Here is a 72,089-nt window from a genome sequence, read left to right on the forward strand (position 1 = left end):
GTGTGTTTCAAAGTGGTCATTTCAATCGCTCTCTTTTTTTTTTTTGCATTTCTTAGTGGTCATCTTTTTTTATGTTTGCTTTCTGCTCTTTATGAATATTTTGCAATATGACTTTGTCTCAATTTTAGCAATACTTTTTTAACTTTAAGGCTTTTCTTTTTTACTTTTCATTATTCCCATGTATAATTTAACATTTACTCAATAAAATTATGATCAAGTCTAAAGATGACTTGCTACATAATGTGCAATGAGAGATTAGTATGGGTACTTGGGGTACACTTTCAGTTTCATCTCCAGATAAAGTGGTGTTAGGTGAAACTGTTGCTGGTGCTGCTGGTTCACAATCTGTCTGATCATGGCACTGTTTTTTCAGACACTCTCCCTTCATGTTACCAGATCTCAGATGTTTGATGAGCAGGCTGAGAGGACAGCCACATGGCACATTTCAAGAGAGAGAAGGCAGAATTGTCCTGTCATGTAATAATAAGATGTAAATCTAAAACCTGAAAGCTGTCTAAAAGGGTGGACTTGCCCTTCCATCACAGGTTCTGAATGCCAAAGACCCAATCTGCTGATGGAGAGAGAGGGAAAGAGAGAGAGACAGAGGGAGAGGAAGAGGAGGGAGGAGAGAGAGCGGTAGAAAAAGCAAATGTCGAAGGAGAGAAGACGACTCAGAGCTCCTCACTGGCTTCAGATCAGCTGATAAGGTAAGAGCTCTGCTGCTCTCTAAACTCTAATTATTATATATTACTTTTTAGATTTTCCTTCTTTCTCTCCTTTTTCTCCTCTGGGTTTAAATATCTCACTTTAAAATCCTGTCTTTGCAACAGAATTGCAGTGAGTGGTCATTTATTGGCAACACTCAGGGGCAGATATCACAGCACAGCGTGGTCTACATGTGCAGATCATCTACTGTTAATCTAATCTAATGAGCACAGCCAACTCATTTTGTTATTGCAGTCTACCTGTTTGATGTTTAATATCTATTGTTGTAACAGAGTTTAATGGATTGCAATTTAGAATCATATGCAAATACTTTTATGCATGATACAATATATCTATCTGAGTGTGCATTGAAAGACTGCTGACTGCTGCTGACTAGGAAAAGTCATGATCTTTCAATTTGAGAAGAAAAAAGAAAACTTTTTTCACATTTCTTTCTCATCACAGCCTCGTTAACTATCATTTCATGCAGTCATTTGCTCTCATCCTATACGATCAGTTTTCAGTGAGACAGAACCAGTAGTCTAAATAATCAAACCAGCAAGAGAAAATATTTGAGAATGGTGTCATCTCTCATCATGGCCCACAGTGACCTGCACATTAAACAAACTCCATATCCAATCTGCACTTATTGGAGGACAGTTGGAGTGCAATATGGAAACTTAGGCCAAGTAGGACAAATTTGAGATTAGTTGCACCTTTGGGAATAAAAATCCTGTGTAACAAATTGTAACAGGACTGTGGATAAAAGGCCCTGAATGGGGTCAATAATCTCATTATAAATTCTAATCCAATACTTTGGCTGCACAAACACAAACATTTCTCCCGATTATATTTTCTGATGACACCCTTATTAAAGCTAATTTTAATACGCATGTTTTATTAGAGCCTAAGAGCCTATGATAGACCCCCAACCCCACCCCAGGAAAAGCAGTAAAGCTGAAGGATGGATGGGTCAGGATTAATCTAGGATCTTTCCAAAGCCCCAGTCAAAGTCCCTGTGGGAGAACATTTTGAAATAGGTCCAAGTTAAATATTTAGGTGTTACGTTCTGGGTTTGACTAGGGACTACGGAATATTTACCCTTTTTTCCCCAGAGAGTACAAGGTTTTGTAGATTCATACACCATCCTCGTCCCACTTTGTCAGAGAGGATCCTGTACAATAGATAAATGTGCATGCATCTAGTGATTTAAGTGAACACCAGATAAGTAGAACAATGGAAACACAAAGTTTCAGCATTTCTCCAGCTGTTTCTGGTTTGCAAATGGCAGCCATCCACTGCCTCTGTCCAGTAAAATGGACAGAGGGACAATGGATCCATTCTCAGTGTGGTGTTCTATCACCCATCTCTGTCCAGCACAATCCCAACACGCCCTCACCCACCCACTCACCCTCTCACTCCCATACAGCCCTCCATCCACCTTGTAGTATTGTGAAGGCATGATCTTGTGTATGTGTGTCTATCTACTCTGTTTACACTATGTAGTTTCTGATATGCGTTTTACTCTCCACTAATGAAAATGTAATCATGGCAAATTTTCCAGCCCTTGGAAAGTGATTAAATTCCCAGTTGCACATATTTTCTGGTTTGAATTCAGATTAAGCAGTGAGTCATCAAAGAGAAGCTAAAACTGAACAAAACAATCTTTGAATGAACAAAAATGTTTTTAATAGCTTTAAAAATCGTCTCATTTCCAACTCGTTAAGGAAACTGAGAGGATGGACACATGTTGGAAAATAAACAAACTCACCTGGTAATAACAACTCAACCGGACTGCTATGCAGAAATGCATGGGTGGGACATAAAATGCAATTGATGCTCATATGAGAATAGACTGTTGTCAAAGGTGTTTATAGCAATTATTTCTTCATGCAAAAACACAAAAACATGAGGCATATTGAATGTTCAAACAGGCAACTGATGATGTTTTTTGCTCAGGATAGTCTGCATGATACAGGTATTGTGTAGAAGGAGGTAAAAATACTGAACTGAAGCAGATTGAACAGGTGGAAATGTGTCATCAATGTTTGGTAGCTGATCAAAAAAACATTGATTCATTCAGGCACAGGATGGATAATTGATAGGTGCATTCATATTTGTTTTCCAGTTGTGAGTAGTGAGTACAAGATGCCCCATGGTCCCTCCTCTGTGGGGGCCCATGACTCTTTAGCTGCTGCCCGGCTTCCATCACAAAGCTCACCGTCTCAGTGTGGCTGGTCGAACTTGCTAAAAGCCCCAAGAGTCACAACTGTGAGACAAAGGTCAAACAAGAGACAGAGACAAACGAGTGAGGGCAGAGAAAAGGGGATTGTTGTGATTAAAAGACAATTATCTGTGCACATCGACTTCCCAGTGTTGTGCGGTGTCAGGCTCGAGCTGAGCTGTTCTGTCCTAGAAGGACTCAGGGAGACAATGGCTACTGTGTCAGGAGGGAGGGGGATGTGTTCACAAGTCCTGGGGTTTCACAGCACCATCCAACTACACGTTAAAGCTTAATAATGTGTAGTGTTTTTATAAATGTTAGTAGTGGGTAGGATGACTCTGCAGGTTCATAGCTAGCATATATGTACCTGCATTTTTCTAATTGGATATAACTGCAGTTGCCCTAAAAGGATAGGTCAACATTTTTGCAAATTCGGTTATTGCCATAATCCCTATAGTCATAGGAGTAGGTTCATTACCTTTAATTATGTCACTCAAAACTCATCGAATGCACAATCCAACAACTCCAAAACACCCTTGTGGACAATTTGTGACCTGCACATTTACCACACTATGAAATAATCATGTATAATTATGTAACATTATGACACATGAAGCGAATACTCAGAACTACTTGCACTTTTGAAATCCCTCCGGCCAGTATCCGTGTCTGGAATGTAGTTTTGGCTACGCATTTGCCTCAAAAACAACTCAGTCTTGTAATGTTACATTATTATTTTTATAGCAAGGTGAATGTGCAGGTCACAACTTCTCCACAAGAGCGTTTTGGAGTTGTTGGATTGTGTATTTGATGAGGGACAGGGGACCTGTACCATTCACCTCCTTTGTGTTCGCTCAGCAGCTAGCGTCTCTGCCCCACGTATCACAAAACAACATGCAGCGATAATCAAAGGTAATGAACCTACCCCATATGACTATAAGGATTATGGAAATAGGCAAATTTGCCAAAATGTTTAACTATCCCTTTAAAATGACAGCAATATGGGGAATTTGTAAATAGACCTTAAAAATAAGCTTTAGGTGAAATCACATCACATCACAATGTCACAGGCTGCCCAATTACCTTTAGATTAGAGTGGCTTGTTGAATATGTGGAGGGCTGAAAAGAAGAAAAGTACAACTATTGCTCAGTAAAAACAATATGATTGTTGTGTTTAAAAGCAGCTCCAGAGTGACATCAGTTTACTGTGTAGTTCATTCAAGGGACATTGAGGAGGAGTCTGTGGTGTCGTGGAGATGATTCTCATACAGTGGGATGTAATGAAGCCAGATTCTAGTCAAGTGTATCATTAAAATCAAGCAATTATTTCAGTCTTGTCCAATAGATTTGTACTCATCTGTAGTAATCACCATTCTTAGACTTATCAGAGCAAAGGCAATTAAGGCGTCAATAAAAAATTTGCCTGTGACGTTCATCTGTGAACTAACAGATGTCTGCATTAGCACAAATGACAGTGACTAAATCTTAATAACAACGGGCATTTTCAATTATGGCTTCATCACTTCTGTTGCTTTTGCGCAAATGCTGCATTAATGTCACATGAGTAGATTTTGTAATTGTTTTTTAACATCAACAATCCCCACTTTTCTGAGAACTCCCGTAGAGCTGATATTGCTACTTATCAAGTATGAATGGGAAACGTTAGCTAAGAGTCAAATCAAACTCAAATCAAATGGATGTAGCGTGATGTTGTGCAGTAGTTGTTTGCAACCATGCAAACAAACAACTTGACCTGTCTTTCCCATCTCTACTGTGTTACATGAAGGCACCATAGAGCCGGTGATGTTCATTTTGTAGCTGATGTTTTCCAGGTTGTTGTGCATCTGGAGTATCCACTTCTGTTTTTTTTATAAACTCTGAATATGGCTGTATCGCACCGTCACATTAAACTCCGCAGCTTTGTGCTGAAGCAACAAGTGTGACTTTGTGTAATGAGCCGTATTAGTGTGTAACCATGTTGCAGCTCATTTAACACAAATGGTGTAAACTTAAGTCTGCATCACATTCATTCAGGGCATGGCACAGTGTTCTTTCCCCTATCTCCCTCCCGTATCCTACCTGTGCTGAGTACTTATTGTGTGTGTGTGTAGGTGTAGGTGTGTGTGTGTGTGTGTGTAAGTGTAGGTGTGTGTGTGTGTGTGTGTGTGTACTTCATAGACATACCTGTTTGATCAATCCTAACAAACTTCTTAAAGTTTTTGTTGGCATTTTCAGAAATATGTCATTATACTTATATTTATTACAGAGGCCACTTACTTACATTGGTTTATACATAATATAATACTGTACATATACTGTACATATACTGTACTGTAATGAAGATAATATTACAAACACTTCTCAATATAATTTAGACCAGCACAACACATCTCTAACTATAATGTCAGCGCTATAAATACAGAAGCATCTTTGAACATTAAAGGCAGAGACGTTCAAATGTCAGACGTGAAATAAAGTGGCTCCTGAGAGTAAATCAAACCAATAAACACTTTCTCTTCATTATTGTGTAGCAGTCACGAGACTTTAACAACAATAAAAGAACACAATATTACTCAAAACAACTTTCACGTTTCTATACAGTAGGGCCTTTTTTGTTCAGTAGTGAAATGACAGGATACCAGTATCTGCGTGGTAGGTGACAAAAACACATGTTCTGCTTTTTCTTTTCTTCTGGCCTCTGATGTGTTGCGAGTCTCACATCTGTGACAAATGTGTGAAAAAGTCAAAGGCTTTTTAGCCTCCACGCTGCTTTGATTCATATTGTTCTTCCCCCTCCTCCACATACTCATCAACCCCTCCCAAACTCACTTCCTGCCTTCTGTTACACTGACCTCAAAAACAAACAAACAAACAAACAAAAAATCTGGATGCGCACTCCATCAATCCAAAATGATCAAATATGCTCAGTTCCATCCAGCGTAAACCAAAGCCTCTGAGCTCAAAGCCTCACCCATATTTGTTAGGGCGACGGGGAACAGTGTGGCCCTTTGTGGCCCCGTGTGTATTTATGAATGGCTCACCCTCAGGGCCGAGCCTTAGAACAATGCTGCTATACTGTAGGGCTGATTTTCATATGGGAGGGGTGATGGTGATGGTGATGGTGATGCTGGTGGCAGCAGTGGGGAAGGGGGAGCAGTTTATTCCCCACCGTTGGGGCTTGGTACAGAGAGTGGCGAGAGGTCTTGCTGGCGACAGGCTGGTGTGACGCTTTGCATGCGAGTGACAGAAGGGAGGCTGCTGGCACCGCTCACACAGGAGGAGCTGAACCTGGAAATCACCTACACAGGTGAGGGGCTGCAGGTTCTATATGATTTGACTGATTTGTCTTTTTTCCCTTTTTTTATACCACTTGGACTTTTTTTTTATTTTGGAATAGTGAGATTTTGAAGCAGGAGGATGGAGACGTGTGCAGATAAGGGAGGATCTAATATAAGAGTAATGATAACCAATAACCTCTAATGACGTTCTGTGAATTCCCCGTGCAAGTGAGCAGCAGCAGTGGGGTGTTTACAACGCATTTCAGTTTATTAAAGTCCCCGGGGGTCCATTCTTATTGATGCAACCAGTTGGATTTTATCTAGATCCCTTGTTACTTTTGTTATTTTTGCTCTTTAAGTTCAAACACCTACAGTCGGGGTGAGCGTGAGCGTTTATGGATGAGGTGACGAGTGAGCGGGTGAAAAGATTGAGAGTTGGATGAGTCACAAGTTGGACCTAGTTAGGTAATGACTGAGTGTGTGTATGTGTGTGCACTGAAATGAATGTGTGCATGAGTGAACAGTTTGTGGTGTGCAAGGCTGCACACATGAGTGAGTGAGTGTGTTTTCTTGTGTGTGTGTGTGTGTGTGTATTGGTCAATGTTAGCGGGGGCCGCTAAAAGCCCAGCCAATTATTACTGGACAGATTTCACTGCCTGTGCCATTAGTACTGAGCCGTGTCTGTAATTGCCAGAGTGTATTACCACAGCAAACAGAGATCTGATGCCAGGTAGAAAAGCTTCCGATTACACAGCCAACCAAAACGTTTTTACAAGTAATTTAACTGCGTTATTCAATTGGGTGAAAAGATACCGTTTCTTTAATGACACGGTGATTAAAGCCACAGTTTTCCTGCATCTAAAAGTTTTACTGAGTAAAATCAGAAAACATGTGTTAATGACAAATGTTTCATTAATCAGTGTGGTGGGGGAGCAGTGTAATTTTAATTCTAATTTACAGCTGAATTGGAGAATTTACAACAAGATTACAGAACCAAAAAGCCAAAAATCCCCCCCAAGGTAGGATAAATCATATCAGAGGTCCCATATTTCAGTTTTAGATTTTGATCTTTAATTACAGCTGTTTCCCCTTTGGGCCGATTAATGTGTTTGGTAGAAATCAATGGGCGTGTGTAGCACATGTCTTCATAGAATGAAACTTTCAGCAACAGATTCTGCAAATGTTTAGGTTTTAATGATAATGCATTGTGTTTTTTGTCATATAATAACAGATACATCCAAACTGATTACATTGACTCTCATCAGGTCAGTGTTTTATCTTGTTGTTTTTTCAGTGCAAAGATGCATAATGCTTCGAAACACCAGACGAGTGTTGATGGAGGAGCAATGGCTGGATCTCTCCTCACTTTTATCAGTTTAGGGAGCAGAGGAATGGGATCCACACTTTATTTCTCTGTGTGGCTGAACAGGTGACGGCTCTGTTTGTCGCCCCCTTTTGTTCAGAGCGGAAGGAAGAGCACTCTAATGATAGAGGTGGCCTGTGGCTCGCCATCTGCCCACTGGGCCGGGGATGGCCAGAGTCACAGGGTTTGCCAGGTAGAAAAGATGGAAATAAGCTATCGGTGCTCCTGTTCCCTTTTTTTTATGTTGGTGATCAGCCAAGTGAATCTCACTCTGCTGTCATGATCGCTTGATGTGGTCTGAGCGAAAAACCCCTTTTTACTCCTGTATCTCATCTGTGGGTGGGAAATATACTTAATGATGGTTTTACACAGGAAATGACACCCACTGGCATCAGCATAACATCTCATACACAACCATAGTTTCCTTAAATCACTTACGATAATAAAATGTCACTGATAAGTGAAAATTACGGGAACAGTGTGGATAAAAAACGACATACATCATGAGCAAGAAGATTCCAGTCTGACTCTTTCTTTAATGCCAGCACTCTGCTGTACCTTGGACAGACTGTGTGACTGCATATTGGCATATCTGCATGTTTATGTTTTTCATATCGTGTGTGTGTGTGCGTGTGTATAAGTGTGTATTGTGCACTGGACTCATCACAGCTCAGCGCGCCATGTGTGGGAGGGGGAGCAGTCATGTTTTAAGACCATCTGCTCCTCTGAGTATTTTAGTGGGGGCCTTAGCTTGTGGTGGACCAACGCGCGTCACAGTCAAACAGCAAAGCCCAAGCTGTGAGCGGGCCTGTTCCGGAAAAATTCCTCCAGTTTCTCCCTCGCACAATGGGCAGTGTTCTGCATACAAGGTTCCCATTATTTTAATCCCCACCCCACCCCTCCTCACCCCCCCGGTCCAAGAGCTACGGCACGGCTCTTGTGCACGGGCCGCAGACGATATTCACAATGAAAATGTTCTTCTTGGCACAGTCGGCCGTTTGTGCGAGCAATTTCAATCATGTAAAATGAGTCATAAAAAGGTTTCGTGGCCTAATTTAGCAGAGATGATTGTTCAGACAGCATCTGTATCCCTGAAGCGTGATGAGCAATCAGTCGTCATCTTCAGGTTTGATTACCTCAGATAATAGAAGAGTAAGATCTGCTCAAGTTGTGCAGCAAAAAGATCAGATAAAGATCAATGTGCACTGATGTACCTTTTAGATTACATGTTTCCAGGTCTAAATATTGTTTTATTGACGTTCCCTCTGTTTCCTGATGTCTTACTTTGAAAGCATCGTTGAATAGCTCTCTGGAGTCTATTTTTTTTTTTTATCTCTGTGAGTAAAAAAGCCACAGATACAAATGATATAATGTAGCTTAACTTATATGCGTCAGCTCTCGCACATTTAACGCACACACACTTCATATACAATGACTACAGTCCCAGCAGGACAATAGAGCAGGCTGAGCTTATGAGGAGATGCAGAGGCAGGTCGCATAGCTGCACGCCCACGCTGAGAAGCGTGCTGGCATGCCTTACGCTGCATTTGTGTGTAGGGGGTGGTGGCGGCGGTGGTGATGGTGGTGGTGGTGGTGGTGGGGGGGGGTTGGTTATGGCATGCCGAGTATTCGTTTGTACACAGCTCCAGACCATCAATGCTGCATTCTCCTCTCCAGCCCGTCTCCAGACTGTTGACAGAGGGATTCCCTTGAGGTTATCCACGACTCGGTCGATGCCATCACTTGGCCGGTGGCCTAACGGCTCTTGGATACAGTGACTCACCCAACATGTAACAATGAGGATGGAGAAAGGAAAAAAAAAGTTCCACTGGTGGACAAGTTGCCCTTTCTACTGTTACATGTAAACTAGGCGGACCTCTGTCTAGATACATGCTTGTGTTTCCCGCCCACAAACATTCCCCAGAAGGGAAAATATTAGATCTGCGTATGTCTGGAAAGATCAATGATTGCGCCCCGAGAGCTTTTCCTCTATTTCTGAAGTTCAAGTAGGCCTACATTCTCATGTGGCTTAAGGTTCAAACACTTCATGAGTCAAATATTTCTTAAGCTTTAGAAACAAACGACCCTTTCTAAGATCTAATTTGACTAATGTAAATCTGTCATTTACGTAACCATAATTATTTCACAAGTTTTATGTTCCTCCTACTCTCGGTATGGCGCTGGTAACACAGCTGATGATATTGACTCACTCTTCACTCCTTTGCCCTGTAGTTTTTTGCCCCTGTGTCTTGGGCACCATTAGCATTAGAGAGGTCAGCTAAAGTCAACACGTTTTCCTTCGACCTCAGAGGAAGGTGTGATCCCGGTCCAGGGTTAAAGGCCCGGAGACACATGGGGAATGGTGCAACAGAGGAGAGGAATGCTGAGTGGGCCATAGAACGGCTCCAGAAATGCCTGAACGCATATTCAGAGCTGCCCACGACACATGTAAACCAGAGCTCACACAGACTCCCTCTCTTCCCCATCTGCTTGTCTCCCTCCAGCATCTCTCTTCATCTCCCTTTTTCTGTCCTTTCTCACAGAATCTGACGTCTTGGATTCAGAACCAGACGAGCAACTCTGGGAAGAAGAAAAACATCAAGAAGAAGACGAAGAAGTCAGGACTCAGAGGGAGCAGGAGCCTGGTGCTGAGGCTGGTATGAGGCAAGTGTTTTGTGTGTGTGTGTGTGTGTGTTGCGCGTGTGTGTGTAAGTGTGCGCACGTATGCTCTGTGCTCTGTGCCAGCCGTTTGTCTGCCCCATCAATGAGGCCGTTGTGGTTGGGGCTGGTGGTGGTGTCAGTGGCCCTGCCTGGCTGCTCGGCTCCATTCTCTCCTGCTGTCGCTTCGCGCACGGCCTCTCTGCCTGGACGCACTCGCCACGGCTCTTGGCCTTTTGTTGTAGTGCAGATGGTGGAGCTTGACACAACATTGGAGAAAAGTTATGACTGTCACAGACCACAGTGTTGGCATTATGGGCTGAGACGTCTCAAAATATGACGGTGATGTTTACAGTTCTTAAGAAGCCGTGATCAATATTTTGTACAGTCACCAGGTATGAAATGACGAGGTGAGATGGTGTGTGGGAGTGATGAACTTCCAGAGAATTATGGTCCCAATCTGCAGCTTTGGTGGAGGAGTGGAGCCAGTTTCAGCTCATTGTTCATCTGTCTGTCACTCAGCAAAAAGAGATCTAAAAACCCACAGCACACAACCTGCTCAGCACCAAATGGTGAAAACTGAGTTAAAGACTGGCTGGAGGAGCAGCTACAGATATTTCTTCCAGGATTTGGTTTAGAACTAAAACAGGGTAACACTTTATAATAAGTACACAGTATTAAGCATTAGTTAAACATTAAATACTGAATTCATCATTTATAACACATGAATACTCATTAGTATGCAGTTTGTAAACAGTTAAAATGTTTTATTCATCATTGATAAGCACTAACTGTATTTATAAACTACATACTAATGTGTATTCATGCGTTATAAAGGAAGAATTTAGTATTTATTAATGCTTAATAGTGTGTACTTATTCTAGTGTTACCCTAAAACTACTAAACTACTAAAAAGAAGAAATAATAGACTTCTATTCACCAGCTGGACAGAAACACACCTCCAGAAAAGTGATAATGTTGTTTTCTAACAGCTGGATGTGTAAAAAACAAACAGGCTCACAGGTGACACTATTATAATCACAGCTTGTTCTCGCTGCCCCCAAGTGGCCAAAAGATTCAGTTATTGCTGGTTTCAAAAATAAGTGGCAAATGAGAGAAAAGGAGGCAACTAACTACAAGAAGAGTAGGCTAAACTTCCTACCTTTCTTTTACATGTTGAGGTTTCCATGCATCTGAGGCTACTGTATATGCCTGTGGAACTGCATGATGAGCAGCAGCATGACAAATAAGTGGCCTCTCTCACACTGTCAAACGAAGAGAATTTTTCACTTCTCTCCATCAACGAGGCTAAAATTGGTCACAGATTCTCTGGGGGATGTTGGGATGTGTTAATCATGAAGCTCAAAAGCACAATCCACTCTTAGGCCTGCCATCTGCACACACCGGCTGCTACAGCATGAGGCTAAATCCTCTGCTTCTCCTTCTGCATGTATTAATTCTGCATCCAAAGTAACAGTCGTTATGATATTAATATACATTTTATTTCTATATCACATGTAGATTTCCTTAAGAACAAGAGCTGTAAAAGCCTATTATAGAATTAATATGATGAGTAAATGACATTTTGTACAGTGGTGTAAATGGAGGAATTGTGTTTTTTTTTCTGCTGCTGCATCAGACAGTGTTCAGAATAGATTCCAATTAAATCAAATATATATTATAAGCTTTGTTATTCAGTGTAATGTAGTATCAATGTAATAGTGATATAATATAGTGAATAAATGCTGTTGTGACATCAAGGAAGAAAGTATCCTAAGTCTGTAGCATACAGGGCTCAGACTGCATGAAAATCCTATATAGACATAAGGCATTTTAGAGATATGAATATATTATGATACGCAATATCATGCAGTAGTTAACTTGATGTAATTTGCTGTTGATTGTTTCTAATTTTTGCTCTGTAGCAGCTTAATATTGTATCATTAACATCCTGCGACTGCACTTCATGTGATTATTTTAATTACATATCAGCTGATGAGACAAATGGATTTTAAAGTGAAAGGACAGTATGTTTGGCATGGAAAGGCAATAACTGTAAATGGAGATGGAGGCACTTTACTTTTTTTTTTTTTTACACCATAGTTGATGATGTATGAGGAATTTTAATTGTTCAATGGCCAGCTTACCCTAGCAACCTAGCAACAGAGAAGTCAAACACCTTCCTCCTGTCACAGCAGTGGAAAACAAAATCCAACTTTACATCCTTGTTTGCTAGAACCCATGGCATTTTTAAGCATAAATGAGGTAAAATGGATCTTTACATCTATTTCCTGTGCCAAAGACACAGCTGTCCCTCTTCATAAAAAGGGCAATTTCAAACCTTTTTAAGGTCACTGATGAGTAGGGTTGATATACATTAGTCAGTTGGAGTTGGTACTAGATTCACATCAGATAAGATTAGAATTAAAATGGAATACAACTGGAGAGTCAGTTAGAAACCAAGACACAGAAGTTGAATATTATTGGATAAGGAGGAACAATAGAGAAGTGATTTGATTTGTTTATGTACGTTCTTATCAGTGCATCTTGTTATCACCCCCTTCTTATGCATCCTGATTCATTTCTAGCACAAATAGTATCATTAATCTAATGATGACATGATGTGTGGTGACTGGAGTCTGGCTTCGGCTCAGAGCTCAACCAACACTGAGAGTCATTCATTGGCTGGACGATTACGCACAGCGGCCGTAATGAGTGACTCCACTGGGGGGGAGTAAACAGGTGTTGACTGACGCTGAGTTGGTGTGACTCTACTACAGCTTGGAGTGATGTCAGTGCCTGATGATGCTGATGTCACTAGTTTGTTTATTTATTTATTTACTCTTGTATGTTACAGAGAAGAAGGCTGTCCAGCTGTCAGGGTGTGAGTGAACACCCTCTAGTGGAGCCGCTGACGAGCTGTCCTGCAGAGCCCCTGTCTGTCTTTACCATCAGCATTTCAAGGTAAAAACCACACCCACACATCCAACACACCTTTTTTTTTTCTTTTTAAAACTTTTTTTTTTTAAGTTCATGTTTTTAACACAACAGCCATTGTTTCTATTGCTTTGGAACAAAAATGCTTTCAGAGTGAAGACGGTTTTGATTTTCATTGGCCCGCTTCAACAAGCAACTCTGCATTTCTCCAAACTGGCAAAAAAAAGCAACTCATTGAAATATTATGTCAGATTAAAAATTCAACCTCTGCATTTTAAAATGTGAATAGGTACAGATGGAATAGAATCACAGATAACCATATGACATTGAAGACGATTCGTCTACAGAACAACAGTGTATATATAGTATAGTATATATCTTGGATTTTATTTTGAATGATGGTGTTATATACAGTAGTATTTGTGTAAGCGTGGTGTTGTGTTTTTGTACTGGACGATACCAGTTGATATTTGTTCTAGTAAAGATAGAAAGAGAGACTCATTTAGCTGAAAGGACGTTATGTGTCTCCTGCTCTTCCACCAAGCAGGATAGTTTTTTTCTGTGAGAAAAGCTGTGTGTTATGTCTTTTTGGAGATAAAAACATTTTTGACTATGGCTGCAGTGTGTGGATTCTTAGAAACTTACAAGAAACTGTTTTGTTTTACTATTTGCTTTTTTAAATCAAAATCTGCAGAAAGAAACGGAATAATGCAAATTCATGCAAATTATCACTAAGGACAGAAGGCGAGCTCATTGGACAAGTTAGGATTTCCCAGAAAGCCTTATTTTGTAACATTACGAAATAAGTTGAATAAGTGGTTGGAAGGAAACTGCATTTGTTTTGACATCAGCTGTTTCTGGAAAATTACAAGTGCAATGAAATTACAAAAGACTATGACTCAATATTGTTTTGTGATGGGCCTCAGTGCAGTGCACTAGTTGCTCGATTTCAGCCATTGGTATAAATTTGGCTCAGAAGCATTTTCAGTAACTGTGGTTATTTCTGCAGATGATGTATCTGAGTCATCCAGCAGTGCAAAAGACACTTGGATTTTTCCCTCTCTAAACTGTAGCTGTCCAAATATTCTCTGTTGCAGAAGTCTATGGTCCAGCGTTGAGCAGAGACCATGTGGGGTTTGGAGCTGCTCTTAACACTGCTGTTGATCGTCAACGGTAATAAAGACGAGACACTTTCTAATAGACACTTTCTGTAATACTGTATTATCGCGTTTGACTCAACATTTGTCTCTGATCTTCTGTCAGATGGCAGCTGCCAGTGGAACGTTTGGGTACCTCGGGACATCTCAGCCATGACGAACTCCTGCGTGGTCATCCCTTGCACCTTCATGTATCCGTCTGGCATCAGGCCGTACCGTGGCACTCACGGTATCTGGTACTTTGGTCAGCCATACCCTCAGCTCTTCCCTCCAGTAGTCTTCAAATCACGAACGGACGTCGTGCACGAGAGCTACAAGGGCCGCACCAAGCTGCTGGGCGACCTGCACCAGAGGAACTGCACTCTGCTCATTAACAACATTGGCACAGAGCACTCAGGGAGATACTACTTTCGCGCTGACCTCGGCGGAGCCAACATGTACACGTACCCAGACTTCGCAGAGCTCAAAGTTCTTGGTAAGATAAATGAGTGCAATACTGAGTAACATGTACTCTAAATTGTGTGTGTGTTGTTCGTCTCAATATTTCAATCCTGTGATGGATAGACAGGCATTCTGTCCAGGGTGTACCCCTATACATCCTATATCATCTGGTGTTGACAGATGAATACAGTGGATGTTGTTACTGGACCAGAAATATAAAAGTGCTCCATAGCTGATAGTAAAATGACAATTTTTTAAAATGATAATAAGACTGAAATGATGAAAATGAAAACAGTTCCATCCATCTTTCAAGTTCATCTTAATTAATGATCTGAGTGATTTGTTTGTTGACGTTGTGTAATTCGAAATTTGATTGTTCAGTTAAGATGTTTCAACTTTCATAGAGGAATAAAGCTAAAGAATCAATGCAACGTACATTTCCATTCATAGGACTTAATGTTGTGTGGCAAGTTAGCTTCCCATTTGATCTAGAAAGGACTCTGAAATGTTATTGTTTCATACAACATTGTTCATTCAGTTCAACTTTAAGCTGCATTTCTGCATGAAAATAAAATACTGCTTTATGCAGTCCCTCTTTTTATTAGAAATCGCATAAATCCACTGATGTCTTCCTGTTCCTGTCCACCAGATCAACCCAACATCGATGTCCCAGAGGAGATAGTCAGCGATGAGAGTCTTGAGTTGACGTGCTACGCTCCTGACAACTGCCCCGACATGACTCCAGAGATCCAGTGGATGTACACCGACTACCTGCCTGACCCGGAGTTTTCATCCGACTACCTGGAGGAGAGCAACACGGCCGTCCTCTCCAACACCCTCACCTTCACACCCAGGCCCATGCACAACGGACAGCTCCTGGGCTGCAGGGTCTACTACCCCAACACCACACTGGTCTACGAGAGGCTCATCTCTCTGGACGTCAAGTGTACGTTAAAAAGCATCAATGTTACCGCTTTCTCCACCTGTGCTCTGACATGACATTGGAGGACTCCAACCATAGCAACAATGAATTCTTATTATCATACTCCAGGAAATTACTGTGGTTGGCCAAATTTGTGTCATGCAGTGCCACTATTAGAATAGCGCTTGACGCTGGTGACGACACAGCAGAACAATCCTACCTAGGAGCTATCCATGGTTACTTAACCAAAACTCTCTTGAAATAGGCTATCAAACAAAGAAGAGAACTATGGACTGTGGAAGCTTGAATAGCCAAAATACAGAAGTTATCATGACGTGAACCGTATGTTGCGGTGTAAAAAAAAAAAAAAAAGACCGTTGATTCGGTGGAAACCCGGCTTAACGGGCGGGGGCATGCGGGACATACATAGGCCCTACATTAGAAAACCACTCTGCTAACCCCCTAAAAAGCTAAAAATCTAAGTGGAAGTATAAAGAGAGTGTATGTACACTTGTATTTGGCCAATAGCTTTTGCTGTAACCTGTCTAAAATAGCAGATTTTAAAATTCGACCGTGTAGTCTTCCAGATTGAGTGAACCATGTAAGAAATACAGAATATTATTGCTGTGCTGCACTGTTGCAAATAGGCTACAATTCCTATGGTCTACATGAAGTCCTCATGCACATAGTTGGATTTTTTTTTTTTTTTTTTTTTTTTACAGTTCTGTGTCTTTTATGTACTGACTCGCGTGTAGACCAATCCATTAAGTGCTTGGAAGTGAAATCTGTTTTCCTCGTCCTGTCAGATGCTCCACGCTCGGTGTGGGTGAACGTGTCCTCGGAGGTGATGGAGGGCACTTCAGTGATGCTGCACTGCGAGGTGGACAGCAACCCTCCCTCCAGGATCTCCTGGATGTTTGGAGACCAGGAGCTGCTGTGGGACACGGCGTCCAACATCTCGCTCGCCCTGGATGATGTGACGCCAGCACAGGAGGGAGTCTACACCTGCATCGGAGACAATGGCTACGGCATGATGAACACCTCACTCTACCTGTCTGTCAAGTGTAAGTCGCTTGAGACAGAAGCTGTGTCTCTACTCCATTACTGTTAGCATGAGGACACATTCAAGTTAGGTGATTATGATGGGTTTTAAATGTACAATTGGCTTGAGTTCCCCAATCACACAAAGTAAAGGAATAGTCCATTGAAAACCAGACTTATTTCCCAAATCAATACACCATACTAGTAGTGTAATGAATCAAAGTTTTGTGCAAAAAATCAAGTATTGACCTTGGAATGACAATTGATGACCATTCCTGTGAGCTTCTTTTTTGCATTTCATTCTACATTAACAATGATGATTAAACTTTATGAATCTGCTGCTCCCCTCAGCTTGATGGAGTGTTACAGCAAGTTTCAGATCATTGTTTAGTCGTCTGATACACAACTCACTGTTCTCATAACATCCTTTTTTTTGTGGCAACAGGCAGCTGTTGTCATCAAGAAAGCTCTGATAAACACACTGTGCACTACATGCTGTGGATCTAACAGCAGACAGACACAGTTAATGACAAGTTGGGGAATCATAATGGAACATTTAGCTGCTAAAGAGCTGGGGATTTCCCTCGAGAGTTGGTGGCGAGAGTGACTAATGGTTTTGCATTTGCCAGGTGGCCAGATGCACAACTTCAACTGCATGACAATAACACCACGTCGGTGTTATTATATTCCCTTTGTGCATGCATCAGCAGCACAGCAGCCAGCAGAAGATAAAACTGACATTTAATTTATTTTTTATTTCTTAGATCTTGGTCATTTTTAACTTCATATTTTAGCCAGAAGAAGGATGTTAGTCTTTGGACACATAATCACAGCAACAAGCTGAGCAAATGTTTGTGGCAGCTTAGGTCAAAGCTCCGCCAACGCATCTCGTCCTCATCAAACAGTGCTGTAGAGACAGTTTTTTTTTTTTTTGTTTTGTGAAATTTTTTCGTTTCACTAGGTTTTTTATCATGGATTCTATTTATTTTGGAATGCAGGAGTAGGCCTACTCTATGAATAATATGGCCCCTGGTAAAAATCTCTTGACCATCTGGATCATATGTTATCAAAGAGACAAAATAACCAAACATCTTAGTGATTGTTTTTTTTTTTTTTTTATCATTCTGTGTTTTCTTCACCTGGAGTGTTGTCCTTTGTTTTAGAGGATGGGGTACTGTACATCAATGAGTAATTTGGCTCCAGGCAAAAACCTTATGAATGAGTGACACTGAATCATAGCAGTGGTGGTGAAGACTTAAATATATCATCAAACAATTTTTTTTGTTTTGATTGAGTGGCCCCATGACTGCAGAAATTTGTATATCTAAAGGTCATACTGTATGTTGGTCTTGTTTCACAGCTGCTTTCTTCTGCCCCTAAATTGCCAAAGACTCTGCTTTTTCAGGTTTAACTATGAATCCCTTTCAAATTCAGATTCAGATTCTTTAATTGTCATTCTACATGTTAAAAACACAGAACAAAAAGTGTTTCTCTGGACCAGTGAGATAAAAAAAATAAAAGACGTCAATAAATAACGTAAAAACCTATATAATAAATACATAAAACACATTTCTAGGCAGCGACATGTTGGGGTAACATGCAGTTATAATGTAAAGTGCAATGCAGTGCAGAGGATGGTCTATGGTTCATGAGCCTCAGCCTCAGGAAAGAAGCTGCATCTCAGCCTTCTAACGTAGGACGACATTGTGCATTTTCAAATTATCTGAATAATGAAGCAATGTTTTCTAAATCTGAATAAGAAAAAAAAAAAACCTGCCTTTCTCCTCTTTTTGTTGCAGACCCTCCCCGCGAGCCCATGGTAAACAACTCAATGACAGTGTTAGAAGGCACCTCACTGGCCCTGCACTGCAGCACTCAGGGCAGCCCAGCCCCGACCCTTACCTGGCTGAAAGATGGGGAGCTGGTGGGCACCATCACTGCTGATGAGCTGTCGGTGCTGGAGGTCATGGAGATCACACCACAGGGAGATGGACAGTACCGCTGCCTGGCTGAGAACGAGCACGGCCGAGCCAGCAGCTCCCTAAACATCACTGTTGAGTGTAAGTGCGTTCACAAAACAGCTGTGCGAAAGAGTAGGATGAAGAATAAAGCATAATACATGAAAGGTTATGATTGTTAGAAGTACAGGTCTTTACTTATGGATTGTTTGATTTGCAGTGTTTAAAAAACTTAAAAAACTTAAAAATAAACCTTTTTTTATTATTAATTCTGTAGAATTTTTATTACATAACTGTTCACTGTGCTGCCTCTTTCCACAGATGCCCCAGTTCTTCTGGAGGAGTCAAAGTGCACAGTGGTGAGGGAGGGCGTCCAGTGTGTCTGCATGGCCACAGGGAACCCAGAGCCCACCATCGAGTTCTACCTGCCCGACCTGAACGTCACCATCAACGAAACAGACGGCCGGTACAACTTCTACACGCACACAGATGGACACACCTCCACAGGCATGATCAAGTTGCGGGAGAAAGGAGAGCGCGTTGACAACGGCGGTCCCGCCGTCAACGTCCACTGCAACATCTACAACATGTACGGAAGAGAGAGCATACTCCTGGAGCTACAGCAGGAGAGTGAGTAGAAACCAAAACGGATGCCTGTTACTTCTGAGTCCTGTTGTTATACTTGATAAGATAATAATGGGATTTCCTACAATTTTCTTTCCGTTTGAGAAGAATGAATAGATCCTGTTATCTCGTAATGTGTGATTGCCAAAAGCTATGTACACATCACACTACTGTAGCCTACTGGTTAAACTGCAGTGAAAACTGGAACTATATACACTACACTTTCTGCTGTGGATGTATTGATCCACAGCAGAAAGTAGTCCCCAGCTGGAGTTTCCTGTTTGAGTCATCTGAGTATCATCTGCATGCCACAGCTCCATGTCAACATCAAATATCAAATAAATGAAACCATATATTTAAACATTTAAATCTTACATATGAGCTGATGAGGTATTTGTCTAGTCAAAAACACACAATTGCGCAGCTGCACAGGCAAACCCAATGCACCTGTTTTTTTTAAAGTATATATATTTTGGCTTTTTGCCTTTATTTGATAGCACACAATAGAGATAGACAGGAAAGGGGGAGGCAGAGAGAGGGGGAATGACATGCATGAAAGGGCCGTCTGACGCGGGGCTCGAACCGGGGCCGCCCGCGGCCGCCTCACCCACTGCGCCACGCACCGCCCCAATACACCTGGTTTTTACATGAAAGTTTGACATCAGATACTTCAACATCCACAATGAGTTGAGCAAATAATCTCAGAAATCAGAGAGGACATGTGACAATGATCACTTCTAAGTTAACTGTACAGTCCAGGCAGAGCATCTTTTTATCTTTTTGGTTTAAGATGTTGATTTCGCTGTGAATTCTGTAGAAATGTGAGAAAATGTTGTGTGCACTGTTTTTTCACTTAAAATGTTAACCCATATCTAAGTGGCAGGACCTCATTTTTCATTCTGACTATCTGCATTTTCAGAAAAATACATGATGGCGGTTATAGTTGGCACCATTGGAGGAGTGGCCGTCATAGCCTTCATCATCGCAGCAGTGAGATACGTCGGCCACAACAACAAGAAGTGAGTATAAGTGTCCGACTAATGGAGAGACCAATGCGAGGCAGAAGTAGCCTTTTTCCTCACTAAGCATTTTCTGAAATCCAAGGAAACACTTAAGCCTAGTCATCCATTCTAAAACACATTGATGCATATTGTATATGAGTGAATGTGGGACTGATGTGGACGCGAGAATCTTTTCTCCTGAGCAATTTCAGCTTATTTGCAATGACGAGTCCCTGTTGAAATCCTTGGAGATCCACACTGGCTGCCTTGTGGAGTGGGTTAGCAAGCTGGACTAACCTTATATTTTGCAGGCTCGATTCCCTGCTCTGACACTGCTTCTGTATCCTTGACCTGCTGTGCTAAATACAACCCAGGTGGCCCTCTTAACCAAGGTGCTTTATTATTTGCCTCAAGGCATATTTGGACCCCCAAATTCCGCAAGCTTTCTCTGGCAAATCGCCCCTGAAGTGGGCGTGAGCTCAGCGACTAAACCCATAAAAATAACCACGTCACTCACAGCCACGGTTGGCCTCCAGCATAACCTTTGCAGAGCTTGTTGTTTTAAAATGGATGCCCAGGCTTGGCGTGTCGCCCTGCGTTAGTGGCAGTCGAGGCCGAGTCTGATTATGTGACTCCGTCCCCCAGAGAGAATGGCAACCCTAGGCAGGACGTGGTCCTGGAGAACCCAGCTTTGTACTACAGCGCAGTCAAGAAGGACAAACAAAATCTGAGGAAGAAAGTGGTGAGACATGCTGATGTCAATGATTATGATTATAATGAAAAGATGGGTTGGATGACCATTCTCAAGATGTTTGGGGTTGTATATTTGTGTAATGAAACAAACCTTAAAAAGTCATGAGACCCCATTTTGGACCTCTGAACACGAGGTAATGGAAGGAATCTCTCCCACAAGCAGTCTAGTTGCTCCAACATGACCTTTCCAAACACTGTTTTCTCTTGCTTTCATTGCTTCTCTGCATTTTTCTGTCTGTTTTTCTCTCCCCTAACTCTTGCACAGCTTAAGACAGAGCTGTTGGGCTCAAAGTTTAACTCCATTCTAGAGGAGACTACGGTAAGGTTCCTAAACAAATCCCCATTAAAAGCACAAGCCTCAGTGACAGATGCATCTCCTCGCATATCAGCTTCTGTGTCCTGTACACTGCCATTTGTTTCCAGAACTGCCTTCTGCATGGCTGCCTCATTTGCTAACACAAACTGCCCAACTAACAGGAAACATCTCAGTCTCCTTGTCAGTATGTCGACCAGTAACCGCTAACATCTCTTCTTTATGGTGTCTTGTCACACACTTTCTGTCATCTGCGGTGCTGCCCGGCACCGCGCCAGTGATTTGTGCCGCTCATCGGGTCCCTCTGTCTGCAGGGAGAAGACGGGGATTATCAACCTGTGGGCTCTATGGCAGGACTGGAGAGGCAAGAGCTGAATTACGCTGCTCTGGAGTTCATCGGGGGCAGGTCCAGGGAGGGGGCCTCAGGGAGGGGGGATGACGGCAGCAACTACACAGAAATCAAAGCCAAATGAATCGCGATCCTTCCCTGATCCCTCGGCTACGCGAGACGCAGTGGCAGCCCCGCATCACACACACATCCTCTGGCCCATAAACTGTATAACAACGCCCCCCCCCCCCCTCCTCATCTGGATTTCACCCTGCAATACGATGACTCCTCGTCTCTCATTTCTTCAGATGTGTCACATATAACGTATCACTCGATGCCAGTACTTCCCCCGCCCCCTCATGCTGCCCCTCCTCCACAGGAATGCCCCGTCATACGCCATCATTTGGAAAAGCTGGTACTGTTTTGGGTCAGAGCGTGACCCAACTGGACAATATATAAGAAATTTCCAACCTCGGTTTTAATACATGGGCTCTAAAACACGCATTGTTAACAAGCCAAGCCATGATTTTGTTGCTTTCCCCATGTAAACTCTCATTGTGAGTGTTGATGTTATTGTTAAATGACTTCCAAGTGCTTGCATCCATCTCATCACTGTTTGCTCTTGTCACTGTCACTGTGTCTGCTGCCAGTCGAAGCATCGGGGCAGGGAGTAACCGTGCTTTGTCTCCTCTTATCTCTGTGCGTGTCTGTCAACTGAGAACGACCCCTCTCCTCTCTTTCCTTTGGTTAATTACATCCCAAGAAGATAACCGACTGAGGCGGGAGATGGAGACGCATCTCAGAATCTTGTTTGCGCATAATTGCATCTAATGTGTGCTGTGACTCAGTGGCCTCTCATAATAAATGAAAAAAAAAAGAAATGTTACCATCACTTTCGAAAACAACTGCAGAGGTTTTGTATTGGTCAGATTCTGGAAAATGTCACAGTTTCTTTGCAGCATCCAACTGTGGAATGTGTTGAGTTTTTTTTTTTTTTTTTGTGGCCAACACAAACATGTCTGTCTCATCTTCTACTTCTTCTTCTCCCTAAGGCATGGGGCTCTGTTCTGTGATTGATCTGGAAAAAAAAAAACAGACCTAAAGCACATCATTCTTTGTGTGTGTGTGAATGGCCAAAGTGTTATCTCTTTTAGACAATGTGGGTGTGTGTATGCGCGTTGGTGTGCGTATGTGTGTGTTCATATCGTGCTGAAAGATCACAGGACACTGATCTGTGGGGTTTTTGGAGAAGCTCGAGCGTCACTTCACTTGAGAAGCTGATGCTTTGTTGTTTTTCTTTCCCCCCTCACAGGGTTGTATCAGATGTTTGAATGACAAAAAGTGATGCTGACTATAGCAAGCTGGTTGTGCTATTCAGAGATGTTTGATCAACCCCATGATGTAATATCAAAGCTCACTAATAGTCTAACTGGTTAATGATTGTGTTAATAATATATTAATAGGATGTATATTGATAAGGAAAGGGATGTCACTACACACAGTAAACACCCCGCATGAGTCTTTGGCCAACAGGCAGATAGTTAGATATTGAGCTATGGAGAAAAGCCAGTGTGTCAAACTAAAAACAGCCTTGCCACACATCATTGACCCACTCTGACTGAACACTGTCTTGATATAAGCTTAGGAAACAGTACTCGGCCTCTAACTCGTGTGCAAGTCTGAGGGGATGTTTACATGCAGGAAAATATATTGTTATTTACTGTGGTTGCAGCTGTTTTGAAGTGCTATATCTGTTGTGTTCACCATGAACTATGAGAGGGGGCACCCCAGCAATTCATTGTTCTCAGACAGATTTAAAAGCATAGTCAAAATTGAAGCATTCCAAGATGAATTTTCTTCATGTAACACCTGCCCACACTTTTGAACTCTGCCATCTGTTCAATTTGTAGTCTCCAAGCTCAGGTGTAGCTAACAGAGGATTTCTTTTCTCAGACTTTATAATGTTAATCCAGAGCCACAGAGGCCATTACACCACTGTGTTCACGGTGTTAAATTCACTACAGCCTTGACTGACTCACGCAATCTTTGATTTCTAATAAGACAACATGTTATTTATTGTAATTTTTGATATCTCTGTTTCAGTTACATATATTTTAAAAACAAGGCAGATATTTACTATTTATTGTATGATGGATTAATTTAACAGTGTAAGTCCTGATAAATATTTTTTGTCTGAATGAATCAGTTTTGATTTTTAAAATACTTAAGGTAACAGTCAGCTACAGTTTAACTTCCCAACATAATTTACCGCATTAAAAATGCAAGTCGTCCACTGATTTCTCCCTCAACTACACACTTCACTACACTGCATATACTGATAGGAGGCTCAAGTGGGAAGTGAATTCTAGAGGGAGTTGTGCAATCATCTCCTCATGAAGCCTGAAATTACTTTTGATACACACGCTACGACCAAGGCTTTATAAATGTAACGTTATGAAACAAGAATGAACTACAGCTGCCTCATTTAAAATTATAGATTGGGTTCATCAAGGCAGCAGCATGTCTCTGTGAGCCGTTTCTAATTGGTTTAACAATCACTGTGATTTCAAGGCACATTGAAGGCATCTGATTGTGGTAACTCTGTATGGGCAGAGACTGTTCATAGGCAGCAGTGGCAATATGAAAACAACCAAATTACACCATTAGGACTAGTTTACTCTGTTCACATGAACCCAAATGAACCTCTCTCCGTGTTTGAGCCATGTTGATGAAACCTCACGTTGCTTCTGACAAAGAATACAGGAGAGTGTAATAACTAGAACAGGTGCTCAGTTATATTCTGAGAAAGTTGAACCAAGGTCAACTGGACTTGGTTGTATAAACCCAAGAGACTTTTTCAGTTCTGACTCGTGGGGAAAACCAGGTGTGTAGCCTTAGTTCACACGGCCATTGGTGATAAACTAGTCAGTCAGTCAGAGGTGAAATATCTTCCAGAAACTACAACCAAGTCCAGTTGACCAACATTTAACTCTCTTAGAGAGCTACGACCTGGAAAACTGAGGACCCTCAAAGACTGTCTGTGATAATTAAAGTCATTTTAACCTGCAGCTAAGTGAAGGCATCACTGTCTCTGTTGGTGTCTTTGTGACTGCTGACTCGCTGCATACTTCACTCCCACGTCTTTATCAGCATTATGTCTTCAAGGAGAATCAAGTCATCTTTAGTACAGACTGTCAACACTGAATTTAATTCTACAGCTTTCTTTCTTTCTTTCTTTCTTTCTTTCTTTCTTTCTTTCTTTCTTTCTTTCTTTCTTTCTTTCTTTCTTTCTTTCTTTCTTTCTTTCTTTCTTTCTTTCTTTCTTTCTTTCTTTTTAAATCTCAGCAGTTCGACAAAATGCTTTAGAGCTTAATATATTGGTAGGGCACCTGTGCGTTTGAGCTCTTGAGCCTTTGAGAGTTGAAACACTTGAATAATAATATTTTTTCTTTCAAAAAAACGGTAAAAATGCAGTTTTCTGCATGTAAACAAAGTCAAAGTCATCCAGCTGTTGGGATCGTAATAAGCTTTTATAAAAACACTGTTCAGTTGCCATGGTGTTGGATGGTTTCAGATATGACATTATGCTGGCTGGCCTTCTTAAACTGCCTGCAAGTCAATAACTACTTTCTGTCTTTAAAAGCCTCATCGGGGTTTCATGTATTTATTTCTTTTTCTTTTTTTTTAAGTAGAAGTATGGAATAAGTCTTACCTAATCTTTTGGCAGTGTGTTGTAAAGAAAGTCTGTATGTACTATTTTTTGTGGTGATCATAATTATTTGGAGCGTTTTTTTTCTACATATACAATTGACACAATAATTCTGATCAGGGTTTAGCAATCTTGGCAAATTAGCGCTGTTAATGACAGTAGAGTTTCTGCAATGATGTACTTTGCTTGCTCTTTTGTTTTAAACAACTCTTTCACACCTCAAGCAAAATCATCTGTCTTCAGTTCCATGCCAACATAAATAAAGTAAAAACAACACAAACCAGAGACAGTTGATTGTTGTTAGGAAACAAACTGTGAAGCGTCTGTTTCTTAAGACTTGTCTTTGCTTTCCTTTTTCAAGCTTGAGACACATTGTTTTCATCTTGTCAGTGAGTGCGTGTGCGTGGGGTCGGGGGGTTACCTTGAAGATGTAATCCCAATTGCTACAGTCAGTGTGTGCAAATCATCTTCTCTCTCTCTCCCTGACTCTCTTGTATCACTCTCTTACCTAGAAGGATTGAGAGTATATTGCACAATAAAGAGCTTGATGGCGGCTGGCAGGCCTGGCAAGACTTATGGTAGCGTTCATTCTTACATCTTGGTGGGATCACCCTGCCCAAACACCTGCAGGGTTAAGTTAGAGAAAGTTCTTTTCTGATGCACTGCACAATGCAAGGGGGTGGGATAGTGAAGGGCTGTGTTAGTATTTTGTTCAAAAGATGACAATGACAACTAGTCAGTGTGTTTGCTCTTCATGATGACTCCTAAGTAGATAGATTTAAAAGAAACTACACTACCAGTCCAAAGTTTGGACACTTTCTCATTCAATAGTTTTTCTTTATTTTATATAACTTTGCACATTGTAGATTCATATTGATGATATCAAAACTACAAAGGAATATATGGAGTGTTAAAGCAGAATGGGTTTTAGATTTTAGATAGTAGCCACCTTTTGCTTTGATGCCAGCTCTGCACACTCTTCACATCCTGTCATCAGCTTCATGAGGTCATCACCTGGAAAGGTCTTGAAGAAGTTCCCAGAGGTGCTGAGCACTTGTTGGCTCATTTGCCTTCACTCTACGGTCCAACTCATCCCAAACCATCTCAACTGGCTTTAGGTCAGGTTAGGTTAGGTTAGGTTTGTTCCACAGACAGCAGACAAAATACTTGAGCTAAACAAAAACAAAAAAACAAAAGATCAATAGCAGCAGGAATCAAGGTAGGACTTGAAGCAACTAACAGCAAAAAAAATATGTGACAAAAGCAGAACAATGACAGAGAAAATATAGTTAAAGAGCAAGTAGGGAAAGATAATTAAGTTCCTGTGAAAGTAAAAATTCCTTCAGATTCTTTTTAAAAATCCAATGGGAGGAGATGGACCTCAGTGATAAGTTTAATTTAGTCCAAAGCTTGGGGCCTCTATAAGTAATGTTGGATTGATGACTTTGACAGGTAGTGTAAATTTAGGCATTCACTTCTGAGTTCACTTGATCGCACAAGGATTTCCTTAAGGATTGTGACCCCAACACATTTCTGTTACCATGGCCCGCCATGGTGAAATGGTGTGCCACCTTAAATTTTGTGGTGGTGAGGAAATGTGGGATGGCATTCATCCATTACTTTGGTAAAAGAAGGTCCTGTATTTTCTATGCGAAAGAAGATAAAACAGGAAGTAGTCAGAAGTCTTTTCCATTCATGTAGAAAAGTCAACTGGTTCTTATCATGGCTGACACTTGATTTTCTTTGTAAAAATAAGTAAAGTCCCAACAAGGTTGATAGGTGACAGGAGCCACTCTTTGTGAGGCAAAGTAAAAGGCAGATGCAGCTATAGGTCCACTGTAGATCAGACCATGTCTTTTTTAGGTCAGCCTTCGCTGGCTGTTGACCTTTGTAGGCCGATCCTATTAGGGATGTGACTCCATCAGCCAGATTTGCCTCTTTTGGTGTTCACTGGAAACGTTCCTGTTCAGTTCAGTTAATTTGTAGCACTTGTATTGTCAAATTGGTTAAGATGTTTTCCGAATATGCAGCACGTTTGTCTATTTGCGTGTGTTTTCTTGAATTCTCTGGGCCATCTCTGTTAAAGGTATGAAAAGCTACAATAAGTACTGTACATATGAAGTGAGTTTTGAAATGTCTCTGAAATAGAGCAGGGTAGGAGGATTCTCACATAACAGGAAAAATATCACTGATTTCAAAAACAAGTATCGAACCTGTGTCACATGGAAACACAGTTCAGCTTTGAAGAAGCTGTCCGAAGAATTTTCAGTCATAGGTTTATCTGTTGTTTTGTTTTATTGTAAGAATTTTCAGTCATAGGTTTATCTGTTGTTTTGTTTTATTGTAGCCAATACTGATTGAGACTGATTGTAGCCAGTCAGTCTGTGCCAGCTGATCACCATGGCACAGACTGGGTCACCTGTAAAGTCAGCTTCAAAGTAAATGTGTCAACAGAGGAGATGGTGACTCTGAATGTGACATGTGAGTACAGCAAAAACACTCTATTGTCCTGTCTTCCTTCCCATGAAGTGTCTTTATAACTTAATTTCTAGTTACTATTTTCAAAAATAGTTATGGGAGTTTGGGCTTGGTGTAATTCAATATTCTGGTTTACCTGCTTTGTTATATTGTAAAATATTGATTATTGTGTTATCATGGCAATATTATTGTATTTATCTTCTTTTATTTGGTGATACAGGACACAGAAAATGTATAGAGTTTATACTATGTAATTTACAAATCACTCAGCTTAAATGTGGTTATGCAGCAAATCAAGGGGTCACTGCGTGTCAAGGAAAAATGCATTGCCTTGGATCCTGCTCAGCTCTTGTGTGGGCCATCACTGGCGTGTCCCTTGGTGTGTCTTCTGCATTGTCTGCATATTCTTCCTGTGGTAAGTTTAACATTTATTTTCTATGTTTTGAAGACTGGAGACTTGTCAACATACAATGTTGTTGTTTTTCCCTTTAAGGGTTAGGGTCCATGAATGGTTGGCTCGTCGTACTGTCAGGTTTGGTAGGAAAGGACCCAAATAGGTTCGGTGACACAAAGAGGCTTTTATTTTACCACAGAGACTTGCAGGGGAAACACTGGAAGACGGGCATGGACACCGGAAATAATGACGACAAACCAGCAAGGGAGACACTGAGGTTAAATACATGAGGGAACGACACACAGGTGGTGCAGTTAACATAGGTGAGACATGTTATCATGAGCACGTAGCACACATTAAGACAGGACAAGGACTTCAAAATAAAACAGGAACAAAACTTGGACAAAGACCCAGACCACAACACACAGGAAAACAAGACAGTAATTCCAAAGTAAAACAGGAAACGACTCAACCAAAAAGAAAATGACACCAAGACAGAGGAACCCACAAAAGGACATAACAAGACAAGGAACACAACAGGGTCATGACAGAAGGATTTCTGCATTTAAAGTACATTTGTGGTGGTTATTATTGAAATAGCAAACATTATCAAGGGTATACATTCTTATAGTAGCACTTTGAGATTACTTTATGAAAAGTGCTTTACAAATAAAATGTATTATTATTATTATTATTATATAAAAAAAGTTGTATTTTCCTACAACGAGCCCAGGCCCAGTCTCATTGTATTAACCACCCTAGCTTTATTTTTAACTACATGGGACCTGGGTTACATAAGTTAATCCTGTGAACATGTAACATCCTCTTTCAAGATGATGATGTTAATAGTGGAGTTTCCTCTGGTTCACTTGTTGCCTGTTCACAGCATTATATGTGTAAATTCTGTCCAGTGGAGAGAATCACTGAATGTCTCAACGACAGATCAGGATGTTTGTTCTCATCTGGGCGACTCTGTTTTTCTCTGTGAGAAGGAGCAATGCTGATACAGGTATTTAATATTTTTACTCTTATTTTGATGCAGCTATAAAGTACATGAAGAAAATAGCTTACAATTATTTGCCATATTTAATATTTTTTTAGTGATGCATATTTTCCATATCTATTCATGTGGAAACTAGTATAAATGGTTAACTGCTGATTTATTTATTATCTAAAATCCATTGTGTCATTTGGTCAATGTTGTTGATAACAGCAGTGATGTCACACATACAGTAGTTGATGTGAATGATATTTCTTTCTGTCTTCAATGTCTTGGTGAAATGTCAAAATAATGTCAAAATTCAAATATTCTTGTTCTCTGTTTCTCTTTTACTGTTAATGTGAACAGGTGCATCAGTGGCAGGACGACAGCACTGTCAATATTATCAACGTGGATACTGTGTCACTCTGCCTGATGGAGAGATAAGAGCTGAGGCTGGCCTCTGTGTCGTGATACCATGCTCTTTCACTACTAGTTCTAGTTTGACACCCCAACATCTAGTTTGGTACAAATGTGAATCAACTAAACGGCAATGTGGTGATTCAGACACAATATTTGACAGTGACATGTACAACAACAATGTTCAGTCTGAGTTTAGAGGACGAGTGACTCTGTTGGAGCCTAATGTGAGTCAGAAAAACTGCAGCATCATCATCAATGACCTGAAGGAGTCGGACTCTGGATCATATCAACTCAGAGTTAATGGTTATTATGATGGATTTACATACTCTCAAAGAGCAACTCTCTCTGTTAAAGGTATGAAGAGCTACTGTACAAAGTGAATTTTCAAATGTCTCTGAAATGTCATTTGTCGACCTCTGTGGGCAACGAGTTGGAACTGCAGCAGTTTCATTGACGTGGTTTTCAAAGTATTAGATAATTCACTCACCTGATTCTCTTCATGGTCTGGTCTCGCATCAGGTCTGAGTCAGAAGCCGACAGTGATGACTCCTCCAATGGTAGAGGGACAGCCGGCCACACTGACCTGCACTGCTCCTGGTCTCTGCTCTGGACCTGCTCCTACATTCACCTGGACATGGAGAGGAGCAGGAGACAATGACTTTCACATAACAGAAAACATCACTGATTTCAAGCCTGGGTATCCGAATCCTGGCACATGGAAACACAGTTCAGCTTTGACCTTTAACCCCTCAGCTGATCACCATGGCACAGAGGTCACCTGTAAGGTCAGCTTCAAAGGACATGTATTAACAGAGGAGACAGTGACTCTGAATGTGACATGTGAGTACAGCAAATACACTCTATTCTCTTCTTGTCCTGTCTTCCTTCCCATGAAGTGTCTTTATGACTTAATTTCTAGTTACTATTTTCAAAAAATAGTGGGTGCAAATCAATATTCTAGTTTACCAGCTTTGTTATATTGTAAATATATTGATTATTGTGTTATCATGGCAATATTACTTTATTTACTGTATCTTATTTTATTTGGTGATACAGGACACAGAAAATGTATATTTATACACAGCTTATATGTGGTTATGCAGCAAATCAAGGGGTCACTGCGTGTCAAGGAAAAATGCATTGCCTTGGATCCTGTTCAGCTCTTGTGTGGGCCATCACTGGCGTGTCCCTTGGTGTGAATGTCTTCTGCATTGTCTGCATATTCTTCCTGTGGTAAGTTTAACATTTATTTTCTATGTTTCGAAGACTGGAGACTTTAAGTCAACATTCAATGCTGTTGTTTTTCCCTTTAAAGGAATGCAAGAAAAAAGATGAAACCAAATGAAGAGGACAGATACATGTCACTAAAGAAAAGAGACACATCAGCAGAGTATGATGTCATCACCCCGCCTCTACACTGACTTCCTCTTTAGATGCCGTCAGCTTTATCAAAATAACCACATTCAACTTATCCAGAGGGTGCAAATTAAAATCATCTTCAGGATTTTTGACTTGGACTGGCCCACCACAACTCAACCTGAGACACATCATCACAATCAACTTTTGTCACACTGAAGAAGGACCATGGAAGTTGAATAATGTGAGATTGTGGCACTTGAGTGATATTTTCTTTCAGAATTAATCAGATATTAATTTTAATGAAAGCTAAATCCAACAATTGAGTACCAGTAGCCAGCAAATCGTTGCTTGTATGTTGAGAGATTCAGGATCAGCAGTGATGCAGCAGACACAGCGGGTGTGGAAGCTGTAGCTTTTCCAGCTCTATGGGTCCCAGTCATAGTGCTACAGGCCTCCTGCTTTATTCAGGCCTCAATTTCTCTTTCTTCATAATGTAAGCCTCTTAAGAACACATAATGTTACATATCAGTACTCACTGCTGACAAACGGCTACAGGAGGCATGATAGCATTATTATTATAAAGTAAGTATAGTAAATATCCCTTGTTGTATTCATTAAGCTTAACAACTATTTAATGAATGTTTTTTATGTTGCTTCCCTTCCTAAAAACTCGAGCTGGGTCTGAACAGTCACTTACCTGTATTATCCTGTCAATCACTGCAGGCTACATGGTGGCTGTGTCCTTACTAAGCACAGTGTGGTCAGCAGAGGGCGTGCATGGTAATCAGGGACAGCTCTGGCATTTTTCTATGTAAGCTGAAGACAGTTACATCACATTGAGAGATACTTGGCAGCTGTGTGAAATAAGCCTGCATTGAGGAGACGTTAGAACGATGATAATGCTTATGGAAGTGTAGACTGTGCTAATCATTAATAGAATGCTAATTATATGACAGCCTATTATTTCCGTTTGAAGGTAGTGAATTAATACTTGGTGTATTGTTTGGTCTTCCTCATGAGTCTCTGGGTTTTTCAGCCTTTGAGTTTATTAGTTACTTTTTTTTTGGGTGTTCCCTGATTTATTTTTGTACGTTTAGTTGGAGACCCTTTTATTTTCTGTTTGTGATTTTCAGGATTTCAGACCAGTGATCATTAGTGGCATTTCTTTTGTTTGGACTGTGGAGACCCCTTTTGTGTTTTTGCCTTTTCTAATAAATAGCCTACCTCTACTGTATTACCTTTACGAGATGTATTTTGGCTGTAATGGGGTCTAGTTCCTCCTGTGTTTCTGTCCATATAGTTTGACACCTGTGGAGAGATTCTCATTTATGTAGAAATGGGGCCGTACAATTAACAGCAATGTCACTGAAATTTCATATGAAAATTGCATTGCAGTTTTTTTTATCCCCACAAAAGTAAAATGTGTCACAGCATTGTTGTGGCACATTTTTTAGTGTCAGAACTAATGTTGCTACAATGACACCCCTGGGCAAACAACAACAACATATTCTCAGGACATAAAGGGACATTTTTGTTTGGTACAAGAGTAAACAAAAGTCACACAATCAATTTTATCAATTTTTAATTTTATAACTGAAATTGTATATAGCAATATCTATCCATATTATCACAATATGTTTTTTTTTTCACATATCGTGTAGCCCTGTACAGAAAAAAATAACATGTGTTACATACATACACATACATACACCTCATAAATTCACCATAGTAAAAGCACTGTAAGAATTATTGCACAACTCAAGCATTATTGTGAAGAAATTTGATGGAAGTTGGGATAAAATAATTCTTAAAACGGTTGAGTTTACAGCGAGGGACTCGTATCGTCTGCCCGAGGGTAGGAGGTCAAACTCTGAGTGAAGGATGTGAGAGGGGTCATTCACTATCCTCTGGTCTTGCCTAAAAACAGTTTGCTCGTAGATGGACTGCAGGGTCTGGTTGTCACTTTTCCCAGTGACCTTCATGGCTGTGTGTACCAGGCAAGCAAGCTTAGTCTTTAGTTTTGTGGAGAGGTTGCCATACCATGACGACATCCCACATCTAATTAAACTCTCGAGCACTGTCTGGTAAAATATAAACATGATACTTTTGTCTACCCCAAGAAAAGAGAAAAGAGCATGCTGTTTTCTGCCTAGTACTTATATGTAAAACTTGACTGGCTGGACTTCTATGAGATGAACTGGGAGATGTGGTGTTAAAGCCTGTCTTCTGCTCTGCTTCACCTGTCTGCAGTCTGCAGAGTTACAGCTTTTGAGACAGACTTTGAGTATTTTTAACCTTGTTATTATTAATGTAAAAGAAGTCGGCCTCAGTCCACTGGCTGCATTGCTCTTATAATAAAGATACCAACAGAATGTGGGCGGTCTCATGTTTGTGGCTCTCAATGAACACACCGGTTTCATGCAGCGTTTACTAACCAACTTCATGTAGTTCACTTAAATTCACATATAGGCTCTGACTCAGAGAGAGACATCTGAAGACCATTAAAACCATCTGTTGCATCTGCGTCTCCTCTAGTGGCTGACGAGCTCTGCCTGTGGTCATCCTGCTCCTCTTCACCCTCTTTTCCTGTTGGAGCCTCGCCTCACGTGCCCTTCCACTAACCACACGGATGCAGCCCGTCCCATTCTGGGGCGGCACTGTCAAAACCCTGGGGATGCACATCAAAAGCAGCGCCACCGCTGGTCCCACTTCACACAATAACTTAGCAGCTGATCTATTGTACTGTATGGAGGGAGCTTTGGTTGGCAAGATGTATCTATATCCTCCTCCTCCTGTGCTGCTGACGTCTCCTTTCTCCTCCTCACTGGGCTGGACTTCCCGTTAACCCCTTCAGCTCTCCTTTCAGCTCCGCCCTCGTCTCAGTTAGTGGAACTTCTCCAGCTGGCAGCCTTCCAGTGTCTGTTATGTATGGAGGCGGGCAACCAGTACCTGTTGTCAATCACCACACACTAATTGCATTTGGGTGACATTTAACACAATGTGTTTGCACTTCCTACCGAAACCATTTTAATACCCACTCACTTGTACTGTTGTGCCACTTTTCCATACAGAGTCGTATCTGGTTTTCATGATCTGGCTGCGAGAGCCGTTGACATCCTGCCTCTCTTCACCATTATTGCCCCAATGTATCCCTGTCTGACATTGTTTGCATGTGATTTGGGAATTTCTCGGCTGTCACCCATTTTAGTCCTTACTGGCACAATAATTTGCCCTGCAGTCCATTTAGGAAAACTTTTCTTCTTTGTAGGATCAAATTTCAGCTCTTCTTCTCTGTCTTTTGACTATGCAGACAAATTCACCTCTCTCCCACTCCACTGTCTGTAGATTGATCCTCTACTTCTCCAATCACCGGGAATGCCCATGGAGGGACTGGAATGCTGGATTATTATGGAGCTGCTCCATCACTAAAGATAGAGTTTTATGAATCCACAAACTGTGCAGTATTTGTACTGTATCAGGTGGGAAATATTTTGTTTTTGATTAATCACACGTTTCTGGCCTGTGTTACTGTATTCCATTATCGTTCCATGCAAATATTTTAATCCCTATCCTCACTGATAGTTGTTTCATCATACTTGTAAAGCCTATTTAACTTCATGAACCTATATCATAAATGTATCCAGTTAATGTTACTAACTGGCTAACTGCTGTATTTGTTGTGGAGCATATTAGAGCAATACTAGTGTACGTGGGTTATTGGCTGTATAGTTTGTCTTTTGTTGGCTCTGGTGTTCAGACTAACTTGATTCAGTATATTGTTGTGTTTATCAGGCTTTGTAACACCTTGGTGACTGAATATTTCGTCCTGAGTTGCTGGAGGGTTGATCTCATCCCTGAGACATTATCAGTCCACTGCTGCCTCACTCTTAAAGTCATTGTAAAGATGCCAACACATAAAACATACATGTAAGAGATGGAGCTGGAAGATGTTTTCTGATCCAGAGTAAATTATGTTAGAATTCGCCAGTAGGTGGCGGTATCAATTCAATATGGTTGCAAAATACTATAAGAAGACGTCACGCCCTGCAACGCCCTGCTCAGAAGAACCAGGTCGGAGGCAGCAGTGGCGTATCCAGGATATTTTTACTGGGGTGGCCAAGATGGGACACAAAGCTAGTGTGGGGTGGCCATGGCATAACAAAACTATTGTGATATACGCAGCCGACCGCGGTTCAAATCTTGGCTGGAGGTTCTTTACTGCATGTCACATTATGTCTCTCTCGCCCATGATTTCCTGTCTCATAAATGTCAATAAGAAAGGTTTACTGGTAAAAAAAAAAAAAAAACTTTTAAAAAACAGTATTTTTTTCACAGTTCTTGGTACTCTCTGGTTGTTTTAACATGTCGGTTTTTAATCAGTAATTGTTCAGGATAGGGTACAGCTTTTCTAAGAGCCTTGTAGTGGATAAAAGTCCTCACCTCTTCACAATTTGTATCAGGGTAGCAAAATTCACCTGCTCTTAACTCATCCTATAGAATAACATTCATCAGTCATTAGCTCATTATCTGTATTACCTGTATTGTTACCTGTGTGTTCTTTACTAATTGAAGCCCTATCTAGTGATTAAATAAACACAGCAATCTAGGCAACAGAAGAAACCCAAAAACTCAAATTAAAGCTTAATATTTAAAGATAGGCCTCATTAAAAGGTGTAGGCCTATCTGTAAGCAAAAGATAAACTATGCTTGTAAGAAAAAACTGAAATTGCTCTTAACATGCTTGGTTTATGTTATTATTTATCTTACATCTAAATTTGTTGGAGATACTGGAATTTGATTTTTTGGTTTGTTTTTTGCCAGCACACGTGTGTTTTTGTTTAATCACAAGATGCTGCCTAAATTAGTAAAGCAAACGTAGGTAACAATACAGGTGACACAGATGGTGGCCAGATGGCTAGGGATGAGCAAGTAGCTATACACCATTGTCTCTTCAACCATATAAAAATTATCTGTATGCAGCCTATGGAGTGGGTGGGACTTTAACCTGTAATTGTAAGCCTAAAACTGGAAGAAGTTGCTATTATTATTATTATTAGAAAACTATAGTATTTACAGAAAAGCATCAGCACTGAGCTTCAGATTTTTGATCACAAGTAAACAATTTACAGAACAAGTTTCTTAGAAACACAGAACATGGATATTCTTAAGTGCATCTAGGGCTGAACGATTTTGGGAAAAGATCTAATTGCAATTGTTCGGGCAGATATTACAATTCTGATTTGATTCACGATTTTCTTAAAATCAAGCTTCAGTGCAATATTCATTATGTATAGCTAGTAAATGTACAAACATGACAGAAAATTACAGCATGACATTAAAACATTAAATGCCATGCTCTAATGCAAGAATGAAAACTAAAGTTAAGTAGTGGGGGCCAGAGATGTTCACAAGTCTTTTTTTTTTCTTTTTCTTTTTTTTACCAAATCCAAGTCAAGTCTCAATTCTCTAAAAAATAAAAAATCTCCTGTCTCCTCTGGTTGTAATGACGCTTCTATCATCTGCTGCTTTCCGGTCTACTAAGAATAGGTACTGCACAGCTATATAGTCTAGTCCTATTTCACAGCAAACATATTAACAGGAGGACTTAGCCTATAGCTACAGTAGCCTGATGTGTGTCAGTTATGCAGCAGCTCGTCCCCGACCCCGTGACGGAAGGTCTGACCACAAACTGACGTTAACTTGTGCCTCACTGGTGTCGCTGGTTCACAGTCACCTGTCTGTCACTCACCTGCAGCTGACTGCATGCGCAGTCAGAGGATCTGCTGTTCCTCTCTCTTTAGCCTGGTGTCTGACTGCACTCTGTATAAAGTGTGTTAATTTCAACACTGTACAATTAGCGCGATATAGCGCATTTACCGTTTATTAGCGGTCAAGCGCGACCTATGCGCCCGTATGTGTGTGTGTGTGTGTGACAGAGAGAGAGAGAGGGAGAGAGAGAGAGAGAGAGAGAGAGAGAGAGAGAGAGAGAGAGAGCGGAGCGAGGCACAGCTACAGTGACTGTGTGTAGAGGAGTGTGTGACAGCGTTCCTCTTGTTTCTTGTGTTGACGAACTTAACCAACAACTACCTATCAAATTTGGGGTGGCCACAGGGGTGGCCAATGAGTTTTCAGGGGTGGCCAGTGCCACCCCAGGCCACCCCCCAGAATCGCCATTGGGAGGCAGAGAGAGGTAAGACACTTTTCATTCATCTCATGAACAGCTTTTAAACTGTTGATGGACATGGACGATGATGAAGTTCATTCTCCTCTGGATTTGTCATTGAAAGAAAAATCTGATGGGATTCAAGTTGAAGTGTTAAAGGTGTACAGAAAAGAAAACTGAATTTGAGCCCACTCTGGATCATAAAATGAATGTGATGACTGTAGGCCAAACTTTGTGCAAAATTCTATTTTTGAGTAAATCCGGGATGAAAGTGTGTATTTGGATAATGCAGGCGCACGGATTGATTCACCAGCCACTGATATTGGATCCGTAATCCGTCATTCAAACGTCTGAGACACGCACACACACACGGAGCTCGGTCTCGCCCCAAGCTTTGAATATCCCGCCCGCTCGATAACGACCAATCAAATTCGTTTTCCTTACTCGGGTAAACTTGTGTTGCAGCTCGTGACAACTCGGCGCGACAAACAGGACAAACGGCCATTTCTGTACACCTTTAAAGTAGCCTACAATGTGTTCAAGTTCATGAAGTTCATCTATAGATGAGAGAGAGAGCGCGGCGCATTTCCCGCGTTTCCCATTACAATTTCTTTTTACGATCATGTGACCCGTTTTCAATAATTTTAGCACTTTTTCAGAACTCTTCACACAGTTATTACAACATCAGCCTGTTATTGTATATTTCAACACATTTAAATTTTGTTTTGGTAACACTTTACAATAAGGGTCCCTTAATTAACGTTAGTTAGTACATTATTAAGCATTAATATATATAACTAATGTGTTATTTAATGCTGAGTAATGCATACATAATGGTAACTAATTACATTATTCAACTTTTATTATTACTTAATAATTTATTAACTAACTTTGAGAGGTAAACATTAATTAACTGCTTAATAGGCTACATTAATTAATGTGTTTCCTAATCCTAAGTAGGTAATACATAATGATTGTTAATATATCAGTAAACAGTTAATAAATGCTTTAAAATGCACTAAGTAACGTTAATTAAGGGACCCTTATTGTAAAGTGTTACCTTTGTTTTTGCACAAAAGCTCAACTAATAAGACCAAAACAGTAGATGTTAACTGGTAAATTTTCAATTGCTTTCACACTGTCAAAAACAGAAAACCTCATGTTCAAAGCCGAACAGCAGTTCACACTGTAGACTGAACCGCCCAGGCTGAGTGAGTACTCGAGTACTCGGATATCGCTAGGCCACAGCCTAGGGTAAAGCAGAAACAATAGACCTGCAGTGAGGGAATAATGATCAGTTTACGTTGTCCATTGATCATTATGTTATTCGATCATTTTGAGGCTGCATTGTGTGAAGCTGGAAATGACAACTGCGCTGTTTTCTTTCTTTCAGGTTCATCAGCTTGACTTCCAGCGTTTTACTGTGCATTTTGTTAAGTTTCTCCTGTGGAGAGAGAGACACTGAGTGTCTCAAGCATCAAATCAGGATGATTGTTCTCATCTGGATGACTCTGTTGATCTCTGCTGATACAGGTTTTTAATTTTTATTTTTACCTTTTTTGATGCCAACATTAAAAATATGAAAAAATATACATACATTTCAAATATCCCCCTGATGTAGCCTACACATCGATCACCACATCTAGAAACTCTAAGATTCCATTGTGTTGTTTGCTCAACACTGCTGACAACAGCAGTTATAACACAGATACACTCAATCTACTATCATTTATTTAATTCCATGGTGTATTGTCAAAATAAGTTTACATTTTCTCTGTCTCTGTTTCTCTTTCTCTTTTATCATTAACAGGTGAATCATTGAAAGAAAAACAACAATGTTCAGAAACCCCATCTGGATACTGTATCACTCTGCCTGATGGAGAGATAGCAGCTGAAGCTGGCCTCTGTGTTGAAATACCATGCTCTTTCACCACTGCTTCTGAATTTACACCCCGAAGTCTAGTTTGGTACAAATGTGAACCAACTACTGAAAACTGTGGTGATTCAGACATAATATTTGACTCTGAGAATAACAACAACGTTCAGTCTGAGTTTAAAGGACGAGTGACACTGAAGGAGTCTGATTTGAGTAAGAAAACCTGCAGCATCATCATCAGCGACCTGAAGGAGTCAGACTCAGGATCGTATCAACTCAGAGTTAAAGGAGTCCAGGATGGAAAAGAAAGTGGATTTACATACTCTCCAAGAGCAGCTCTCTCTGTTGAAGGTACAGTATGAAGAATTACAATGAATATATAAAGTGTAAATGTATGCTTTTGAACTGCACTGACATACTTGGTGGTTTAAATGTATGTACAGTACAGTATGAAGAATTACAATGAATATATAAAGTGTAAATGTATGCTTTTGAACTGCACTGACATACTTGGTGGTTTAAATGTATGTACAGTGTATGTACATTTAAATGTATGTAAATAGTCTAGTGGGATATAATGTCTATCATTTGTCGACCTCTGTGGGCGACCAATAAGAACTACAGCATTTTCCACCAGTTGTCCCATTGAAGTGGTTTTCAAAGTGTTCAATCATTTTAATGCAAATATAAGTAAAAGATGATGTTCAGGCTGCTCACCTGATTCTCTTCATGGTCTGGTCTCACATTAGTGAAACCAGGGTTTCCGGGTGGATTTCCCAAGATGAATGTTCCTCGGCTGATCCTAGGACAGCAGACCACAATAACCTGCACGGCTCCTGGTCCACTCTGCTTTGGATCTGATCCTAAATTCACCTGGAGTTGGCCAGGGGTAAAACAGGATGAATATTTTACAGCCAGTCAGGGACGCACCTCAACTTTAACCTTTACTCCTTCCTTTAACCACCACAACACTGATGTCACCTGTGAGGTCACCCTCACAGGAAATATAAGACCATATTGGCAAACGACATTGTATGTGACGTGTAAGTATCACACACGCTTCTCCTTCATATTTACACTTGCACCTGCAAAACATTGTCTAGCAAGAGATACACGGGTCATATAGTTAAGAGTTTGGGCTGGATGATAATTGAATATTACAACTTACCAGTTGTATTGTATTGATACGATGACATTATGACATTACTCTGCAAACCTCTGTTCAAATCATTGTACGGTATAATGTCAGAAGCTACAGTGCAAGTCATTTTGTTTCCCCCTTTTATTTTCTCTACATCTGCTATCATTCGTGGAAACAGAAATAATGTATTTCATTTAACTTAGAAGTACATTACACATCGCTCACCACATCTATTCTTTTTGGAAACTTTCTGTTTGAATTAATTATATTTTCAAATTATTTTGGATACTAGTGTGTTAGATATTGAAATGTCAATGTGGTTTAGTCAGCACTGCTGACAACAGCAGGTACATAACACACACACACACACATTACAAAATATGACATTTCTTAATCAGTTATTTAATGACATGGTATATTGTCAAAATATGTTTACATTTTCTCACCCCTTCCTCTCTCTTACTTCTCTCTCTTACACATTTAACAGACGCACCAGTGGAAGGAAAACAAAGTTGTGACTCAGGATACTGTGTCACTCTGCCTGACAGAGACATAATAGCTGAGGCTGGCCTCTGTGTTGAGATACCATGCTCTTTTGACACTCCAGAGAGCTTTGAACTTAAAGATATATTTTGGTACAAATGTGAACCAAGTTATGAAAAATGTGCTGATGATTCACAAGCAATATTTGAAACAGAGACCTTTTCCTCAGCCAGAGTGTCATTATTGGAGTTAGATTTGAGTAAGAAGATCGGCACCATCATCATCAATGGCCTGAAGGAGTCAGACTCTGGTTCATATGAACTCAGACTTAAGGGTACACTGAATGGAGAAAAGACTGAATATACATTCTCTCGAAGGGCAACTCTCCTTGTTAGAGGTATGAAGAATTATAGAATTATAGAATGAATATATCAAAATTAAATTTTGTGTGTTTGAACTACACTGACATACTTGGTGTATTCATAGTCATAGTGACTGTGTCATTAATCAACCTCTGTGGGCAACCAGTAAGAACTACAGCAGTTTCTACCAGTTGTCCCACTGAAGTGATTTTAACCCAAATATAAGTGAAAGATGATGTTCAGGCTGCTCACCTGATTCTCTTCATGGTCTGGTCTCACATTAGCTCTGAGTCAGAAGCCCAGGATGGAGATACCTCGACTCATTGAAGGAGAGGAAACCACACTGACCTGCACTGCTCCTGGTCTTTGCCGTGGACTTCCTGTTCCTGAATTATCCTGGAGTTGGAGCAAAGCAGGAGAAGACCTTGATGTTCCTGATGGAAAAACATATCATAGTATACCCACTTGCACTTTTACCTTTATTCCTTCAGCTGAACAACATGGTGCAGAGGTCACCTGTAAGGTCACCTTAACAGAAGATGTAGAAACAGCATTGACACAGTTTGTGGATGTGAAGCGTGAGTATCGCACATTTTACCTTGGATAATATTTGCTAACAAAAGATACAATACTCATATGGTTACATATTTTCACAGTTTCTCTGCCCTGTCCTCCTTTCTGTTCACTATCATCTATCCTACATCTTCTTAATTGAGTTGTGGGTGAAAGAGTCACCTTGCTCAGGATCATGAAGTCACTCTTTATTCAAGTTGTGCACATAATCTCCCACAACAGAGTCATGAGAGAGGAACTCCCTGAACAGAAGAAGTCATTTGTATTTAGGCACAATGTAGAGTTCTCATAAGACGTGTCATACTGACTAGCAACAGCCACGTTATCTTTTACGTTGCAAGGAAGATGTTTCAGAAACTTTTAGAAACTAATTTTCCATCAAGAGTTTATTACATTACATTACATCGTTTCCCCTCTTTTTTGTGTTAATCTGCTTTTATGTGTTGATACAGAAGACAATGTTTATATTTTGAAGATGTATTGAGTTCATAATATAATTAACACACCACTAATGGCTAAAATTCTGTTATGTAGTGACTCACATTGGACCAAGTGAAGCTGCTGCCTGGGCCATTGTTGCTGTGTCACTCTGTGTGATTGTCGTCCTCTTAATTTTCCTGTGGTAAGTTTCTTTATTTGTGTTTTATGTTTTCAAAGCTCTTTTAATGCACTGGAGACTTGTAGACAACGTATAATAATGGGTTGCTGTTTTTCCCCTCCACAGGAACGCAAGAAAAAAGATGAAATCTAATCAAGAGGTCAGAATGTACAAATCACCAGGGGATGATGGTTCTGTCCAGCCTCTACACTGAGTCTTTACATTACAATTTTTTTTATTATAACCATGCATGTTTCTATGTTTTTTCTAGATTGATTATAACTTAATTTGCATCTTGATGTCAAGTTTAGGGTGTTTATATTTGTCTTTTCTTTTTTTCAAGTGAGATTTTATGTGAATAATAAAAATCAGGGAATAATTATAATGGAAATCTCATCTAATGGTTGAGCAACCTGCAAACTTTATATGGAGAGATTTTAGCTGGTAGTAACTAGTGAAGGGAAAAGCAGTTCTTTGGAGAGTGCTGAATCACAAGAATCAAGGTACCGAATCACTAGAAACAGTTCATTGAAAAGATGAATTCAACATATTGTTGAGTGTTTGGCGGCAGCTCTGACTGCACGTGCATAGTCTGACTCCCTGAACTGATTCATGATTCAGTTCATGACTCAGCCCTGAGGCTCACATTCACTGTGTACGTTCACTGAACATACTGATACGTTCACTGCACTATACAAACGTCTGCCAACGACACAACACTACTTTCAGTAGTACGTTCAATGAATGACACGTCAATCACCAACGAGCGGTTTTGTCGCTTGCGAACGTCTGTGTAGAACATACTGATAAATGGTACGTTCACTGAATACACTACAGAGACGCCTGAGAGCAACACAACACATTCGGAAACAATACAACTCTACTTCGAGTAGTACATTAGGTGAACTACTTCACTCCTGATTCCTTGAAGGATAAACCCAAATAATTACACAAGTTTAAGCCTTTATCTTGGTCCATTCTTCCAACACTGATGTTTCCACATACTCCATTGAAAATGCTCTTCTGAAAACCACCAATGACCTCATAATAATGGCAGACAATGGTAGTTTTCTAAGCTCAGTTGTGCCTTTGATGCCGCGGACTGCAGCATTTTATTAAAGAGGCTGAACCAGCACTCTTCTGAAAGCCACCAATGACCTCATAATAATTGCAAACCTCTATCTATCTATCTATCTATCTATCTATCTATCTATCTATCTATCTATCTATCTATCTATCTATCTATCTATCTATCTATCTATCTATCTATCTATCTATCTATCTATCTATCTATCTATCTATCTATCTATCTATCTATCTGACAGAAACTAATTGTCGATCTTAAATAAATGTTTAGATAAAAACGAGGCTCATTTAATTTGTCCACAAAATCTAGCTTTAAATATCAAGCAACATGTTGTAACCTCAGAAATATACAGTAGGTGTCATTGTAGACCCGTCTTTATCGCATAATAATCATATCAACCATCTTACCCACTCCATGGCCGAAATGAATATGTTTGTTCATGCTTTTATTTCTACTACACTATTATTGCTGTAATGCTCATTTTACCTGTCTTCATCAAAGTTCTTTGAGTCTAATTCTGTATCCATTTTTGAAAACTGGTCTTTAGAGCCCAAACAGCCCAATACATTACCAACCTCCTCCTTCCTTACACAACAGTGCAGGTTGTCAGGTCTGAGCAGAAATTTCTGACTGCCACTCGAGTCTGAGTAGACCGTGCCTTTCAAGCTGTGGCACCCATATTATGGAAAGCAGTCCCCCTTGTCCCTGCAATCCATAGACTCATGTGAAGGACAACATATGTATTGAGATAGCCTGCTAGTCTGTCTGAATATCCCCCAAACCCCACCTTTAATTTCCTCTCTTCACTTATTTGCTGTCATTCCTTTACAACACAATCCATTACAGGAATGTATTTTCTTGAAATTCTATGATGTAATGCACTGGGATGTCTACATCTGTGAAAGGTATATGAATAAAGTTTTACTGACTTACTTTCTTGCCTACATTCTGTGAAACAAAGATATACAATCTTACACACTTTTCCTGCTTCCTGTTTTCTGTCTACAACTGTAAAGCTTCAACTGGTACATTCAAGGTTGCGATGAAAGCAGAGCAGGAGAAAAAGGCATGCAACATCATCAAACACACTTCCTGTTTTCTGCCTAGTAGGCTACTTATATGTAAAACTTGACTGGCTGGAGTTATATGAGATGAACTGGGAGATGTGGTGTTAAAGCCCGTCTTCTGCTCTGCTTCACCTGTCTGCAGTCTGCAGAGTTACAGCTTTTGAGACAGACTGAGTATTTTTAACCTTATTATTATTAACGTAAAAGAAGTCGGCCTCAGTCCACTGGCTGCATTGCTCTTTAAACTATAATAAAGATACCAACACATAAACATGAAGAATGTGGGCGGTGTCATGTTTGTGGCTCTCAGTGAACACACTGGTTTCATGCAGCGTTTACTAACCAACTTCATGTAGTTCACTTAAGTTCACATAGGCTCAGACTCAGAGAGAGAGAGAGAGAGAGACATCTGAAGACCATTAAAACCATCTGTTGCATCTTCGTCTCCTTGGTCCCACTTCACACAATAACTTAGCAGCTGATCTATTGCATGTATGGAGGGAGCTTTGGTTGGCAAGATGTATCTATATCCTCCTCCTCCTGTGCTGCTGACGTCTCCTTTCTCCTCCTCACTGGGCTGGACTTCCCGTTAACCCCTTCAGCTCTCCTTTCAGCTCCGCCCTCGTCTCAGTTAGTGGAACTTCTCCAGCTGGCAGCCTTCCAGTGTCTGTTATGTATGGAGGCGGGCCACCAGGACATGGTGGGGCTGTTGGCTTTGTTTGCTGTTTCTCTGTTCTTCCACTTTTTACCTGTTGTCAATCACCACACACTCAATGCATTTGGGTGACATTTAACATGTGTTTAACATGCACTTCATGTCACTTGCTTACTTTCCATACAGAGTCTGATCTGGTTTTCCATGATCTGGCTGCTTTATTACCAGCTCTACGACTGTTTGCAAGTGATTTAGGAATTTCTCGGTTGTCACCCATTTTAGTCCTTACTGGCACAAAAATTTGCCCTGCAGTCACTGTAGAAAACTTTTTCTTTTCTTTGTATGATCAAATTTCAGCTCTTATTCTCTGTCTTTTGACTATGCAGCCAAATTCACCTCTCTCCCACTCCACTTTACATTACAGTAACACAGAGCTGTGGATCTGTTGCCCCTCTACTTCTCCAATCACCCGGGAATGCCCATGGAGGGACTTCACAAACTGTGCAGTATTTCTATTGTATCCAAGGCACAGGTGGAAAATTCTCCTGTATTTGAGGCAAGCTTATAAACTTATGTATTTGCCACAGCTTTTGATTAATCACACTTTTCTAGCATGTTCTGCTATATTCCCTCTGTGTTGTTAGGCCTATGCAAATGTTTAAATCCCTATATCCTTAGTGAAAGTTGCTTCATCATACTTGTAAAGCCTATGTAACTTCATGAACCTATATCATAAATGTATCCAGTTAATGTTGCTAACTGGCTAACTGCTGTATATTTGTTGTGGAGCATATTAGAGCAATACTAGTGTAGGCTACTTGGGTTATTGGCTGTAATTTGTCTTTTGTTGACTCTGGTGTTCAGACTGTAACTTGATTCAGTGTATTGTTGTGTTTATCTGGGCTTTGTAACACCTTGGTGACTGAATATTTCGTCCTGAGATGCTGGAGGGTTGATCTCATCCATGAGACATTATCAGTCCACTGCTGCCTCATTCTTAAAGTCATGATAAAGATGCCAACACATAAAACATAAGAGACGGAGCTAAGATGTTTTCCCGAAAGACACCGGGGTTATTCCAGAGTAAATGATGTTAAAATCCACCAGTAGGTGGCGATATCAATTCCATATGGTTGCAAATGAGCCTACTATAAAAAACAAGACCCCAACCCCACGCTCTGCAACGCCCTGCTCTGCTCAGAAGAACCGGTCGGAGGCAGAGAGAGGTAAGACTTTTCATTTATCTCATGAACAGCTTTCAATCTGTTGATGGACGATGATGAAGTTACTCATTCTTCTCTGGATTTGTAATTTAAAGAAAAATCAGATGCGGTGTTAAATTATGTTCGAGTTCATTTAAGTTAATCTATCTCTCTTTCAGAGAGAGAGAGAGAGAGAGAGAGAGAGAGAGGACCATTAAAACCGGCTGCAGAGTCAAAGCCGCCTAAAGGCAGTGGAGTGTTTGAGGACTAGACCCGAAATTACAAACAGTCTCTCGGGAAACGTGTAAAAGCATTATGGTTATGATAATAATAACACTTTTAATTAAAACAATGTCTTAATGCTGCCAGGTAAAACAAAACAAAACAAACAAACAAAAAAACTGTATCAAAATCAGCCAGGTAGCCTACATACAGATAAACACTCTGTCACTAATTTGAACACCGCCACAATCTCGTTAATTAATCCCAAATTTTTCCCAGACATGAAAATATCCAAACCATGTGCCATTAGCACAGTGGCGTCCCTAGGCTAAAACATTCGGGGCTAAAGCCCCGGATGTTTTTTAATTAGCCCCGAATATTAATTTTCAAAAAAAAAAAAAAAAAAAAAATTTTTTTTTTTTTTTTTTTTTTTTTTAAAGATCACATCCTCAAACTACGGATATCTTATGATGCTTCGATAAAACAGTGTTTTTGGACAGGTTTGAGTAACAATTAATTATATTTTTAAAAAGCCACTACTTTGGCTTTGGCACACAAGTGGTTAACACCTCCAGGTCGCACTTGACGTCATTCACCCAAAACAGCGGCGCATTTAACTTGACAACAAATACCTGACAGCAGGCAGGTTTGACAACAGCAAGCTGCAGCTGTCTTTTGGTAGCTAGTTGCAGCTAAAGTGTATCAAGATGCCACAAAAAAGATTTCCATGTTTTCCCCCAAAGGTGGTCAGCAATCAAAAAGGTAATGGGAATAGAAATTATGTAAAAATGTATAATTTCGAAAAGAGTGTTGCAGCTGGAACTACAAGAGGGTAGTAGCTAACGTTAGCTAGCTAGCAGCTAGTTGATATTGCTCTGGTTGATATTACATGAGAAAAAAAGCAATCTGTAATTATTGGCATCTGTAAATGCAATTGTAGGGTGTGAGAATTGTGTACCTAGAAATAACTAAGTTTGGGCTTCTTCTAGAGGGGAAAGTTGCTGAAGTTAATGTGCTATAACATCGAACCATCTTGTTTATTTTCTTTTTCATGCATGATAGCAGCTAGTTAGCAGACAGGGATCCCGCACAGCCTGCCTCTTTTACTGTAGCTGCTAATGTGTTAAATGGAAACACAATGTGTTGTTACGTAGCTAGCTAATGTCAGTACATAGAACTAAATTCAAAATGGGTCATTCATTTGATGATCTGTGGATTGCATCGTTTTCACCTTTTTCACCAATGATGGAGAATGTCTCTATGCCTAAAAATTTCGGCGCGCGCTGAGCGCGCGCATATATTGCATGTGTCACTCTTCCGGGCTAAGCCCCGGATGTGTAAAAATCCTAGAGACGCCCCTGCATTAGCAACCCTTTGAAATAATCAATCATTATTTTTTTTAATTTTCATGGAAAAATAAGAGAAAAAGTGTGTTTTATAGTCGGTCATAATTGTGACCGGTGGGATAATATGTATACTAATTTTACATATCCATCATAGCTATCAAATTGCTTATATTCCAGCCCAATTTTAACTGGGCTGTACTACAGAACTTTTTTTTTCCAGTGCCAGCATACATAACAGATGCTTGTGTGTTTTATCACATGTTAGTGTGGCTATTTTACATATCAAAAACATGTAGAACAACTAAAAGCAAAAACGAAAAGACGCCTATCAACATTGCCATTGTCACTTTTGTGAAAAATTTAAGACATGCATATTGTAACTTTGTTATTGGATTTACAGTGTGTTACAGTTAGTGCAATATTGCTTTAGTGTACTTTTCATTTTACCATTGTAAATGTACATTTTTAGTGCAATATTGACTTATTGACCTAGGGGTCACTCAGAATAACCTGCATAACCTCAGTCTTACTTTTGTTCAGGTTCAAATGTAATTTCAAAAGACATAAAACCAACATGACTACAAAATGCACATTTTAACAAATTTGATGCAAGCTTTTAAAATAGTTTTTTAAGAAAATTCATGAATTGCTCATCTTGCCAACCCTTATTTGTCACTGACCCATGTATGAGACTTCCTTCCTACAACATCTCTGTAGAAGAGGTGGCTGCTTATGAGTGCATTGAGGATGTAAAGGTGGGCCCCCACCACTTCTTGGACCTGATTAAGATATGACACCTTATGAAGGTTGTTTGAATGTTTAGATTTTATTTTTGACCACCTGCAACCTGCACCTGCTGCTTGGTTGGAACAGAAACCTGCAGCCGCGCGGCCCTTTGTGGGAAGGTTTGCCCATAGCTGCTCAGGTGGGTATAGGGATTTGCCTCTTCACCAACAGTGGGTGGAAGTGGGGTGGTGAGAGGGAGGTTATCATCCCTAATAACATTGTTTCTTACATAATCTTTTTGCCTAACTTTCATTCAACAGCCTGGGGGCTCATTTATCATTGTGGATACACGTTTTTTTTACACGCTCTTTCCCCCGTTTTGTGCGTACGCACTTTTCTCCGCCTAATTTGGGATCTATCAAACCAAAACCTGTCGGGAGAAAGTGCCGAAATTTACGACCAGTCTGACCATGGCGTACCGGCATTTACACGCTTTTTGAAGAACAGGAGGAATTGGCGACGCCTCTGCAGAGTCAGAGAACTGCAGTATGCGAGGGAGAGAGGAGCGCGGACACTGTTTGAAGTAGCAAGTGGTGGTGATGATGACCCCCCCCCCCCCCCCCCCCCCCCCCCACACACACACACACACACACACACACACACACACACACCACCACCACCGCACACGTGTTGACGTCGGCACTTTACATGAAAAGCACAGCGACTATGATTTTTCCCCTGTGCATTTACACTAGTTTGCTCCTAAATACTGGCTTTATAAAACTAATTTCGTTTTCTTTTGATATCATATTGATATTTTTCCCCTGCATGTAGGCTACACCTCTTCCACAACCAGTCTGTCCAGTCTGGAAAATAATTTCTGCGACGTGCGTGTGTTACGTAGCCAGACTGGACACACACAAGCAAGCAGCAAGCCCAATAATGTCGGCGCAAATCAAAGCAAATGAGAAAACATGATCGATATTTTTTGTGTGAATAATATTTATTGTATTTAACAAAAATGGGTGCTGCCCAACATCATTTTAGGAAAAGTCACAGACTGGTGGACTTCAATGTTTTTTGTTTGTTTGTTTTTTTAATATATAGCAACCCTGCTTTAAATTATTATGACATAATCTAAAATAAGGGGCAGAATAAATATGATTCTTCTTCTTTCTGTTCTGTTTCATTTAGATTTGGGAGTTTTTTGTATTTATTGTAGCCTTTCAATGCAAGATGATGTTTCTAACTGATATTGCCGTGTTACCGTGTATCTCGCTTTCAGAGAAATTCCGCTTCTTTCTCCGCTCTCCGTCCGTCTATTGTCTTCACCGTCTTCCACTGACGTCATTGCACACGTTTCCAGAGTGCACATGGCTACTTAATATGCACGTAACTGATTTGCAACTGATTATCACAGTCACTGGGGACAACATCTATTTCACTTTGAGAGATAGGTTAACTGAAATGCTTTAGGGTCTGTAAGGTCCAACATATACTGTGTTTGATTCAAATTTAAATAATAATAATAAAAAAATAAAGTTTTTAAAAAGTAGAAAGTTAGCTACTTACACTGTGTTATCCCACCGGTCACTATTGTTGCCGTCAACAATTTTACTCATGCTGTGACCACACTAAACATAGTTGAGTGATTGTAGATGCATATATCAATACTAGACACCTTAAAGATGATGTGTGCCAAAAATCTTTCTCTTATCTTTATGTCAACCTTCTTTACTAACCTTCTTTGTTGAGGCTTTGATGCAGCCATCTTCCTCGGATGGTGCAACCAGGAAGTAATCAGCTCTGATCATGTGACAATTTACACTAAACATATGAAACTGCACATATGTGATCAGGAGGGTTTCTTGCTTCAGTATTTTTTGGAAATATGTTGATACTCCATTTACTAACATTTTTAAGGCCTTTCAACTGGAAATATTTTTTACGGTCACTTTTGTGACCGATGGGATTAAATGTACAAATTAATAGAAACTCTTGGATGGATGTGTTAGTGGGGCTCTGTTGAACTGTTGTAAACTGTATTGTAGTAGCCTAATCAATGTTTATAGGCAGATGTCATAAAGGGCTTCACGATGAAACCCACACCCTGTGTAGAGTGGTAGCCTACTTTAGAAACCACAAAATAAATGGACATGTGTATTCAACAGAAAAATGACAACTGTGCTGTTTTCTTTCTTTCAGGTTCATCAGCTTGACTTCCTGCGTTTTACTGTGCATTTTGTAAAGTTTGTCCGGTGGAGAGAGAGACACTGAGTGTCTCAAGGATCAAATCAGGATGTTTGTTCTCATCTGGATGACTCTGTTGTTCTCTGCTGATACAGGTGATACAGGTTTTTCATGTCAACATTAAATATGTGAAATAAATGTAGGCAGTAACATGACCCAAAAAACATCCTTTTTAGATATCCCCCTGACAAATTTCCAATTTCCAGGTACTTAGTTTTTCCATCCTGAATGTACAGTATACCAGCTCAGTACACATCGATCACCACATCTACTCTTTTGGAAACTCTAAGATTCCAGTGTGTTGTTTGATCAACACTGCTGACAACAGCAGTTATATAACACAGATACACTCAATCTACTATCATTTATCTAATTTCATGGTGTATTGTCAAAATAAGTTTACTTTTTCTCAGTCCCTGTTTCTCTTTTATCATTAAAATGTAAATCATTGAAAGAAAAACAACAATGTTCAGAAACCCCATCTGGATAGGCTACTGTATCACTCACTTTACAACATTTTGACATGTGGTTGTGCAAAATCACTTTGGACCCTGTGTACTTTAGTTCTTCCAGCCTCAATCTACAATCTCAATTATTACACATCACTCACCAGTCACCACATCTATTCTTTTGGAAACTCTCTAAAATCAATAGTTGTTTGAATTGATCATTTGTTGAAGTTATATGGATACAGGAATGTTTGATACTGAAATTCCATTGTTTTGTGTGATCAACACTGCTGGCAAGAGCACTTATAGTATAACACAGACACACTCAATCTACTGTCATTTATTTTATTATGGTGTGTTGTCTAAATAGTTTACATTTTCTCACTGTTTCCCTCTTGCTTTTTACATGGACAGACGCAGCAGTGGAAGGAAAACAAAGTTGTGACTCAGGATACTGTGTCACTCTACCTGATAGAGAAATAAGAGCTGAGGCCGGCCTCTGTGTTGAGATACCGTGCTCTTTCGACACTCCGTTGGTCTTCAGACCCGAACATGTAGTTTGGTACAAATGTGAACCAACTACTGAAAACTGTGGTGATTCAGACATAATATTTGACTCTGAGAATAACAACAACGTTCAGTCTGAGTTTAAAGGAAGAGTGACACTGACGGAGTCTGATTTGAGTAAGAAAACCTGCAGCATCATCATCAGCGACCTGAAGGAGTCTGACTCAGGATCGTATCAACTCAGAGTTAAAGGAGTCCAGGTTGGAAAAGAAAGTGGATTTACATACTCTCCAAGAGCAACTCTCTCTGTTGAAGGTACAGTATGAAGAATTACAATAGATATTGTGAAATTTTTGTGAAGTGAAATTTTGTGCTTTTGAACTGCACTGACATACTGAATTTATAGTCTCAGTGGGATATAAGCAGTGATATACTGTACACCAGTTGTCCCATTGATTTGGTGTTAGATCATTTTAATGCAAATTTAAGTGAAAGATGATGTTCAGACTGCTCTCTTCATGGTCTGGTTTCACATTAGCTCTGAGTGCAAGTCCCAGGCTGGACGTTCCTCGACTGATCGTAGGACAGAAGACCACACTGACCTGCACTGCTCCTGGCCGGTACTGCCCTGGATCTGATCCTAAATTCACCTGGATTTGGCCAGTAGAAGGGGAAGACTACGATACAGTCAATGAGGGACGCACCTCAGCTTTGACCTTCACTCCGTCTTCTAAACACCACTACACCGACGTCGCCTGTAAGGTCACCTTCACAGGAAATGTAGCAACAGAGCAGAAATGGACTTTGACCGTGAAGCGTAAGTATCACACATACTGCACTCTTCTCCTTCATTACACTTTGCCCTGCAAAACATTTTCTAACAAAAGATACACAAGTCTTGGGGCTGGATGATAATTGAATACAGTTGTATTATGTTGTATTGATGACATTATGTCATTACTCTGCAAACTTCTGTTCAAATCATTGTATAAAATGTCAGCAGCCACAGTGCAAGTCATTCTGTTTCCCCTCTTTTTATATCTGCTTTCATGTGTTGATACAGAACACAATGGATGTTTACTGAATATCATAGAACATTTTATTTAGATTATGTATGCATTTATAATGTTTAAAATTTACAAGTCACTCATACGTGACATGTGGTTTGCACTGTGCTTCCTTAGTGGTTGCGTATTGAATTATTGTACTTCCAGCCTAAATATACCAGCTCATTACACATCACTCAACAGCAACTACATAGCACACACACACACACACACACACACACACACACACACACACACACACACACACACACACATACACACACACACACACACACACACACACACACACACACACACACCCACACACACACACACACACACACACACACACACACACACACACACACACACACACACACACACACACACACACACACACACACACACACACTCATTAGTCATTACATTATATGACACTTCATTAGTTATTTAAGTACATGGTGTATTGTCTAAATAGTTTACATTTTCTCACTGTTTCCCTCTTGCTTTTTACATGGACAGACGCACCAGTGGAAGGAAAACAACAATGTGACTCAGGATACTGTGTCACTCTACCTGATAGAGAAATAAGAGCTGAGGCCGGCCTCTGTGTTGAGATACCGTGCTCTTTCTACACTTCGTTGGTCTTCAGACCCGAACATGTAGTTTGGTACAAATGTGAACCAACTAATGAAAACTGTGCTGAATCAGACATAATATTTGACTCTGAGAACGTAAATGTTGCGTCTGAGTTTAAAGGCCGAGTGTCACTGTTGGATTCTGATATGCGTATGAAGATCTGCACCATCACCATCAATGACCTGAAGGAGTCAGACTCTGGATCATATCAACTCAGACTTAATGGTATCCAGATGGGACAAAAGGGTGGATATACATTCTCTCCAAAAGCAACTCTCTCTGTGGAAGGTATGAAGAGCTACAATCCATATATCAAATGAAATGTGTGCCTTTGAACTGCACTGACATATTTGATGTGTTTGTAGTCTTCACAGGACATAAAGTAATGTTTTTCATTTGTTGATCCATGTGGGGAAACAGTAAGAATAACAGCAGTTTTTATCAGTTGTCCCATTGAAGTGGTTTTCAATGTGTTAGATTGAACATCTAATTTTAACCAAATTATAAGTGAAAGATTATGTTCAGCCTGGTAACCTGATTCTCCTCATGATGTGGTCTTACATTAGGTATCCGTCAGCAGCCTGAAGTCGTCGTGCGAGATATGACAGTGGGAAAGGAGGGCACACTGACCTGCACTGCTCCTGGTCTGGGCTGCTCTGGGTCTGATCTTAAATTCACCTGGATTTGGCCAGGAGTAGCAGAGGAGGAATATGTTACGACCAAAAAGGGACGCACCTCAACTTTGACCATTACTCCACCTAAACACCACTTCATCGACGTCACCTGTATGGTCACTTTTCCAGGAAATGTAACAACGGACAGTGTAGTGACTGTGTATGTGGAGCGTAAGTATCACACATACTGCATTCTTCTCCTTCATATTCATAAGGTTAAAATGTTCACAATTTCTCTGTCCTGTTCTTCTTCCCATTCACTGTCTTCTATCCCAATGGTTCTCAAAATTCTTAAATAAATTAATTCAGACTAAACATATTTTTTTATGGAAAAGCAATAATTTTATCCTGCACCCCTCTAAACACACCGTGGTTGTATTATTTTTGAAAAAATATAGATTTTAATACACATTCTCCTTATTCAACCTTTAAACTACCCACTAGAACATCTTACTTTGAATATACAAAGTATGTAAAAATGTTCAAATGACTCATAAGTGAAATGTAGTGAATTACTTTGGACTTGTGTACCTTTGTTCTTCGAGGGTAAATTTAGCTCATTACACATTGCTTGCAACATCTACTGTAATCTTTTTGGAACGTCTTTAAGATCAATAGTTGCTTGAAATGATAATTTGTTAGAGTGATACAGACACAGGAATGTTAGACACTGAATTTCCCTTGTGTTTGGTCAACACTGCTGACAGCAGTTACAAACACAGACACACTAAATCTACTATATGACATTTCTAACATTTATTTAATTTAATGGTTTATTGTCAAACTAAGTATACTTTTTCTCAGTTCATATTTCTCTATTATCATTAACAGGTGAACCACCGAAAGAAAAACAACAATGTTCAGAAAACCCAACTGGATACTGTATCACCCTGCTTGAAGAAGAGAAAAGAGCTCAGGCTGGCCTCTGTGTTGAAATACCATGCTCTTTCACCACTGCTTCTGAATTTACACCCCGAAGTCTAGTTTGGTACAAATGTGAACCAACTACTGAAAACTGTGGTGATTCAGACATAATATTTGACTCTGAGAATAACAACAACGTTCAGTCTGAGTTTAAAGGAAGAGTGACACTGACGGAGTCTGATTTGAGTAAGAAAACCTGCAGCATCATCATCAGCGACCTGAAGGAGTCTGACTCAGGATCGTATCAACTCAGAGTTAAAGGAGTCCAGGTTGGAAAAGAAAGTGGATTTACATACTCTCCAAGAGCAACTCTCTCTGTTGAAGGTATGAAGAATTACAATAGATATTGTGAAATTTTTGTGAAGTGAAATTTTGTGCTTTTGAACTGCACTGACATACAGTACTGAATTTATAGTCTCAGTGGGATATAAGCAGTGATATACTGTACACCAGTTGTCCCATTGATTTGGTGTTAGATCATTTTAATGCAAATTTAAGTGAAAGATGATGTTCAGACTGCTCTCTTCATGGTCTGGTTTCACATTAGCTCTGAGTGCAAGTCCCAGGCTGGACGTTCCTCGACTGATCGTAGGACAGAAGACCACACTGACCTGCACTGCTCCTGGCCGGTACTGCCCTGGATCTGATCCTAAATTCACCTGGATTTGGCCAGTAGAAGGGGAAGACTACGATACAGTCAATGAGGGACGCACCTCAGCTTTGACCTTCACTCCGTCTTCTAAACACCACTACACCGACGTCGCCTGTAAGGTCACCTTCACAGGAAATGTAGCAACAGAGCAGAAATGGACTTTGACCGTGAAGCGTAAGTATCACACATACTGCACTCTTCTCCTTCATTACACTTTGCCCTGCAAAACATTTTCTAACAAAAGATACACAAGTCTTGGGGCTGGATGATAATTGAATACAGTTTTATTATGTTGTATTGATGACATTATGTCATTACTCTGCAAACTTCTGTTCAAATCATTGTATAAAATGTCAGCAGCCACAGTGCAAGTCATTCTGTTTCCCCTCTTTTTATATCTGCTTTCATGTGTTGATACAGAACACAATGGATGTTTACTGAATATCATAGAACATTTTATTTAGATTATGTATGCATTTATAATGTTTAAAATGTACAAGTCACTCATACGTGACATGTGGTTTGCACTGCACTTCCTTAGTGGTTGCGTAGTGAATTATTGTACTTCCAGCCTAAATATACCAGCTCATTACACATCACTCAACAGCAACTACATAGCACACACACACACACACACACACACACACACACACACACACACACACACACACACACACACACACACACACACACACACACACACACACACACACACACACACTCATTAGTCATTACATTATATGACACTTCATCAGTTATTTAAGTACATGGTGTGTTGTCTAAATAGTTTACATTTTCTCACTGTTTCCCTCTTGCTTTTTACATGGACAGACGCACCAGTGGAAGGAAAACAACAATGTGACTCAGGATACTGTGTCACTCTACCTGATAGAGAAATAAGAGCTGAGGCCGGCCTCTGTGTTGAGATACCGTGCTCTTTCTACACTTCGTTGGTCTTCAGACCCGAACATGTAGTTTGGTACAAATGTGAACCAACTAATGAAAACTGTGGTGATTCAGACATAATATTTGACTCTGAGAACGTAAATGTTGCGTCTGAGTTTAGAGGCCGAGTGTCACTGTTGGATTCTGATATGCGTATGAAGATCTGCACCATCATCATCAATGACCTGAAGGAGTCAGACTCTGGATCATATCAACTCAGACTTAATGGTATCCTGATGGGACAAAAGGGTGGATATACATTCTCTCCAAAAGCAACTCTCTCTGTTAAAGGTACAGTATGAAGAGCTACAATACATATACTGTATATCAAATGAAATGTGTGCCTTTGAACTGCACTGACATACTTGGTGTATTTATAGTCTAAGTGGGATATACAGTAAAGGAATGTTTGTTGACCTCTGTGGACAGCCAGTAAGAACTACAGCAGTTTCTACCAGTTGTCCCGTTGAAGTGGTTTTCAAAGTATTAAATAATTTTGAACCAAACATAAGTGAAAGATGATGTTCAGCCTGCTCACCTGATTCTCTTCATGGTCTGGTCTCAAATTAGCTCTGACTCAGAAGCCCAAGATGAAGATGCCTCAACTCTTTGAAGAAGGAGAGGAGACCACACTGACCTGCACTGCTCCTGGTCTCTGCTCTGGACCTGATCCCAGAGTCTCCTGGAGATGGAGCAGAGCAGGAGAAGAACTTCATGTTCCTGACCAAAGCATAAAAGATTTGGGACGTACTTCAACTTTTACCTTTATGCCTTCAGCTGAACAGCATGGTGCAGAGGTCACCTGTAAGGTCAGCTTCACAGGAGATATTGCAACAGAGGAGACGGCGTTTGCGAATGTGAGGCGTGAGTAACACAGTTTTGCCTTTTACAATATTTGCCAACAAAAGATACATGAGTCATAGGGGTTCAAATGTTCACAATTGCTCTGCCCTGTCCTCCTTCCCATTCAGTGTCTTCTGTTCTACATCTTTATAATTGAAGTTCTAGTTTCTAATTACATAAATAGTTATGAGAGTTTGGACTGGATGGTAATTCAACATTATAATTTACCAGCTTTATTGTCTTGCATTGATATGATGGCATTGTGTTATTACTATGAAAACGTCTGTTCATATCATTATACTGTAATGTCAGCAGCTAACAGTGCACATTTTGTTTCCCCTGTTTTTGTTCATCTGCTTTTACTTGCTGATACAGAAGACAGTGGATTTTTCATGAACACCATAGAACAATTAAACATTTTGAAGATGTAATTGAATTCATAATATGTATCATCATCATCATCTTGCCACTAACGGCTGTAATTTGTTATGTAGTGAGTCAACCTGGATCTAGTGCAGCTGCTGCCTGGGCCATTGCTGGTGTGTCACTCTGTATGAATGTTCTCTGCTTTATCCTCATATTTTTCCTGTGGTAAGTTTCTTTATTCATGTTTTAAAAGATCTTTGAATGCACTGGAGACTTGTAGACAACGTATAATGGGTTGCTGTTTTCCCCCTCCACAGGAACGCAAGAAAAAAGATGAAATCTAATGAAGAGGTCAGAATGTACAAATCACCAGGGGATGATGGTTCTGCCCAGCCTCTGCACTGAATCTTTACATTGCAATTGTTTAAACCTTGCATGTTTTTCTATTATAACCTCATTTGCATCTTGATGTCAAGCTTAGGATGTTAATATTTGTCTTATTTTGTCTTTTAATTCTGTATTTTGTGGCACTTAAGTGACATATCATGTAAAAAATAAAAATCAGGGAGTAATTTATAATGAAAATCAAATCCAACGAGTAATCTGCAAACTTTATATGAAGAGAAGATTAGCTGTTGGTAACAATGCAGATGCACAGCCACCATGCCAACTGCCGTAAACGGCAGTGTCTTCCATACGATGAGTCTCTGTGGATAGCCCTCACTTCCTTTTTCCTGTTTGTTATGAGTCAGTCTGCAGTTTAAGGTGACAGTGTAGGAAGACAGTGTTGATGGAAAGCCACCAAAGCTGAAGTCACTTAACTTTATGTTAAAGAGCTTATTTTGCCAAAGTAATTGCATTAAAAAAAGGAATCCAGGAGTCTTATTTGTGACCACAAATTACTTAGTCGTTGGCACTGCCCCTCTGTTTACTCCAACACTAATTTCTGACTTCCAGAAATATTTTGTGGACAAACACAACATAAATATCATACCATTGGTTCCTGCTCTGCTACAAAACTACTTCTCCCCTGATTGGATAAACCCAAATAATTACACAACTTTAAGCCTTTATCCTGGTCCCCTTGACATTCTTCCAACACGGCATACTCCATAGAAACTACTCTTCTGAAAGCCACCAATGACCTCATAATAATTGCAGACAATGATAGTTTTATAGTTTTACAAAGCTCAGTTGTGCCTTTGATGCTGTGGACGGCAGCATTTAATCAAAGAGGCTGAACCAGCTGGTAGAGATGGTTGGGTCTGCCCTGGTTCTCCTATGGTGTTGGCAGGAGTTTCTTTCAGTGGTGTCTGTATGGTATCTATCTATCTATCTATCTATCTATCTATCTATCTATCTATCTATCTATCTATCTATCTATCTATCTATCTATCTATCTATCTATCTATCTATCTATCTATCTATCTATCTTTCTATCTATAATCATATCAACCATCTTACCCACTTATGTTTTTTGTTTGATTGTTTTATTTGACCATGGTCGAAATGGATATGTTTGTTAGTAATGCTTTTATTTCTACTACACTATTATTACTGTAATGCTCATTTTACCTGTCTTAATCAAAGTTCTTTGAATTGTTTCCAAACCATCCAAAATGTCTAGAAAGCACCCAGCACCCGGGCCGTTAACCAGAAATCACACAGATACAACAACACACCATTTTTTACCCCTCCCTCCACTGCCTGCAGTCTAATTCTCTATCCATTTCTGAAAACTGGTCTTTAGAGCCCAATACATTACCATCTTCCTCCTCTCTTACACGACAATACGGGTTGTCACGTCTGAGCAGAAAGACCGTGCCTTTCAAGCTGTGGCACCCAAATTATGGATAGCAGTCCCCCTGTCCCTGCAATATAGACTCCTGTGATGAACAACATATTTAATGGGATAGCCTACTAGTCTGTCTGAATATCCCCCAACCCCTATGGATACAGATCCCTCCTCAGGGCATATTTTGATTTTAAATATGTTGCATCTGTTGGATTCTTGAACCATTTTCTCACAGACAACTGCTGTCATATTACTAACATCCCACTGCTAGGCAGGATACTGTACATGTCTACCTAAATAGATAAATGTTCATACCCATGCCGTTCCGTGTTTTGGCCTCAAATATGTTTATTTAATTTCCTCTCTTCACTTATTTGCTGTCATTCCTTTACAACACAATCCATTACAGGAATGTATTTTCTTGAAATTCTATGATGCAATGCACTGGGATGTCTTCATCTGTGAAAGGTATATGAATAAAGTTTTACTACTTTCCTGCCTACATTCTGTGAAACAAAGACAATCTTACACACTTTTCCTGCTTCCCGTTTTCTGTCTACAACTGTAAAGCAGGAGAAAAAGGCATGCAACACCATCAAACACACTTCCTGTTTTCTGCCTAGTACGTACATGTATATGTAAAACTTGACTGGTATGCTGGACTTACATGAGATGAACTGGGAGATGTGGTGTTAAAGCCCCTCTTCTGCTCTGCTTCACCTGTCTGCAGTCTGCAGAGTTATGGCTTTTGAGACAGACTTAACTTTGAGTGTTTCTAACTTTAATGTAAAAGCCTCAGTCCACTGCTGGCTGCATTACTCTCTAAACTATGATAAAGATACCAACAAGAATGTGGGTGGAGCTGTGGGTCTTGGAGTGGGAAACTGATACGGATCAGATGATGGCCACATGATGGAACCAGATTGGGCCACAGGGCAGCAGTCACTCACTCTTTCCCTTCTTTTCTCTGTATACCCCCAGATGTTTTTTTTGTGTGTGTAGTGGATTGGTTAACATAGATCTCCAGTTGTTATTTATATTTTGAATTCTGCTGTATGGTATTTATTTCCCTTTGTGTCCATATAATAAATCTCAAGATATCCCAAGAAAGTCAACTGAACATCGAGCCCAGAGTCACAATGAGCATCATTAGGGGGTGATTTCATTCCTCTCTTGTCTTTTCATGAACTTTAGGTGGACATAGTGAAAAACACCTTTAACTGTGAACAGGTTATGAACCCTGCAAACCCCAAAGCTCCCAAATGTTCTCTTGACTAGCATGTAGCTATGTCTTGAAGTCTGCATGAGGGCTGGTATCAGCAGCAGCAAAGTTACTGAGGTTGTGTTTGTTGCACTGATCTTTCTCAGCACTGAGCGCACACAGCCACAGCAGCAAGGCGTCTTTCAGGCCTGCAGAGAAAATGTGTCATCATTACAACATATGCTTAAAGAAAGGTTAACCGTCACACTATAGGTGAGTAACACTAAAAAGTAGGCGGGAAAAGGTCAAAGCAATTATCAGTGCGTACTTGGAGTTATTTTCTGGAGGCACATCCTTTAATTTGAATGTAATTGAACCGGCAAAAAGTATTTTATCATGAATGTTTTTTGAGCAGGTATGAGTGCAGTTAAGGCCAGCTCTCTTGCTATTTCAGCTGCACCCATTGTTAGAAAGGGAAGAATGCCAAATGCAGATGCTTCATTTTTGAATTTGTAGCTTCACTTCACCAGCTTTTTATCATTGTGGACAGAAATGCAGACATTTTCACTTTTTCCTAATTATTTTTTTAATGAAAACTGGAAAGATTTACAAGATTCACAAGATTTGAATGGTAATTCAACATTATAATTTACCAGCTTTATTGTCTTGCATTGATATGATGGCATTGTGTTATTACTATGAAAACGTCTGTTCATATCATTATACTGTAATGTCAGCAGCTAACAGTGCACATTTTGTTTCCCCTGTTTTTGTTCATCTGCTTTTACTTGCTGATACAGAAGACAGTGGATTTTTCATGAACACCATAGAACAATTAAACATTTTGAAGATGTAATTGAATTCATAATATGTATCATCATCATCATCTTGCCACTAACGGCTGTAATTTGTTATGTAGTGAGTCAACCTGGATCTAGTGCAGCTGCTGCCTGGGCCATTGCTGGTGTGTCACTCTGTATGAATGTTCTCTGCTTTATCCTCATATTTTTCCTGTGGTAAGTTTCTTTATTCATGTTTTAAAAGATCTTTGAATGCACTGGAGACTTGTAGACAACGTATAATGGGTTGCTGTTTTCCCCCTCCACAGGAACGCAAGAAAAAAGATGAAATCTAATGAAGAGATCAGAATGTACAAATCACCAGGGGATGATGGTTCTGCCCAGCCTCTGCACTGAATCTTTACATTGCAATTGTTTAAACCTTGCATGTTTTTCTATTATAACCTCATTTGCATCTTGATGTCAAGCTTAGGATGTTAATATTTGTCTTATTTTGTCTTTTAATTCTGTATTTTGTGGCACTTAAGTGACATATCATGTAAAAAATAAAAATCAGGGAGTAATTTATAATGAAAATCAAATCCAACGAGTAATCTGCAAACTTTATATGAAGAGAAGATTAGCTGTTGGTAACAATGCAGATGCACAGCCACCATGCCAACTGCCGTAAACGGCAGTGTCTTCCATACGATGAGTCTCTGTGGATAGCCCTCACTTCCTTTTTCCTGTTTGTTATGAGTCAGTCTGCAGTTTAAGGTGACAGTGTAGGAAGACAGTGTTGATGGAAAGCCACCAAAGCTGAAGTCACTTAACTTTATGTTAAAGAGCTTATTTTGCCAAAGTAATTGCATTAAAAAAAGGAATCCAGGAGTCTTATTTGTGACCACAAATTACTTAGTCGTTGGCACTGCCCCTCTGTTTACTCCAACACTAATTTCTGACTTCCAGAAATATTTTGTGGACAAACACAACATAAATATCATACCATTGGTTCCTGCTCTGCTACAAAACTACTTCTCCCCTGATTGGATAAACCCAAATAATTACACAACTTTAAGCCTTTATCCTGGTCCCCTTGACATTCTTCCAACACGGCATACTCCATAGAAACTACTCTTCTGAAAGCCACCAATGACCTCATAATAATTGCAGACAATGATAGTTTTATAGTTTTACAAAGCTCAGTTGTGCCTTTGATGCTGTGGACGGCAGCATTTAATCAAAGAGGCTGAACCAGCTGGTAGAGATGGTTGCCGGGTCTGCCCTGGTTCTCCTATGGTGTTGGCAGGAGTTTCTTTCAGTGGTATCTATCTATCTATCTATCTATCTATCTATCTATCTATCTATCTATCTATCTATCTATCTATCTATCTATCTATCTATCTATCTATCTATCTATCTATCTATCTATCTATCTATCTATCTATCTATCTATCTTTCTATCTATAATCATATCAACCATCTTACCCACTTATGTTTTTTGTTTGATTGTTTTATTTGACCATGGTCGAAATGGATATGTTTGTTAGTAATGCTTTTATTTCTACTACACTATTATTATTGTAATGCTCATTTTACCTGTCTTAATCAAAGTTCTTTGAATTGTTTCCAAACCATCCAAAATGTCTAGAAAGCACCCAGCACCCGGGCCGTTAACCAGAAATCACACAGATACAACAACACACCATTTTTTACCCCTCCCTCCACTGCCTGCAGTCTAATTCTCTATCCATTTCTGAAAACTGGTCTTTAGAGCCCAATACATTACCATCTTCCTCCTCTCTTACACGACAATACGGGTTGTCACGTCTGAGCAGAAAGACCGTGCCTTTCAAGCTGTGGCACCCAAATTATGGATAGCAGTCCCCCTGTCCCTGCAATATAGACTCCTGTGATGAACAACATATTTAATGGGATAGCCTACTAGTCTGTCTGAATATCCCCCAACCCCTATGGATACAGATCCCTCCTCAGGGCATATTTTGATTTTAAATATGTTGCATCTGTTGGATTCTTGAACCATTTTCTCACAGACAACTGCTGTCATATTACTAACATCCCACTGCTAGGCAGGATACTGTATATGTCTACCTAAATAGATAAATGTTCATACCCATGCCGTTCCGTGTTTTGGCCTCAAATATGTTTATTTAATTTCCTCTCTTCACTTATTTGCTGTCATTCCTTTACAACACAATCCATTACAGGAATGTATTTTCTTGAAATTCTATGATGCAATGCACTGGGATGTCTTCATCTGTGAAAGGTATATGAATAAAGTTTTACTACTTTCCTGCCTACATTCTGTGAAACAAAGACAATCTTACACACTTTTCCTGCTTCCCGTTTTCTGTCTACAACTGTAAAGCAGGAGAAAAAGGCATGCAACACCATCAAACACACTTCCTGTTTTCTGCCTAGTACGTATATGTAAAACTTGACTGGTATGCTGGACTTACATGAGATGAACTGGGAGATGTGGTGTTAAAGCCCGTCTTCTGCTCTGCTTCACCTGTCTGCAGTCTGCAGAGTTATGGCTTTTGAGACAGACTTAACTTTGAGTGTTTTTAACTTTAATGTAAAAGCCTCAGTCCACTGCTGGCTGCATTACTCTCTAAACTATGATAAAGATACCAACAAGAATGTGGGTGGAGCTGTGGGTCTTGGAGTGGGAAACTGATACGGATCAGATGATGGCCACATAATGGAACCAGATTGGGCCACAGGGCAGCAGTCACTCACTCTTTCCCTTCTTTTCTCTGTATACCCCCAGATGTTTTTTGTGTGTGTGTAGTGGATTGGTTAACATAGATCTCCAGTTGTTATTTATATTTTGAATTCTGCTGTATGGTATTTATTTCCCTTTGTGTCCATATAATAAATCTCAAGATATCCCAAGAAAGTCAACTGAACATCGAGCCCAGAGTCACAATGAGCATCATTAGGGGGTGATTTCATTCCTCTCTTGTCTTTTCATGAACTTTAGGTGGACATAGTGAAAAACACCTTTAACTGTGAACAGGTTATGAACCCTGCAAACCCCAAAGCTCCCAAATGTTCTCTTGACTAGCATGTAGCTATGTCTTGAAGTCTGCATGAGGGCTGGTATCAGCAGCAGCAAAGTTACTGAGGTTGTGTTTGTTGCACTGATCTTTCTCAGCACTGAGCGCACACAGCCACAGCAGCAAGGCGTCTTTCAGGCCTGCAGAGAAAATGTGTCATCATTACAACATATGCTTAAAGAAAGGTTAACCGTCACACTATAGGTGAGTAACACTAAAAAGTAGGCGGGAAAAGGTCAAAGCAATTATCAGTGCGTACTTGGAGTTATTTTCTGGAGGCACATCCTTTAATTTGAATGTAATTGAACCGGCAAAAAGTATTTTATCATGAATGTTTTTTGAGCAGGTATGAGTGCAGTTAAGGCCAGCTCTCTTGCTATTTCAGCTGCACCCATTGTTAGTTAGAAAGGGAAGAATGCCAAATGCAGATGCTTCATTTTTGAATTTGTAGCTTCACTTCACCAGCTTTTTATCATTGTGGACAGAAATGCAGACATTTTCACTTTTTCCTAATTATTTTTTAAATGAAAACTGGAAAGATTTACAAATTCTTTCTCAGCACAATGAATTAAATATGTATGACACAGATGGTGGTGCAGGGGGATATTTGGGATGCTCAGGCTGTAGAAATCAATAACATTGTATTTCACCTGAGCAAAATCTGATCATAAATGAAACTGTGTGGTCTTCTACTTTGATGAAGTGGATTTTCACTCTGTGTTTATTTGTTTACTGTAGTTTTGACCATCTCAGGCTTTGAATCAGGATGTTTGCTCTTCTCTGCAGCAACGGTGATGGCAAAGGTAAAATGTGAGTACACTCTAAAGGCAGGTAAAATGTAAATGATGTCAATCAAGCTCCACATGTATTTGTTTCTGTTCATTGTAGGTTGCAGTTGGTTTGGATTAAGATGATCCACAACATGTATTTGTTGTTCTGTACATGAATAGTCTAAATTTTGCACCCATATATCATAAAACAGGAGGACATAATTAAATGGTTAAATGCATCTGACAATAGCCCTGAATTAAAATATTTAGATATTCTTATTGCATTCAAACACATTTAATATTTTCTATTAATTTTTAATGTGTTTTATACTGTAAATATGAGCATTACAGCTCAATAACTCCCAGGTCATGTGACCTGTTGGCTCAGAATCATCACAGGATGGTAGATCTAAGCTTGCTCTACGACACACACCTCTTTTTATTGCATTCAAACACATTTAATATTTTTTATGAATTTTTAATGTGTTTTATACTGTAATTATGAGCATTAAAGCTCAATAACTCCCAGGTCATGTGACCTGTTGGCCCGGAATCAACACAGGATGGTAGATCTAAGCTTGCTCTACGACACACACCTCTTTTTATTGTGTTTGAACACATTTAATGTTTTTTATGAATTTTTAATGTGTTTTATAGGCTACTGTAAATATGAGCATTAGCTACAGTATAGCTCAATAACTCCCAGGTCATGTGACCTGTTGGCTCAGAATCAGTGTAGGATAGTAGATCTAAGCTTGCTCTATGACACACACCACTTTTTATTGCATTCGAACACATTTAATATTTTTTTATGAATTTTTAATGTGTTTTATACTGTAATTATGAGCATTATAGCTCAATAACTCCCAGGTCATGTGACCTGTTGGCTCAGAATCATCACAGGATGGTAGATCTAAGCTTGCTCTACGACACACACCTCTTTTTATTGTGTTTGAACACATTTCATATTTTTTATGAATTTTTAATACCTGTCATAATGTAAATATGAGCATTATAGCTCAATAACTCCCAGGTCATGTGACCTGTTGGCTCAGAATCAACACAGGATGGTAGGGCTAAGCTTGCTCTATGACACACACCACTTTTTATTGCATTCAAAGACATTTAATATTTTTTATGAATTTTTAATGTGTTTTATACTGTAAATATGAGCATTATAGCTCAATAACTCCCAGGTCATGTGACCTGTTGGCTCAGAATCAGTGTAAGTAAGTAAGTAAATTCCTTTATTGTCCCGAAACGGGCAAGTGTTTTGCAGCAACTGCTTCAACATTTAAAATACATGACAGGCAAACAAAGACATGGAGAGACAAAGGGACAAGGAACACAGCACTACAACAATGATGGCAGGTGAAAAGCAACAAGCCACTATAAAAATCCAGAAGAAGATAAAAACAACAATTGATCAAAATCTAAAAATACATGGACATAACCATAATAAATAAATAAATAAAAGTGCAAAAACAAAGTGACTGCGTGACTACCTCCTTTTCCCTGCATTAAGGAGGGTGATAGCTGTGGGGGTGAATGAGTGTTTGTATCTGTTGGTTCTGACTGGGGGGAAGCTAAAGCGGGTGCCAGAGGGGAGGAGCTTAAAGTGTTGATGAAGGGGGTGGGAATGATCAAACAAGATCGAATTTGCCTTCTTCACCACCTGCCTGTTGTAAAGAACAGAGAGATTGCTCTGCTGTGAACCAATAATTTTGCTGCCTATGTTCACAATTCTATTTAAGGCATTCTTGTGGGTGACATTCAGACCTCCAAACCAACATATACAAGAAAATATCAAAACTGACTCAATATAGGACTTGTAAAAAAGGGTCATCAGAGTTTTGTCAATACCAAATTTAGCATGTAGGACAGTAGATCTAAGCTTGCTCTATGACACACACCACTTTTTATTGCATTCAAACACATTTAATAATTTTTAATACCATAATGTGAATATGAGCATTATAGCTCAATAACTCCCAGGTCATGTGACCTATTGCCTCAGAATCAGTGTAGGACAGTAGATCTTAGCTTGCTCTATGACACACACCTGTTTTTATTGCATTCGAACACATTTAATATTTTTTATGAATTTTTAATGTGTTTAATACTGTAAATATGAACATTATAGCTCAATAACTCCCAGGTCATGTGACCTGTTGGCTCAGAATCATCACAGGATGGTAGATCTAAGCTTGCTCTACGACACACACCTCTTTTTATTGTGCTTGAACACATTTAATATTTTTTATGAATTTTTAAATACCTGTCATAATGTAAATATGAGCATTATAGCTCAGTAACTCCAGGTCATGTGACCTATATTGCCTCAGAATCAGTGTAGGACAGTAGATCTAAGCTTGCTCTATGACACACACCACTTTTTATTGCATTCAAACACATTTAATATTTTTTATGTGATTTATACTGTAAATATGAGCATTACAGCTCAATAACTCCCAGGTCACGTGACCTGTTGGCTCAGAATTAGTGTAGGACAGTAGATCTAAGCTTGCTCTATGACACGCACCACTTTTTATTGCATTCAAACACATTTAATGTTTTTTTTTATGAATTGTTAATGTGTTTTATAGTACTGTAAATATGAGCATTATAGCTCAATAACTTGACCTGTTGGCTCAGAATCAACACAGGATGGTAGGGCTTAGCTTGCTCTATGACACACACTACTTTTTATTGCATTCAAAGACATTTAATAGTTTTTATGAATTTTGAATGTGTTTTATACTGTAAATATAAGCATTAGGCTATTACTCAATAACTCCCAGGTCATGTGACCTGTTGGCTCAGAATCAGTGTAGGACAGTAGATAAGCTTGCTCTATGACACACACCACTTTTTATTGCATTCAAACACATTTAATAATTTTTAATAGGCTACCTGTCATAATGTGAATATGAGCATTATAGCTCTGATTTAAATGTTTTAATTCACTCCACTATTGTAAATCTGTCGGTTGGTAGACCCCCGTTTGTTAAAATGAGGAGTTTTGTGAGGAGCATTCTGCCAATGACCACAAGTCAGATACGGGAGGAACAAAGTGTACAATTAACATGATTTTAAAGAGTCCAAACTAAAATAGTCTTTGTTTAGGAAGAGAACAGCAGGGTGGTGCAGTCCATCAACTCCGGTCGAGGTCTTGTTGTAGGTGGTGGTGTAGCCGAACCAAGGTGTCTAAAGGTAGAGAGAGCGGCGTGCCGTTAGAGGAATCAAGTCTCACTGTCCCTTGTTAGTTTCTGCCTCTGGTCAATTAAACATGCATAATGCAAAACAAAACTAAAGGAATCCAAGTCAAAGAAATAGTTCAAATCAAACAAATAAACGTGACCAGGGCAAAGAATAAACGTCCATTTAGACCCGGGACCAGACAAGCAAAATAAATATGGAGTATGGGAGGGGTAGCCTACTTAGCTGGACGGAGAGGTGAAGCGCACTTCAACCTGTCCGACCAGGCGTCATCCCTCTCTTCCTCTCTTTCTCTCTCTCTCTCTCTCTCTCTCTCTCTCTCTCTCTCTCTCTCTCTACTCTCTGTACATGTTCCGTCCTCAACACCACTCCTTTCTCGAGCTCTTCTCTGTCACTGCTCTCCTTGCACACTAGGAGAAAGGGAAGAAAAGCCCGCCACACACCCACACTCCACCAATCGCCGTCCTCCGTGCTGGTACACAGGTGCAATCAATTCATTCACTCAAGCACGCACACACACAGGGGGGAGGGGTGGAGCACACAGCACCTTACTGGCACGCACCTGTGACACATGTCTACACTAGCTGTTTCCCAAGCAGGTTTAAACATGCTATAGCGGCTCAACCTCTGTCTTGATCCCATAGCCTACCTCCCTATATGAATTATTACAGTTTGAGATTAAGGTTGAGAGAGATACAAAGCAAGGATGACAATCACAATTGCACAAATCTTGTCCCACTGTAAGCTTAATGCATGACACAATGACAGTGGAGCAGTGCAGATTGTTTAGTGCTGAATTACTGTCCAATATACATAACTGTTCTCCCTACAAAATGTTTGAATAATTGAATTCACAGTGGTTCCCCCAAGATTTAAAATTTGCTTGACAGATTTTGACAACAAGTTCAAATGACTCAAGCAATGAAATGAGGACTATTAGTTTTATAGGGAACGACTTTTAAGGATTCATAAGTACAGTGCAGGTCTGCAGCCAGACCCCTCTCGATCTTTCTGGAACAAGGCTGTTGAGGGTAACACAAAATAAGGCACAGGGTTTTTTTTTTGGAACCACATCCAGTGAAAGACTTTGCCTTACAGAAAACTGGTGACTGAATTAAATGTCTTTTGTGTATAAGGTTGTTGTCGGTGTGTGTTGGACAAACTGACCCGTTAATGGGGCAAAATGTAACATTTGTTCTTCAACGCCCTCTGGTGGAACTTAAACTACAGTGACGTCCGTTTCTCCTGTGAACAACCTGCCACTTCAGACTTACTGACTGCTCAAACTGTTCAATAATAATTATTTCCAATCTAATCTAAAGCCAATAATGACCCCCAGGCTGATTCGACTAACTCCCACTAATGCACTTTTTATATGTGCTTTCCCATCAGGTCTGAGTAATGACACAGAAAGAGGAGACCACATTGACCTGCATTGCTCCTGGTCTCTGCTGGAGCAGGAGAGGACAATAGCATAACATATACTGTAGAACATATTACTGATTTCAGACCATTACATTTATATTTGTAAGAGGAGTAGAGATCCTTTTCATAGTGTGTTTCTCACAGTTTTGAATGATTCAGACTTGGACGGGGATCACAGATATTTGTTGTATCAGATGTGATGTTGAGCTCACATTTTTAGAACCAGTGATACAAATGGCTTTACAATTTAAAAATAAGATTAAGAAGTGCATGTTGTGTAATAGGATTTATAAAGGTAACTGTGGAGCTCCCCTTTGTTAAACCTCTTGTTTGCTGCACTTTTAGTCAGAGAAACTGACTGAGTGAAGTAATAAATCTGTTTCTTCATATCCGGATGACTCTGCTCTTCTCAATGCAAGGTTTGCATGGCTAATATCCTGGCATTAATATTTAATAACCCTAACATATACAGTAATACTAATTATCCTCAAATGTTTTTTGTTCTTTTGCTTATGCAGATGTTCGACTTTTTTGCAAAAAGCACTTGTGAAATCAAGAGGCACAAAATGCTTCACAGAATTATAAAGCTAAAGGTCAGTGACAAGACAAGACGTGCATGGAAAAGAGCAGAAATCAGTAACTTAAAGCACACCCAATATTTGCTGATGTGGTGGATCATGGGGGGAGGGTGGTGGTTCCATAGTTGCACAACAGACAGACAAAATCTAATATCACATTTAAGAGTAGTGTTGCAGCAGGCAGTGGACAGGATCCAGCAGAAGGTGATCCACATTTGCAGATCTAGGCTCTGTAGCTCCGAAAATGGAACGACCTGGAAAAACTACAGGTGGTGAGAAAGGAGTGGAAAAGAGGAGGAGAGGGAGAGAGATGGTTGCATGTACTTCAAACATGACTTTATTGCAGTACCTGCAGATGTAACCTGCAGTCCATTTATAGCAGCAGTACACTGGACATGTAATGCATTAGGCCTACTGGAGTGATGTAGAAATAACCTGTGGCATACAGCCCTTCAATGTTAAAATCTCAAACAAACCACACAAGGGAAAGTTTCTCAAGACAAGATCAAAGAAAAATCCCACACTTACAATACTTCCCTTTTATGGAAGGACACATTACTTAACAGCAATGGTAAATATATGAAGATTTTATTTTAATCTTTATTTTCTGAATTAAATTAATGTTAAAATAAGTAATGTGTGGGTCTCAGACCTTTTGACTCTGCTGTAATGTCAGTCTTCTAGAAAGGAGAAATGATATGAAGCAGTAAGCGAGGAAACTTCCTCTGTTGCACAAGCAGGGGAGAAACAGGAAAGTGAAGAGAATCTGTTCATGACAGTTAAACTCAGAGGAGATCACAACATTGATGCTTAGAGTATTCACAAAGACTACAAATGGCTGCAACAATAAATGGAGTTAACTGGTCAACTTATGTTCAGGAGCAGGGCCACACCTCAACCACACCTCATAGTCAAATCTACAAATACCCAGTCAACCCCTTCTTCCTCCATTTGCCTCAGATTTCTCGACACACCCTCCCTTCTTCCCCTTATCGAGGCACCTTCTAATAGTCACCACTCTCATCCCTCCAGTCTCCCCTCCCTTCCCCCATCCCTCCGCCGGTCTCCAGTTCATCCTCCCAGACCAGCAGCGCAGAGTAGACAGCAACCTTCCTTCACTTTTGCCACTCTGTACAATATCCGTTCATCCATCCTCAACATTTCACTCCATCCATTAAAATGTTTGATGGCACATTGTTGTGGCGTGGTCCTTGCTCGTGAACTCATCATTCCTGGCTTTACTGTTCAGGTGAGGGTGGATGTGCTGCAGAGAGAGGGGTTGAGGATGGGAGGGTGGGACATAGTCTGTACTTGTCTCAGTTGGTACCGGCTCAGTGGGTCAAATGTTGGACAGGGCCTCTGAAACATGACAGGGGTCGCAGATATTTTTTGGTTTCT

At 40.0% G+C, this 72,089-nt stretch overlaps 3 protein-coding genes across 5 annotated transcripts in view; all 3 read left to right on the forward strand.

Annotated features, from left to right (window-relative positions):
* The first annotated feature begins 679 nt into the window (after positions 1 to 679).
* mag (myelin associated glycoprotein) lies at positions 680 to 24,915 on the forward strand. 3 transcript variants are annotated; one of them, XM_083990453.1, is made up of 12 exons: positions 680 to 707; positions 10,114 to 10,234; positions 13,086 to 13,192; positions 14,263 to 14,338; positions 14,429 to 14,797; positions 15,413 to 15,709; positions 16,492 to 16,749; positions 18,526 to 18,786; positions 19,006 to 19,314; positions 20,228 to 20,327; positions 20,955 to 21,051; positions 21,690 to 24,915. In XM_083990453.1, exons 4-12 carry the CDS (start codon positions 14,293 to 14,295, stop codon positions 21,846 to 21,848), a joined length of 1,896 nt encoding a protein of 631 aa, XP_083846579.1. In that variant the 5' UTR covers positions 680 to 707; positions 10,114 to 10,234; positions 13,086 to 13,192; positions 14,263 to 14,292; the 3' UTR covers positions 21,849 to 24,915. The 3 variants fall into 3 exon arrangements, with proteins under 3 accessions (XP_083846579.1, XP_083846577.1, XP_083846578.1); XM_083990451.1 differs by lacking the exon at positions 680 to 707 and adding an exon at positions 6,100 to 6,236; XM_083990452.1 differs by lacking the exon at positions 680 to 707 and adding an exon at positions 6,124 to 6,236 and having other exon boundaries at positions 10,075 to 10,234.
* A 4,177-nt stretch (positions 24,916 to 29,092) lies between these two features.
* Positions 29,093 to 32,228, forward strand: LOC310999940 (sialic acid-binding Ig-like lectin 14). Its single transcript, XM_083990556.1, has 5 exons — positions 29,093 to 29,293; positions 29,633 to 30,040; positions 30,206 to 30,526; positions 30,790 to 30,919; positions 31,002 to 32,228. Exons 1-5 carry the CDS (start codon positions 29,212 to 29,214, stop codon positions 31,105 to 31,107), a joined length of 1,047 nt encoding a protein of 348 aa, XP_083846682.1. The 5' UTR covers positions 29,093 to 29,211; the 3' UTR covers positions 31,108 to 32,228.
* A 20,019-nt stretch (positions 32,229 to 52,247) lies between these two features.
* LOC310999202 (hemicentin-1-like) overlaps positions 52,248 to 72,089 on the forward strand; it is a gene marked incomplete at its 5' end in the record, with an annotated part of 24,926 nt that continues 5,084 nt past the window's right edge. Inside the window, 5 exons of the mRNA XM_083989526.1 lie at positions 52,248 to 52,569; positions 53,558 to 53,725; positions 54,004 to 54,282; positions 55,583 to 55,861; positions 57,203 to 57,496. Coding sequence (XP_083845652.1) covers positions 52,248 to 52,569; positions 53,558 to 53,725; positions 54,004 to 54,282; positions 55,583 to 55,861; positions 57,203 to 57,496 — 1,342 coding nt within the window. The remainder of the gene's footprint in view (positions 52,570 to 53,557; positions 53,726 to 54,003; positions 54,283 to 55,582; positions 55,862 to 57,202; positions 57,497 to 72,089) is intronic.

This window comes from Trachurus trachurus, assembly GCF_905171665.1.
Source record: "Trachurus trachurus genome assembly, chromosome: 16".
In the NCBI taxonomy this organism is placed as follows: Eukaryota; Metazoa; Chordata; class Actinopteri; order Carangiformes; family Carangidae; genus Trachurus; species Trachurus trachurus.

Bases quoted from the DNA above. Each gene is read 5' to 3' on its own strand.
- mag (XM_083990453.1), top strand. From the start codon at position 14,293: ATGTGGGGTTTGGAGCTGCTCTTAACACTGCTGTTGATCGTCAACG. The intron at 18,787-19,005 runs GTAAGTGCGTTC...CTCTTTCCACAG, and splicing joins CCTAAACATCACTGTTGAGT to ATGCCCCAGTTCTTCTGGAG. The intron at 21,052-21,689 runs GTGAGACATGCT...CTCTGTCTGCAG, and splicing joins AAAATCTGAGGAAGAAAGTG to GGAGAAGACGGGGATTATCA.
- LOC310999940 (XM_083990556.1), top strand. From the start codon at position 29,212: ATGTCTCAACGACAGATCAGGATGTTTGTTCTCATCTGGGCGACTCTG. The intron at 29,294-29,632 runs GTATTTAATATT...TAATGTGAACAG, and splicing joins AAGGAGCAATGCTGATACAG to GTGCATCAGTGGCAGGACGA. The intron at 30,527-30,789 runs GTGAGTACAGCA...GTGGTTATGCAG, and splicing joins AGTGACTCTGAATGTGACAT to CAAATCAAGGGGTCACTGCG.